At 38.9% G+C, this 72,089-nt stretch overlaps 3 protein-coding genes across 4 annotated transcripts; 1 reads left to right on the top strand and 2 right to left on the bottom strand.

The window, feature by feature from the left end:
• Positions 1-13,438: 13,438 nt before the first annotated feature.
• Positions 13,439-15,722, top strand: LOC131225525 (F-box/kelch-repeat protein At1g30090-like). The gene has a single exon (XM_058221064.1). It carries the CDS (start codon positions 14,249-14,251, stop codon positions 15,467-15,469), a length of 1,221 nt encoding a protein of 406 aa, XP_058077047.1. The 5' UTR covers positions 13,439-14,248; the 3' UTR covers positions 15,470-15,722.
• Positions 15,723-49,833: 34,111 nt separating this feature from the next.
• On the bottom strand, positions 49,834-54,001 carry LOC131225419 (cytochrome P450 724B1-like). 2 transcript variants are annotated; one of them, XM_058220951.1, is made up of 3 exons: positions 52,368-53,965; positions 51,458-51,529; positions 49,834-50,366 (listed from the first exon to the last, which is right to left on the bottom strand). In XM_058220951.1, exons 1-3 carry the CDS (start codon positions 52,536-52,538, stop codon positions 50,229-50,231), a joined length of 381 nt encoding a protein of 126 aa, XP_058076934.1. In that variant the 5' UTR covers positions 52,539-53,965; the 3' UTR covers positions 49,834-50,228. The 2 variants fall into 2 exon arrangements, 1 of the variants encoding a protein (XP_058076934.1); XR_009161348.1 differs by lacking the exons at positions 49,834-50,366; positions 51,458-51,529 and adding an exon at positions 51,657-51,996 and having other exon boundaries at positions 52,368-54,001.
• Positions 54,002-54,240: 239 nt separating this feature from the next.
• LOC131225418 (pentatricopeptide repeat-containing protein At1g74600, chloroplastic-like) lies at positions 54,241-58,294 on the bottom strand. Its single transcript, XM_058220950.1, has one exon. It carries the CDS (start codon positions 57,935-57,937, stop codon positions 55,373-55,375), a length of 2,565 nt encoding a protein of 854 aa, XP_058076933.1. The 5' UTR covers positions 57,938-58,294; the 3' UTR covers positions 54,241-55,372.
• Between the last annotated feature and the right edge of the window lie 13,795 nt (positions 58,295-72,089).

Genomic DNA, 72,089 nt, shown 5'->3' with positions numbered 1-72,089 from the left:
GTGCCTCCAAACGCACCAGCTACTTTCTCTAAGGAAATATAAATAAATTAAAAATGAGGTTTGTTAGATGCAAGTATTTCAAAAGTACACGTCCATGCCTTCTAGCCGTTGGATTGGGGTCCCTTTCAATGACACAAAACTGTTTACATGATAAGCCATGTGGGGGACGGAGAATGCTAAAAATAAATAATCTCAAGATTAAAATATTTCAAACATTGATTATTCAAAGTTCAATAAATTATTCATATTCGAAGGAAAAGAGTCAAATGATATAGGTTGAACTATTCCAATTTAAGAGTTTTTATTCTTTTATAACAATCTACCATCCAATGTGAGGCCAGTGATATATATAAACGGTTTGATCATGGAAAATAGCCAAAGATGAAAAGATCAAAGTCTTGACTGTTCCTAATGCAATATGTAGAGATGTATTAGGTCTCAAGTCTAACTGGTTGGACCATGGTTTATTAAGGAATGACTTTTGACCTATCTTATGTGTGTGAGATCCAAACCATCCAATTGGTTGAATACATCATGAGGATTATTCTTGTGCAAAAATAAGCCACATCCACTAATCAAGTAGACCATATTTGTATTTTGTTATTTTTCAATGGATATACATTGCTTCCTATGTTGTGGTCCACTTGATGAGTGAATGGTGCTGATGGGGAAACATATTCTAAGGACTGGATGACACATACTCATCAAAGGCTGGAAGTTATTTGCTGAGTGGACCATAAATTATGGTCCCACTGGTGGGACTAATACCATCTCTTGTACTAATCTCTATTAATAAAAATGATGGTTGCAAAAGATTCCTTAATCTCCTATCCTCTCCTCTCCTTTAAAATACTAGGAAAATGCATTGCACGTGTAATGCACAACATGGTTGTGGAGAGAGGAAGGAAGAGAGAGAAATGAAGTGAGAGTTACGGTCCAAGGGGAAAAGGAACAAAAGCAAATAAACAAAAGGAACGTGGCTACCCATACAAAGAAAAATGACATATATATGTTTTTCATATTTCATGGCACGCTTATATTTTAGATTTACTTCTTGTTTGGCTAACATCCTAACATGAGAAGGCACAATAGAAATATGGATGAATGTCATGCGTTCATCACAATGAACCTACGTAACTTTTGTTAGATTGGCTCGTGTTCTGACTACATGTGAATGTAAATAGTGGTGGCCGCATGCTACTCGTACGAGAGAGTAGAGGAGCGAACAAAATCCAAGATGTCTTTAGTCCGGCTAAAATCCAAGTCAATACTCATTAACATACAAATTTTCTAAATTTCAAGACTACTACATTTCTAAATTGAAATTTCATTTAGGGAACGTTTGGAATAGTAAGTTATTTAAAATAAGCTACTTTATGTCCGAAATAGCTTATCTTAATTTTGACTTATTAAGTAGATAAATGTATTCGGTAAATAACATACTTATCAACTTCTCCTCTCCTTCATCTCTAGTTTCCTCTTCAGTGACTTATGAAAAGTTGTAAAGTTAAAATAAATAAATAAATAAATAAACTAAAGTGATTATGTGATTTAAGTAAACAAATTACTTATAATTAATCATAAACCAAACTTATACAAAATAGGTTACTTATTTATCTACTATAAGTAGAAAAAATAACTTATCTGGTGGTATCCAAAAAGGCACTTAATGTCCTGTAGCTATGACTCTCTTAAGACTATTTACATGGGCAAATGTCTTTGGCGCCTCACATTATATATGGTAAAGATTTATTACATTGCTTTTAATTAATGGTTGAATCCAATCAGAACATTAGAATTAGAAGCCAACAGAATCATAGCCTTCTAGAGAATGTATTTATTTATTTTATTTTTTTCAAGACCATATATTCGCAATCCAATGCTCTAAGAGCACAATAAGTTATAGTACTCCCAGTCGCATCAAGACACTGGGAGAGTTCAATCAATCAAGCACAACTGTCCATTAGGTCAACGGGCCACCATGAAAAATCGCAGTGGTCAGGTGATAGAATCCATGCTTAAGTCGCCTTCCTTTTTATAGCCATCCATTTCCAAACCATGCATGGGATGATTAGAATTGCCTAATGATATCGATTATTTGAAACCATAAGCAATCCATGCTAGCCCAATAAATAAATCAATCAAATTGTTGATTGGATCTATTATTATATAAATGTCCTTTTCCACACCATTTTGAAGGCTACTGTTTGGATTGTTAGAATATTACCGTTGGAATGAACTTTTCACTGCAGCACATGAGATATGGTTGGTGGACCTAATGGACAGTCTGGATTGACAGATTGGACTGTCCAAAATCTCAATGCAACTAGTAGGATTATAACTTATACTACTCTGAGAGCATGGGATTACTTCCCTTTGAAGGCAAAAAATATTCAATACAATGTATAATTTTAAGCACCGAAAAAGCTAGAGTTAGGTGGACCAACACCTGTTTATATAGAAATTTGATTGAGAAATAGTCACATGGAGTAACTTACCATGGAGTCAGGTCTCTGGGGCTCATATGTTGTGTGCATGACATCTACCCCATCCATCAGGTGTACCCCCTCATGTTTGACCCTGAGCCCAAAAATCATGTTGATTTAAACCTCAAGTGGACCACACTAGGGGAAACAACGCAAAGGAGGACACCCACCACAAAAACCTTCCATATTGTGTGTAGGGCCCAACATGATGTGTATATGCCATCCAACCCGTTCATCACTTGTGCTACATACAGATGAACAGACCCAAAATTCCAATTGACCCAAAACTTAAGTGGGCCATGCCACACAAGTTGAATTTTAGGTTGTAGACATAATTTCACAGTATTTCGTACGGTGCGATCCACCTGAGTTTTGGATCAACCTGAATTCTGAGAGCCAAACAAGAGTGAGGGCACCTGATGCATGGGTTGGATGACATTCACACATCACAGAGGGCCCCATAGAACTCAGCTCCATGATAACTTATAGTGAAGTTATGCGATTACTACCAAAATGATTTTATATAAGAGAGGTCTTAAATCCAACCGATTGGACCACAGGTTATGGTCCACTCATAAGATAACTTCTAACTTGCTAAGTACACAGGATATCCAACCCGTTCAATAGATTGGCCCCACACGAGAAACGCTTCATGAAAAAATCAGCTCCATCCATAGATCAAGTGGACCTCGCTTGTATTTTTCTATCAATCAATGTCTATACACTCTTTTCTATAGTGTGACTTGCTTAACCATTGGATAGGGCTGATTTTTGTATTAGATGATCCCCATAATGGGACCCACCTATTAGGAGGATTAGATGTCACAAGCACTTTAAAAGTTGGAAGTAATTCATTGGTTGGACCGTATTCTGTGGTCCAACCGATTAAACTTGAGACCCCTTTACATAATACATGCTTGGCCCATGACAAAACATCACTCATCAATGGGAATAGAAATGCATCTTGACTAATGAATGGGGAAAGAGAAAAATCACATGGAGGCTTGTACTTATTTTCTTGCCTCCATCTGATTTTACACCTTCATTAGCAACCTTAACCGTCCTAATCAAGCTTTCTATGATCATTTCTAGGTTTAAACCGTCAGATTTCAATGAAAATGACACCCAAACTAACCCATCCAAACAAATTATTTCACTCGATCAGCGTTTTGTCCATCGATCGCTGTCGATTCCATATATATAAAATCACATAAATACAAACGAGCATTCAAAATTTAAACCATAGGTCAATTTGTTTTTACTTGTTCTTTAATTATGTTTTGTTGTGGTCCACCTGATGATTTGATTATATAGGCCTAGTATTTTAAATTACCTAGTTGGCTTGGTGCCTTCTAGGTTACTTCTTAAAACCGAGAGCTACGTGAGTTGAACTTTTATAAAATCCACCCCGTTCGTCAGGCACCCCATCTCATATTAACCATTGAAGTCAAAAATCATGATGACCCAAAACTCATCTAGGCCACAAGTAGGAAATTAGTTTTGTGTAAGGTCTACTGTCATGTTTATATGCTATCCAATCCATTCATTTTATGTACTTGTCGCCATGAAAGAATTACCCAAAAATCACAATATTTTAAAACTTAGGTGGGGGTATACCACGTGAATTTGGAGGTTTAGGTATAGTTTTTCTATTGGGGGTGGCCCACTTAGTGTTGAGTCAGCCTATTTTTGGGATCCAGGCCAAAACAGGTGGTGTTCCTAGTGGGTGGGGTGGATTTCATGCGCCTTAAGTCGTTTTCCCTATTTTAGAAAAAGTATATAATCTTAGTAAGTACCTAACACTAGGTCTACAAGCATTTTCCAATATCCTATATGTGGCTTTTTAATTTCTGGGATTAGCCTAATGAGTGGGGTTTGATCTTAAACACGTGTGCATGTTTCCACATGTGAGGAGGTGAGTGGTCTGTCAAAGTGTGACCCAGGGAGTACAATCAGCATGATTCATTTTATAACAAATGGAAATGATATTGAGAGTTTTACTAGAAAATTCTTTGGGAATTCTGATTTCCCAAACAATGCTTTTACTTGTTTAGAATACCGAAATATGGGGTATTTTTATTTTATTTTTTGGTTAAGGCCCATATGCCAACATGGAATTGAAATCCTGTAGAATCGAGTGGATTTTAGTTCATAGAAAATTTGAGTGGATTTAAAATCTATTTAAGATGGGAGTTTAAAAAGAGTTCTTCTTGAAAATTTGGGTTCTTTTTAAATGAAAATTCCTTCAATTCCTTGCTACCAAATGATTTAAAAAAAAAAAAAAAAAAACTTTAATTCCATACAGCCAAACTAGCCCTAAGTGTACTAACCAAAATATTCTCCTCCATTTTTATTTAGAAAGTGGCCAAGTCGAGCATTTTGAGGCCCACTTAATGTTGTATGACATCCAACCCATCCTATAGTGGATCCCAATGGATCCCATTATTTTAATAGTACAAACCAAAAACTAGTCCTATCCAATCATCAAAGACTAATGATTCAACTAGCTTGATTTGGTTTGTATGGTTACCATGGTTTTGTTGGACTGGTAGGATGTCATAAACACATCATATGGGTGACCTTACCACTTTCTTAGAAAAAAAAAACATAGAAGATGACATTTTTCTAGTCATTTCACTAATTAAAAAGCACATTTTGATAAGTAAGTCAATGCATTATTTGATAAAATTTACATCAGTCAAAAGTTCTGAAGAATTTCTCAATAAAAATTCCTATGATATTTATGTCGGTTTTGATAATTCAAGAAGATTTAAAGAATTCTATGAATATTTTTATATATTGATTTAGCCCCATTGAAATTTATTTATGAAGATGTACATCTGTAAATGAAAATGAATTATACTATACATAGAAATTGCTTCTACATATATGGAAAGGAACTAAAATACAATCAATATAAATAAAAGGAAAATCTAGATAATAATTCACTATCACCCCCCTTAAATTGATATGCTAGATCAACCAATAACAATTTGTGAACTAGAAAAGAATGTTGGATTGCCATCAAACTATTCATGAGAATATCTACAATTTGATCCTTCGATGCAATGTTTAGGAAAAAAAAGAATCACAGGCTAAAACTTTCCTCGAATAAAGTGACAATCCCCCTCAATGTATATTTGTCCTTTCATGAAAAGCTTGTTTATAAAAAATCTAGATAGCATTGGTATTATTGACATCAAGAGGATTTAAGATAGGAAGAGAAATTCTAAAATCTAGAAGAAGTCCAAAAAGCCAAATCATCTCACTGCGGGTTGAAGACATAGCTCAATACTCTGCTTCTATACTGGACTTGGAGACTGTTGTTTGCTTCTTGCATTTTAAGGATATAAGCGAAGTGCTAAGAAACAGATAATAACCTGTTATGGATTATCAGGTGAGAGCATAACCTGCCCAGTCAACATTGACATATGCAATAAGCACAAGTGGAGGGCGTCTATGAAAAGAACAATAAATGATCTATGGTGCCTCTCAGATATCAAGAAATTCACAAGACAACAATCATATGCAAGGTGTGAGGCTTAGCAACAAACTGACTAATCACCTGTATGGCGTAAGCAATCTCAAATCTGATCATCGTTAGGTAAACAATACTACCAACAAGGAGACAGAATAGGGTAGGCTGCTCCAATAGCTCACTATCTTGTTTGCCATAGTGAACATTCAATTCTATTGGTGTTTTGATTGTCCTTTAATAAGAAAGATTGACGAGGTTGATGAGATCCTAGATATATATTTGTTGATCGACGAGTATACCCCTATCGACACAAGATACTTCTAAACCGAGAAAGTATGTAAGATAGCTCGGATCTTTCATATGAAATAATGATTGAAGAACATGTTATAGTTCCACTATTTTAGCTATGTCAATGCTAGTGAGAAGTAAATCATCAACATAAATACGTAGGATAACAAGACCATGGGAGGAAGACCGAGTGAATAAAAAGGGAACATAACTACTTTGTTGAAACCTAGCTACATTCACAACTTTGAGAAACCACTAAAACCAAGCATGGGGTGCCTACTTAAGTCCATATAATGCTTTGTGAAGCCTACAAATCAAAATTTTGTAACTAGTGGAACTGGGAGGTTGGGCCATTTATACGATCTCATGTAAGTCCGCCTAAAGAAATGCATTTTTAATGTCCATCCGGTGAATAGACCAATCACAGGTACCAACAATGGCAAGTAGTATTTTGGCGGTCTTCTTGCCACCGGAGTAAAGGTATCCTCATAGTCAATGTCATACTCTTGTTTATGGCCTTGCGATACAAGACAAGCCTTATACTGATCAAGGGATCCATTTGATTTGAGCTTGATCAAATATATCCATTTACTTCACCTGCTGACCAGAAGGGTGGGGAACAAGATCCCAAGTGTGATTATTTGTAAGAGCTTGTAATTCTACTATCGTGTCATCCCTCCAACATTGGTGTGCAGAAACTTGAGAATATCATGTAGGAACAAAGACATACTTGAGAGCAGGAAATAGAGAAGAATAAGAGGTAGATCAAAGTACCTCTAGAAGTGATGGATCAACTATAAGTTAAGTGGTAAGAGGGGATGGAGGACTATCTCTTCTTGTCGACGAACATATAAAAGAACATGAGATAAAATTATAACATGTGAGATATTAAAAAATTGGGTTAATCCTCTAAGGTCATTGAAGAAGTAGCCGAAGTGTGCAAGATTGGAGTATGAAATGTGATATTTTCTAAAAAGATAATATTCCTTGACACATAAACTCGACAAGCAATAGGATCATAATAACGGTAGCCCTTCTGAGTCTCTTCGAATCAAAGGAACATGCAGCGAACGAATTTTATAGAAAGTTTATTACATTCATGTAAAGAAAGATGAACATAACAAACACAGTCAAAGATACATAAAAAATAGTAAAAATAAAGCAAACTAAATAGAACAAAATATGGATAAATATTACTAAGAATTTGTGTAGACATGCAATTTATGAGATAAACTGATTATAATATGGCATCGACCCAAATTGTATGTGGAATGAAGGTTTCTGCCATCAAAGTGTTGGTTGTATCGACAATGTGTCAATTATTTCATTCAATAATACTATTTTGTTGGGGTGTATCTGAACATGTTTTCTGATGAATAATTCTATGATCATGTAAATATACATCAAATTCTAAAGAGATATACTCCCCCCTGAACTTGAATGTAAAACTTTAATCTTTTTTTTTTCTCGATTTGTGTAGCCACTATGATGTAGAATTGTCTGACGATTGTGAATACTTGTGACTTGGAGTGTAAAAAATATATCCACATATATCTTGACGAGCAATCTATAAATATCACATAATATCTCATGTCAAACATAAGTAGAATCAGATATGGTCCCCAAACATTAGAATGTATGAGCTTGAAAAGAGTAGTGAATTGAGAAGTACAAAAAGAAAAAAGGTAAACATTTAAACAACATGAAGGGCAAGAGAGGTTAAGATAAGTTTTATTAACTTTCAATTTTTTCTAAAATACAAAAAATAAACAAATGTGATAATCTATCAAAATATGGAAGGTCAAGATGATAATGTTAGAATTTTCACATTTTATTTGCATTACTAATATAATTAGAAGAAGAAAAAAGAAATAAAAGAAATAAGAAGATGGGCTAACCGAGCTGTCAAGATCAAGTAAGAATAATTGTCCTTTTCTCCTACCCCTCCCAACTACGTTCCCTATTGTCGGATCTTACGCAAAATAACAATCAGGAAAAAAAGTCTATTAAGCATTAGTTTTGTATGAGCTGACTCATTGAGATGAGATTAACACACAAATTGGATGTGAAAGACATCGGTCAGAGTAAATGTATGATGTGAAAAATGAAAGAATGATAATGACCTAACAGAAGATATTGGTAACCAAGCTCCATCTGCAGTAGATATTACTTAGTTACCTTTGTACAGCTGAACATTGTGAAGATAAGAGGCAGTACATGTCATGTGATTAGATGCACCAGAATCAAAATACCAAGGAGACCGAGGGGTTATACCTGACAGTCTAGCAACAAACAAGGCTTGCACTATCTGTTAGTTCATCTCTAGAGTAAGATGACCACCAGTAGGGGAAGTAATCATAACATTAGCAAACAAGTCATCCGTTGTAGACATGTAAGTTTTTCATCTGTCCTTTTTTTTTTCTTTTATATTTATGGATGATATGTCCATGGATTCTACAAAATGTATAAAGAGGACTATCTTTACAGGTGAAAGCAAGATGACTGATTTTCTTATACTGATGGCATTGGATGTGGGACATTTCACGCTTTCCTGGTGTAGAGAAAGATACTAAAAGGACTATATCAAATGTGGGAAATTTTTACACATTCTCATTAAGGGGAGCATTTACACCCAAATGATCACAACTAGATCTAACATTCCAGGAGATGTCATGTGTCAAAGACGTGTTTATGTTAATAAGCAACTCTCTATAAAATAAGAGTCCCGCAAAAGAAACTCTCTACCAAACATTAAATGCTAGAGCAAAAAAATAAAAAATAAAATCAAGTCTTTGTAAAGTAAGGAGCTTAATAACAATGAGTCTGTGCAAAATAAAAAAAGAAGTCAAATAATGGAAACTTTTTATCAAAGCCTCCTACGGATGTTGCTTGATGGGAATAACTAGAGGCTTACAAAATCTTTTCTATACATGTGATTTGATATACTTATATAGATAATTAAAGAGATTTATAAGACCGACCAACCAATCTTTCACGATAGCGAAGACTACGCATGACCATCACCTCTTCAAATCTATAAAAGCCAAACATAACGAAGAGCTCTTGACAACCAACTGCGCCAACGCACATATATAGTCTCTCTCACAACACAACATTGTCTTAGTTTTAGCTTTAGTTCCTCTACTTTTATCAAACCCTTACCACAAGAAGTTCGGAGTTTAACATAGTTTAAATATACTACTATCCAACACCACCACTGTGGTATATCTAGGAGTAGTGTAAATATCTATGACCTCCATCATCGAATCTCTGATCAATTGAGTCCATATTTGGAAGATCATGATGGTCACATCATGGTGGCCATTCACCTTGATTGTTTGTTCACACGGACGATCGTAGGTAATTATCTTTTATTTTTCTCTACTTATTTATTTTATTGTTGCTGGTTATATTGATATTAATTCCAAATTAATAAAATCGATGATCTACCTTTATTTTTAATTCCTTTTATCTAGTATCATATTATTGAGAAATTTAGGGACCACGATCACTATTGAAAGAAAAATCATTAGCTCAGGGTAAAAAGATCACATCAAAAGACTAACCCTCTCCTTCTAAGTCGCCCAATATCTACGCATTGGTGCCTAAACAATCAGGTCAACATTTACAAGTCTGGTCTTACAACGGATTCAACTCTTAGAGTCAAAAGCATTGAATCAAACTCGAGTGGAGTACGACTCTATCATACCTAGTACTATTTTATTAGCACTTGTTTGACTAAATACGGGTTATTCATCCACACAAGACCTCACGGGTGATTAAATTGCAATAGCAATACTCACATAATTGGTTTATGCCACATAAAAATCAAATTCTGATAGATGATAAAATCCAGTCTTTGAATATGAATTGGAGCAAACTTCTTAGTATCACATGTCTCAGCTCACACATGTGCAACTAGCATTTCTCTGTACATGAATTGACGGTCCGTGAAGCCTGATGCAACCAACTTCTGAAAATTTAGCAGGAACAGTGCATATGGATTCCACCCACCACTGATGATGTGAGATGGTGTCCATGAATCCACGACTAATACTTGCAATGAAATGTACCGTTTCATGCAAGGGAAGTCATTGATATCCTGTAACAATAGTCAATCCTGTTCTCCACTGTATATGGAGCCCACACTCCATGATTGCCATGGATGCAGATTGCGTGGTGACTTCGTGGCAGCAGGATTGTGTTGGGTCAACCGTCATGCATGTGTCTTAACAACGTCTATGCCATTCATACTTTATGCCAGCTCATTTTAAGGCTAGAGGACGTGGATTGCGTCCTACCCCCGCCCGCCACTGGCCCCAAACGGGCGGTTCTATGGGCGGGCCCACCGTGATTTATCTTTTTATCCAAGCCGTCCATCACTTTTCACAGATAATTCTAAGGCATGAATGAAAAAATGAGGCAGATCCAACGCTTAAGTGGACCACACAAAATAATAAGCTTGGTTGCATTAAATGCACAAAGCATTAAATGCAAGGGTCATCTTTGGTGTTGTCCACTTAAGCGTTGGATCTTACTCATTTTTGTGTACATGGCTTAAAATGACATAAGACAAGGGATGGACGGCATGGATAAACAGATACATCACGGTGGGCCCGCCCACAGAACCGCCCCTTCGGGGCTAGAGACAGGCGGGGGTAGGATGCAATCTGCGTCTAAGGCCAGAGCCCAAAACTAAATCATATCCAAAGCTCTAGTAGACCACACCACGTGAAACAATGGGGATAATGACATCCACTGTTGAAACCTTTCTACAACCACATTAATATTTAGTTGTCATCTAACCTCTCCATAAGGTAGTTGGATGAAGGTAAAAAACAAACATCAACTTCTTTCAAGACTTTCTTGGCCTCCAAGAGATTTTCAATGGTAGGCATTTAATCCCCACTATGTCATGGTGGGTCCACTTGAGCTTTGGATCTGCTTCAATTTTAAGCTCATGACCTATAATGTGTTATAGTGTATATAAAACACTTATATCATGGTGCTACCAAAAGAGATGGTTGGGTGGCAAGAGGCTGATGGGCTGATAACCCAACAACTTCAAGAGTTGGTGGAAAAGCTATGGCCCCACTATGATGTATGTGTTCTGTACACTTGGTTCATCTATTTTACCCGCATGAGCCCAAAAATGAGACAAATCTAAAGCTCGAGTGGACCACATTATGTGAAATAGTGAGGATTGAATGGCTATCATTAAAAACTTCTCGAAGCCAATCTAACTTGATCTAAAACTTCTCTTTCTCTAAGAAGTTTTCAATGGCAGGCATTCATTCTCTTCTGTATCCTATGGTGTCTCCACTTGAGCTTAGGATTTGTCTCACACTTTTTTCTCATGACTTGAAATAAGCTGGCAAAACAGATGAATAGACATTATGGATAAAATGCGCACATTTTGGTGAGGCCCGCAAAGCTTTCTAGTGTATGGGTCACCAACCAATCGACATCAGATGCAGTTTTGCTGGTGACCCAACACCAACATGAGCTAGTTTCAATGCTCTCTCTCTCTCAACCCCACCATGACATATATGCTTTATCCATGCTGACCGTTCATTTTGCTAGTTTAATTTTGTGCATGAACCCATAAATAAGATAGATCCAAATCTCAAGTGGAAATAATAGACATAATGATGTCCACCATTGAAACCTTTCTAAAGCCGGTAATAATATTTATTTATCATTCAACCTATTTATAAGGTCACGCGTACCTACATAAATGGAAAACATAAATATTAGCTTAATCCAAAACTTTCTTAGCCCTAAGAAGTTTTCAATGGTAAGCATATAATTCTAACCATTTTTTGTGATGTGGTTTACTTAGAGCTTTGAATTTGTTTTATTTTTGAACTCATAACCTAAATGAAAGGTCAAAAATGGACGCGTCCCTAAAATACATACATCATGCATTTATTTTATTTTATTTTATTTTTATTTTTTAAAACACACTCATGTTCACACCAGTTGCTGGCTGGCTGGTGCTGGGTCACGAGCCAAAGCCTTAAAATTAGCTTTCAAAATGGATGGCAAGAATAAAATACATGCATCAAGGTGGGCCCATAGATTCCTGCCACTATGGGAGTCGGTGGTGGTAGGGTAATCACGCAACCGGCGTCCATGATCACCGCTCATCCTGTGGACCCCATAAAAGGTAGCCCATGTATGAAAACCACACCGATGTCGAGGTGTGATGGATGATATACAGTAGCTTAAATTACCAAAAGTTGCATACGTGGATTGTTGGATATTTTATTAGACGGCTAAATTGATAATAATCCAACTGTCCTCTTTCAACAAACAAATGTTTACAAATCGGAAACTATTATTTAATAATCAATCTGATTTTGGGAATGTGATATTGTGACAGTGGGTCCCACAACTTAGACGGTTTAATTTGAATTAGGGTATTCCACTAAGTACAATATCCGAGTGCCTGCTTATCAGACATTATACTCTGGCAGAGTATCAAATTATTTTGCAAAACCACAAAAAGCCAACAGTTAAGATTAAGTAAGGTGTGTTTTACTAATTTTTTCATTTCCCTCAAGTTATAGCACATTCGGCCATCCACAAAGGATCCAACCACATGAGTGGTTAGATATGAAATTATGGCCCACCAGATGAATGGTTAGATCAAATATTTTGATCCAACCAGATGAGTGGTTAGATCACAAAAGGGTGGGCCCTAAGCATCGTAGTTGGGCTGAGGAGTACAATTTAGAGTGACTCTACATACTACTGAACCGGGCCTTGGATGTGACTTCATCGGCAATTACCACCATTTTAAAAAAACGGCAGGTGATCTCGAACTTCACTGGAACAGTACGCATACTTGTAAGGCAATCCAGTCCATCCAAATCATTGATCCAACTGTCAAATGCAGATGGTACGAAACTTACACCGATAGTATTATAGAAACCATCTGATTTTGCCCTTGGAATTCGTATCCCTCACCATGTAGATAGCCATCAATCAGACGGTTAGGATTAGGTAATTTTATCTTTATCCTCCATCCACAATGGGACCCACAATTTGGATGGTCTAGATAAGCGGACAAGAGTACCACATGCGAGGAGGATGAACTCACCACCATTTCTTAAAATGATGGTGAACCATCACAAGGGTCTCGTGGATTGTGCTTATCTCTTTCATCGAACACAGTCCAGTTTCGTGAAATACCAGCAGCCCCTCTATAGTCATTGTTGTGGGGTGTGTTAACAAAAAGAAGGGGTGCAAATATCAGGATTTCAAGAAGAAAAGGAAAGAAAAAGAAGAAGCTCTGGTTCCTATCTTTCTATCTCTTTCCTTTCTTTTATCTCTTGTATTTCATTCCATCTCTCCTCTCCTTTTTTTTTTTTTTTTCCTGTTTTGATTTATAAGAAAGAAAGAATCTGATTCTGGGTGTTGTTTGGATTTGGGATTTGAGTGTTGGGGATTTTGAGATTCTGGGTTTTCTTTATTGGGTGAAAAAGAAGGCGTCTGAAGATTTGGGTTTGAGGGATTTTGGGATTTGGGTTTTCTTTATTGAATTGAAAAATTGAGGTTTTTCTTTATTGGAGCAGTTACAGAGATTGTTCGGGTTTTCGGCAGTCGCAGAAAGACAGTAGAAAGGAATGAATTGGAGGATACTTTGATAATTGGGAAGCGTTTTCCAGACTGCGATTTGTGTTTTGGATTGAGTTTTTCTTATATGGGTCTTTGGAATTACGTTCCCATGGGCCATGAGTGATTGAGAAAAGAAGATGTAGAGGAGTCGGGAAGAATGTTTTTTGGCGGTGTTTGTGTTTTGGCTTCAAGAACTTCCTGAGAAACACTAGCAAGAGTCCTATAGACAATTGGAGAGCTTTTTCTTTGGTCTGGAACTCTGATTTCTTGATTTGGGTTAGTATTTGATTCGTGGGAGAGTAGTAAAACCGGGACGGATACAACCACAGAGACGTTTTTCTAGTGTTTTGGGGGGATTTCGATAGGGAGGGAGATGCAGCGTGTTAGGATTTCATCCCACCAGGCTCCAGTTCACAAACTGGGAGATTCTCAAATAACGTTGTCGCCCAAGTTCAGATTAGCCACCACCCAATTCGCTTCTTTGTATCGGCCATCCGAATCTGAATTGTCATTTGGCGGAGCACCTCTTATTCCTGGCCTTCCCGATGACATCGCCCTCAATTGCCTCCTTCGGCTGCCCGTCCAGAGCCACCCGACGTGCAGATCCGTCTGCAGGCGGTGGCATCAGTTGCTGGCAACCAAGGAGCAGTTCTTCAGTCGGAGGAAGGAGATGGGCTTCCAGGACCCATGGCTCTTCATTTTCGCCTTCCACAAGTGCACTGGGAAGATCCAGTGGCAAGTCCTCAACCTCAACCACTTCTCTTGGCACACCATTCCAGCCATGCCATGCAAGGATCGATTCTACCCACACGGGTTTGGGTGTACAGCCATTTCTCGTGATGGCACTCTCTTAGTCTGCGGAGGCATGGTCTCAGATATGGATTGCCCCCTCGAGTTGGTGCTGAAGTATGAAATTCATAGGAACCGTTGGACAGTGATGAATCCGATGCTCATGGCTCGGTCATTCTTTGCGAGTAAGGTCATCGATGGGATGGTTTATGCAGCCGGAGGGAACAGCTCGGATCTGTTTGAACTTGACTCAGCCGAGGTTCTGGACCCCATCAAGGGGAACTGGCAACCGGTAGCGAGCATGGGTGCGAACATGGCTTCATATGATGCTGCGGTTCTTGATGGGAAGCTATATGTTACTGAAGGTTGGGTTTGGCCGTTCTTGTTCTCACCCAGAGGGCAGGTTTACGACCCGAAAACAAACATCTGGGAAAGCATGGATGTTGGGCTTCGAGAAGGCTGGACAGGATCAAGCGTGGTCATTTATGGGCACTTGTTCGTGGTCCCAGAGCACGAGAGGATGCGGCTCAAGGTCTATGACATGGAAACCGATTCTTGGGAGGCTGTATTGGGTGCGCCTGTGCCAGAGCAGATATGCAAGCCCTTCTCTGTGAGTTCCAATGATTGTAGAATCTACATTGTTGGTCGGAACCTTCATGTTGCTGTCGGGCATGTTCGAAGGCTAAGCTGCAACAGCTCCTCTGGAAAGAAGAAGTGGAGCTTCTCTGTGCAATGGCAAGCTGTCGATGCTCCTGAAGCCTTCCGCGACTTGGCTCCTTCGAGCTCCCAGGTTTTGTTTGCATAACCCGCCTCTCTTTATGTGCCACTATCATCCATTGCTTGTCAAATTACTTGTAATAACAAAACATGCTGAAAACAGAAATTTACTGTTGCAGCTCCGCAAGGTTGAGTCTGCTAGTGTTGTTATTGTATGTATTTTATGCATCAGCTGTATGGCTTGCTTCTAAGCTTTATATACTTAGATTGTACCCTTGCTTTGTGGTTCACAGTGACTAATTGCATTCAAATATCCACTTCATGTCTAAGCTTTACACTGATCTCATTCGAATTTGGTTTATATCCGGGAATGTTGATTAGAGTTGAAAGGTCCTGAAAAGAGGATGGGAGGAAGTCCTAAGAGAATCTTTGGATTGAAGATGACTAAATTTATTTAGAAACAAGAAAATGGCGGCTAGAGTAAGTGATCCTTTCGTCACTTCCCCAACAAGACAAAACTCATCATCATCGTCTAAGCCTTATCCCAACTAAAAGTAGTGATGGCCCATGTAGGTTTCAAACAAGTCAAAACTACAAACGGGAAAAGATTAGAAGAAAATGATACAAACGACCTAGGGGTGGCAATGGGATGGGCTAGGTTGGTTTTAGCCCATTCCTAGTGCCCTAACCCTAATTGGGCTAAAAGGGCTCGGTCCTTGCCCTAGCCCTACATGGTCAGCCCAGTAAGGAGAAGACTAACATGATCAAAGGTTTGAAATAGTCCAAATCTAAGAAAAATATTGCCGTATCCCCTCCATCCACAATGAATCCCATCATATTAATTGTTACGAACATAGAAACATGAGCTCAGAATAAAAAATGCTTTTAAAGTACACGTGTACGTTGAATAGGACCACTCACAGGTGTCTTCAAATCATTCATTCATTTCGTATAAGAGTGATCCACTTGATGATTGGAGCGGGCCAACAAGCTACACTAGGCCATTCATTGTTAGTGCTATATTGACCTGGCCCGGACACCGTGCCTAGATTTCATGCCCGGGCCCAGCCCTCGGTCCAGGTTTAGGAGCCAAAGCCCTGGCCCTAGAGGACCGTGTCACTAGGGCTAGGCGGGGAAGCTGTCCCATTGCCACCCCTGAAACGGCCAAATAGCCAACAAGCTAGCAAACTTGGCCCCCACCAAAATCCCCAATCCCATCCCCCGAAAATTCTACATTAGAGGAACCACATAAATCCGGCCTACCAAACGCCTAACTGATGATCATATACATGATCCTTCTTTTTACAGATTCTGCAGAAGCAACTTCATTATAAAAAAATCCATTCCTTCCATGACCCCTGCAGAACACCAAAGAAAACCAGATTCCAAATAGTATTCTCGTGTCTTTTAAAAGGCCCATGGCACCGTTCAAACAACACTCACCAGTGGATACATTCAAAGTCCAAGACATCTCGAATCTCGCCAGGAAAAAGCTCGGATTCCTGTTGTCACTCCGTAATATATGAACATTTGATCATCTGTTTCGCCTTCCATTTCTCACATACTGCAACTATTTGGGAGGATATATTACACTTCTTTGATGGAATTATCAACACGCACATCCCAAACCTTCCCATCTTCGATGGAATTATCGACACGCACATCCCATATCTTAAAGATCCTTTGAAGTCTAATCTTCCAAACCACTGCAACCCCAACCATCTTGAAACAAGTTGGAACCTTTTCATCTTTAATTACCACGAGAAAGTAAAGTGCTGAAAACAAGTCGTAGATGGAATATCATCCTTCCAGAAACGGACCTTATCACCTGTCCCAACCAGGTTGTGAATGCATTTGCCAAATTCCATTCCTGTTTACTTGCATTGTCCCTATTGTCACCATTCGCCCCGACCCATCTTGCTAAAAGCTTCGCGAACCTTAGACCCATTAGATCTAGCACCAATGCCTGTAATCACCCACCCTAAAGACAATACATGGCCCCATCTTTGCATAGCATACATTAGTTTTCAATTCTCACAAGTTGAACTGAACCCATGGCTCACTAGCCAGGCCGCTGGTCTGTTGGGTCCCACTGTGGATGTAATACCCAAAAAAACCTCCCAGACTGGAAGATCCAAGCGATCAGTGTTAGGATGACCATTGAACGTGATGCATTTTTGTATTTCTATTCTTAACCGACCATGTGTAGGCCATAGAGCAAAAGGTTAATGTAGTTCAATTGATGACTTATGAGATCTTCGAGTCATATTCTATTCACTTGGACCAACCACTAGCTTACTTACAAGGTATTTGTTAATTTACTATTGGGTGTGTTTCGATACATGGAATCTATTCAGAAATGGGAAGTATTTTCCACTGACAAGATTGTTGAGCCATCAGTAATCATTACTCTGATCTATGGTCAGAATTCTCTGGCACAAGAAACATCTGCTATCCAAACAAGCATTCATTTTTTAATCCTATTTCTATAGTGGCCATGGAAATTATCATTGGGCAATCATTATGTTGTCCGCAAAATCCAAATAAAATCCACCGATCAGAACATGCTCCATCAAGGGAGCTACCATTTTTCTCATCTTCCCATGATTACCATTGTTGTTGTTGATGCTAGTATTATCTATCCTGGTTGGTGCAATGAGGGTTTACATTCTTTACATGGGGTAGCAATACCAATTAGGTCAAAGCCTGTTGCTTGTATTGATTAGAGATCCATCATCAACAGTTATAAACAAGCAGACATTGTCGCATGTATCAATTTAAATAGAACTCTTTTAACTGTGTTACCTGAATCGCTGACCCTCCTACGGTTCCAGTTCCGAATCCGACGATCTATATCATGGGTCATTTGCCATCTGGATTGCTATTTTTATAGACCCAAAATCATAGTTGTATACTCTGTGTCGATTAAGTTGTAATGGTGAAAATTTATATTTAGAATGTAGAAATTCTCACAAAAAAAAAAAAAAAAAAAAGGAAAATAACATAAGACTAGCATGCATCTCTGCTGTATAATGTTACTAGGTCTTGGACATTTTTGCCCACACAATTAGTTTTCCTAAATGGGAACCTTGAATATTTTAAGAACATGGTAATTAAATTCAAGGGTGTTTTAGGAAGTTGAAAATGTGTCGGGTTTCTCTCTCTCTTTTTTCTCTTCCTTCCTTTCTTTTCACATGCATTGCGAGTAGGGAGGGGGAGACAATTCTTCCTTGGCTATTAGTTTTCAAGAGTCTTGAACTGTTAGGTTTTGGGGGTTTGTGTGGAAAGGGGTTTGAAACAAAGGCGAGGGTATTTTGGAAAATAGAAATAGTAGTTGCTGACTAACCTCTGGTTCAGATTTTAGCAGTTGAACCCCACCAAATGGCTTCGATTTTAGGTGCTGATTCTCTCCATGTAAGCCTAAATATTGTGGCGCCTTGTGAAGCCTGTGTTATATCAAACTCCCTTCATCGGTTGCGCCTCATGCTATAATGTAAGCTCAAAAGTCAGGTGGACTCCAAAATTCAAGGTGGGCCACACTACAAGAAACAGTAGGGATTGAACGCCCACTATTGAAACCTTCTTGTGGATTGTAGAGGTTTTGGATCACGCTAATATTTGTGTTTTCTCTTCATCCAAGAGTAGAACTTACGAACGATTTGGATGGTATACAAAAATCATGGTAGCCCCAAGAAGGTTTCAAGCATGGGCATTTTCGTCTCCGTTGTTTTTTGTGGTGTGACTTGCTTGAGTTTTGGATCTGCCTCTTTTTTTTGTATCATGTCCTAAAATAAGTGGATGAAATTGATGGACAGAGTTGATGTCACACAGACATATTACAGTGTCCCTCAAAGCCTAGGGTTATCGGCTTTGTGTAAGCCATCATCTTTAGTGTTCGTTTACCATCTCTCTACCTTCAAGTGTGAACGAGCCATATCAACACCTCGGAGCGGACGAGGTAGGCCACCAAAAAACATTGAGTGGTCTTGCTCGATAGAGATCGATCCTTGAGCTCCCTGGATCTTGGCCTGGTTGTTTTTATGAAAAAACTTTAGCGGTCCCAGGCCTAGTCTTTAGTGGGTCACGAACATCTTAATGAAGGATCAACTACGGAAGAAGATCCGAGAATCCAGTGAGTCCGAAGTCTTTTTTTTCTGAGGCAAGTACCAATTTGCTAAGTAAAAGATTACTTACCCAAAAAGCATACACAAAGGATCCAAAAGCCCAACAAGGGGCTTTCACCCTCTCGAAAAAGCTATAAAAAAAGCACCCAAAGAAGAGCTCAAGAACCCAAGCCAAACAAATCTATCTACATGTGTACTTTACATCATGCTTATTTTACTTTCTCAACTGAGTTCACTACTACCCAGCGGCTCCCGCTGCCATATGTTTATCTTAGGAGTAGATAAAAAAGCAGAAAACCTTAAGTTGTCATATTCTTATGTTCATCTAAGTTCCGATTCAGTTATTCATACTCTATTCACATCTTGTTGACCATCTGCCTTGATCGTCTTTTTTATAGGTGTATCAGGTATTTATATTATTCATTGCTTTAGTTAGATTGTAAAGCATGACAGTTGTAACAGAGCCAATACATTAATAAAGATTAATTGTATTTATACTAGTCTTTATTTTGTTACGTACAAATCTCATATTTTGATTGAGGAATACCACATTAAAGCTCTGGTGAAATTGAAAGCACTTAAACTGGTTGATTCCGTAATCACTGGTCCAATGTGAAAAAAACTCATTCGTGAGGGGCTGACTGACTCCTTCCTTGCTCAAATTGCCCGAGTACTGCATGCATTAAATAAACAAGTCGGTGATTGAGAAGACTTTTGAGTTCCAATCCGGTCTCCAATTTGTCTATCTCAACGTAGGGGTACCATTCAATTCAGCCAGTATCTTTGAGTCGAGCAAACTTTGGGCGAACTTTGGTACGCCCACACAATCATACACGCAAACGTACTTTCTATCCAGGCCTTTGGTCACACGAGTGGCCTTGACGGGCTATTGATAACAACAATTGGGCCAACCTACTTGCCATCTAGCCACACATGCACGTTAAATATGAACCATTTGTTCTTTTTTCTGCCGTCCACTTGTTTAATATATGTGTAGCCCACCGATGGGTGGTCAGGGCATCTACAAGTTCTGTCCTTTAGTGGGAAGGAGGCAACAATTGAGTACCATGGTAACCCCAAGGACAATCTAGACTCTGGAGCCGTTCCCATCCACACGCAAGCACACGTGCCAACATGGCTCGCTTGTGCGAGCGAACTTCACTACAAGTGGGCCTTGCTTTAGACCTTGTGGCGTGAAAATTAAGTTGTTTGCACACGGCTCACATGCATTTTTGGACATTGTGGCCTACCTAAGGAGTCGAAAACAATCTCATCTTTACTAGAAGGTCTAAATAGTGGGGCCCACCTTGTTTAGGCGTTTCGCCCACCTTGTCTTCTTGTCTTGGAAACATGTTCTTCAACTGCCCTTCAAGGCAGGCTGTTTGGAATGTGGGATTAGGTAGTATGAAATTACATTTGGTCCCGTGCATATTTCATCCAGCGTTTGGAAGAATTCGATTAGTCATGTATCATATCATTCCATCCTAACAAGATTTTTTTAATGGATTTTGAAATCTACTACATTCATGGGCCTTACATGGATGCATGCGTTTTATCTATATTGTCCATCCATATGTTCCCCTAATACATGACATTTGAATTATATATGACTAACATCAGTTGTAAATCTGGTCCATTGATTACAATTCTATGGTCTATCAAACATGAGTTTTTCCTAATACAGTGCTTTTCCCATAGGAATATTTGATCCCAAACGTGGGATTGGATGGTAAAAATACCGCGGTATCTCTAGACATGCAATCATTGTGCAATAATGGTGTTAATTCTATCTGATACAGTTTCATATCATTTAATCCCTCAAACCAAACAAACTCGAGTGCCACTAGAAAACCAGTTTAATCCATTTTTCTCCATCAGCTACTGTCGGATGAATGGCTATGGTTAGGATTGAAGGCACGATTGTGCCCCACCTGCTAATCCAACGTCTTGATCTTTTATGGGAGACCCTTTCTTGTGATTGTCAATTCTGTGAACGGTCCAGATGTGGTGCACGTTATGTTTGGTGGTTGGTTCCATCTCTAAATCATAAATAAATAAATAAAAAGATAAAGATTAAAGATACAACCCATTTATTAATATCACAACTAGTCATGTATGTACATGACAGGTTTAATCAAAATCTTTTTCGTGGTTACACCCAAACAAGGAATGGATTAGGTGAGACCCGGACTCACCCAAGACAGTGCGGCCCTTACCATGGGGCCCACCTTGATGTATGTATTATGTATCCACACTGTCCATACATTTTATCATATCATTTTAGACCATTATACCAAAAATGAAGCAGATCCAATTATCATGTGGACCATACCGTAGGAAACAGTGGTGATTGAACGCTCTACCATTAAGAACTTCTTAGGATGCAACTTAATGTTTCCGTAGCGTTTATTTTCCATCCAATCTGTTGATAAGGTCACATAAGCCTGTATGAAGTTAAAAAACAAATATCAGCTCGATCCAAAACTCGTGTGGCCCGTTAATGGTCAATTACCACTATTTTTTATGGTATGGTCCACGTGATAATCAGATGTGTTTATTTTTTGGATAATGCCCTAAAATAATACGAAAAAAAGGATGGATGGCATGGATACATAATACATACATCAAGGTGGGCCCGTGGTAAGGGCCGCACAGCTTGGGTGAGTCTGGGTCTCACCTAATCCGCTCCCCCAAACATGCCCTTACAAATGGTTTGGATAAATGGAATCCATCACATGGGGGCGGAAAGAAAGCCTCTTTAAAAAAAAAAAAACAAGATCTTTGAAAATACTCTTTATGATGGTTGGTGAGATGAGATTTTGATTCCATGGAATTATGAGTTTGTGTTTGATTAGAGAAGAAGAAACACACCCAAATCCAAGGTTTGGTTTTATATTCTCCTGATGGTGTACCAGATGTGGCATTTGTATATGATGATCTAAACCAAGCTTCTTGTGGACTCATATGCTCAATTGATTATTAAATAGATTTTTTTTTTCTTTTAATTACATTATTTTAACCATCTAAGAAATGGGCTTTTCTCGCTTTGTTGGAGCCATGACTGGTTTTTGTCCTTCAATGTTCATTTCATGCCACCAAGGAATATAACTATACAAATATTGAATTTTATACATGGCCCCATTATTATTGGAAGAAATGGATGGTTGGAATCTAATTCATGTGTGACTCCGGTAACATACATAACAATGTTATGTCTATTTGATCCCTCTCACAATCACCCTCCATCATGTGGGGCCAACCTTTGATGTGAGTTGTTCGTCATGCAAGGCCCACCATGGATGTTGACTACTCATCATTAGGGGTCGACTTTTAATGTGCACAATCCATTTGTAAGGCCCACCTTCGATGTTGGTTATCATCATGTGAGGCCCACCATCAATGTTATTGCCTATTATGTGAGGCTTACATTAAAGGTGGGGAATAGACAATGAACCGTCTACATTAAAGGTTGACTCTACATGATGGAGGGTGGATATGAGGGGGACCAAACAAAGTGAAGGGATAAATATTTATGATGTTGAAAACTAAACATATTATTTTTTTACTTTTTAGTTGATAAGTATATTATTTACCAAATAGATTTATCTGCCAAATAAGTAGAAACCAAAATGAATAACTTTTGGCATAAATAGCTTATCTAAAGTAACTAAAAATCCAAACGCCCCTAGTGACAAGGAGGCATTGAGAGGCACAAAAAATGAATCTACAATCTCTAGATTAAGGGTCTACTTTGGATACAAATAGATATCCTGATTTAATTTTAAAAAATGACAATGGATTCATTCTTTAGAGTAGGAAATTGCCAGTATAAATAAGGTTAATGTATGGAACATATTTCCATGAGGCATCACTTGGATGGATCTACGGACCTAGATTAAATGGTATAGAATTGCATTAGATGGAATTAACACTATTATTACAGAATGATTATATGTCTAGAAATACCATTGTGTTTTGACAACCTAATCCCACATTTGGGATTAAATTATTCTTTTGAGAATAACATTACATTAAGTGAAACCTACATTTGGTGGACCACGGAGTTGTAATCATCGAACCAAATTTCACAACTCATACAAGTCGCCTATATGCATATGCAACTCGATTGTCACATGTAAAAGGCAAATATGGACGGACGTCATGGATAAAACACATGCATGAATGAGGGGCTTACAAAAACAGTGGATTTCGAAATCCACCAAAAATCTTGCTGTATCTCCTGCTGGGACTTTTTTATCTTTTTTTAACACACCCAAACACACCACATGGGCACTCAATCCCCATATCTCAGTGTTGAACCAGAGTATGTCTACCACTAAGCCATTGAGCCACTCAGCTCAGACTGAATGATATGATACTTGGATTAATCAAATCATTCCCATCACTTCCAAACACTAAATAGAATTTACATTAAACCAAATTCAATTCTCTACTACCATATCACCTCTAATCCCACCTTCGGAACAGGCCCTTACACTGTCGATTGTAGCACCTACACTCCTTCCATTGCCATGCATTTCTTGATGGACATGAAATAAAAAATAAAAAATCAACGAGCTGATTGGTCAGATGATGACTACTGAACTTATTAGATTAGTATTAGCCATCTATTTCAGAATGGAGTGGGTTGGCATAGAATGCGAAGCGCTAGCACTATAGGCAAATGGCTGGATAATTTGATCCATAATGCGCTGAAATTCTGATGGCACATTTTTCAATCCAAAAGGCAGTTGAAATTCTGATGGCACATTTTTCAATTCAAAAGGCATCACATTCCATTTGTAGTGACCCATCGGAACTGTGAAGGCTGTCTTATAGCAATCTTTTTGGCAATGTAGACTTGCCAAAATCTTGATTTGAGGGAGAGGATTTTAGAACATGCCAAGCAGTAGCACAAACACTAGTAGAAAAGTAAGTCAGCCAAAATCCTACCATTGTTGGATTGTGGCCCATGAATGGCAATAAAAAGGTACAAGAAAGATTATAAGACCATTGATTCTATTACCTTTGGAATCCTTTCAACCAATCCTTTCGCTGAAACGGTCGAAGCTAAAAAGTAGAAGAAAAACAACTAATTTCTTCAAGATGATAGAACATGCAGAGGCTACAATGCTCGCGCGAAATGGTTGTGAGGCCCATGGTCAACTAACCCAAACAGTTGATATTAGACAGTGAATAGCTATTAGACGATGAATGACATGTACACTACGAATCTCCAGATTAGAAGAATCCTAACCCTTCAATAAGTAGCTAATAAAGGGACTTGTGCAGCTTTGAAATCACCATGGGAAAAAATAAAATGTGCATGGGTCATCCATTATGTCAATGGTTGGGATCATTGAACCACTGGCCCACTTATAAAAAAGGAAGACCCTAATCACTTCCGCCTTCGATTGGGCCTTCTCTGGTCCATATATTGTATGTTGAATAACTCATTCCGGTTTGCGAGTTACGCCTGCATTAGTGTTCTGACGGTCCTGATCACTTCCGCCTTCAATTGGGCCTTCTCTCATCCATCTTGGCCATGAAATTGTCCGCAACCTGCTCTACAACAATGAATAAGCCCAAACCTCCTATATGCGCCATCCAATGATATAAGGACCAAGTCTCAAAGTTTTGTCCATAACATATACGTCGCACCTGGTACATGTCGGTCTTAGTGCTTGATTGTCTAAACTACAGGAAAAAAACAAAACCAAAAAAAAAATAAAAAATAAAAAAAAAGTTACCAATCCATATATTATGAGCCCGTTTTTGTTGGAGATGAAGTATTTAGAAATGGTACCAAAAATAGGCATTTTAAAATGTTTATTAGCATGTTTTAATGCATTTTACAAGGTTTTAGTACTATGTTTTAGTGAATTTAGTGAAGCTTGTGCATATAGTTCAATATGTTTTAGTGAATTTATTAAAGCTTGTGCATATATTTCAATACACACTGGATTTTAGCCACGAACAATTCTATACTGAATGCCAATATGAATACACCCATTTCAATCTTTAAAGGACACTAGACCAAGCTGGGGCTTGAGTTGGGCTTTGGGCCATGCTCGGATAGCGTTGTCAATGGGTCAATCTAGCCAGTTGGGCTTTCAGGTCTAGCCTATTTCAAGTTGAGCTTGAGCTTGAATGCTAGGTCCAGGGCCAGGCTCGGGCATAAATTTAAGTCTTGTTTAATGACCAGTCCGGGCAAAGCTTTGTTTTAGAGACCATTGGCATGGCCCATTTTAGGCTTTCAAGGGCATTTTTGTCTTATATTATGTTTGATTGAATTGGCTAAGATCTTGCACAAAAGTGGGTGGTTGGGCTAGTGCTTGAGCTGTGCATAATCATCCTGGGCCAGGCTCAAGCCTGAGTTTTACCTTGCGGGTCGGGCTTTACCTAGCCTGACCTGTTGGCAACCGTATCTCTTGGGCAAACTGAGCTGGTTTACAGCTCCTACAGGAACTGCTCTTGGATAGTCGCTCTAGGTAGAGCTGTACATGAGTCGAGTTAGCTCGGTCAACTTGACTCGACTCGACTTGGAAAAGCTCGACTCGCCTTGGCTTGAAACTTAATTCAGATCGAGTCGAGCTGGTTTTTGGAGCTCGAAAAATTTTGAGCCGAGCTCGACTCAACTTTGCTCAAACCTCCACTCGAATCGGCTCGATGACTTAGTCATTTTAATCTTGATGTTGCTCGCCAAGTGTTCGATGAAATGCATCAAAGAAGTGTTGTTTCTTGAATTACCCTCATATGATTATATTCTTGAAATGGATATTTAATGGAGGATTGAATAAACAAATCCACGTGAGGAAAAAAAAAAAAAAAAATTTCATTGAACGACTACTCTCATATCTTGATTTTGATGTTGATTGCTGAGTATTTAATGAAATGCCTAGAAAATATTCTTACTGATTTGCATTTCAAATGTAGAGATTGAAAATGAAATATATATGTTTGAAAAAATGCCGCATAGGCTTGAACTCTACTTAAGTTGGCCTGATCTGACCAGTCAAGCTCAAAGACCGAACAGAGCTAAGTTCAAACTGAGGTTGCCTGCTGTTGTCCCGAGCTGAGCTGTGCCAAGTTTGACTCATGCACAGCTCAAGCCCTGTGTACCATCCAGGCTTACTTTCACATCAAGAGTCACGTGGCTACACCTTTTATGAGATCCACACTGTCCACCAGGTATGCTACCTCATTTTACCCATTGAATCCAAAATTCATGATAAATTAAAGCTCAAGTTGGCCACACCGCACCGCGGGAAATAGTTGATATGAATGCACACTGTTAGTTTTGTGCAGGGCCCACCATAGTTTCTAAATGCCATCTAATCAATTCATACCATGTTATCTCATTGGTATAAAAGAATTACCCCAAAATCACAGTATTCTAAAATCAGGTGGGCCATACCACATGAATTTAGGTTTTAGGTATAAGTTTCTGAAACTGACCCACCTTAAGTGTTGAATCAGGAAAAACGAGCAAGATCTAGATCTCATGTATACCACACCACAGGAAAAAAGTGGTGATTGAATACCAATCGTGATTCAATCATGTGGTGTACATGATTGAATCACCACTTTTTTCCTACGGTGTGGTATGCATGAGATCTAGATCTTGCTCGTTTTTCCTGATTCAACACTCAAGGTGGGTCAGTTTCAGAAACTAATACCTAAAACCTAAATTCATGTGGTATGGCCCACCTGATTTTAGAATATTGTGATTTTGGGGTAATTCTTTTATACCAATGAGACCCATGGTATGAATTGATTGGATGGCATTTAGAAACTATGGTGGGCCCTGCACAAAACTAACGGTGTGCATTCATATCAACCGTTTCCCGCGGTGCGGTGTGGCCAACTTGAGCTTTAGTTTATCATGAATTTTGGATTCAATGGGTAAAATGAGGTAGCATACCTGGTGGACAGTGTGGATCTCATAAAAGGTGTAGCCACGTGACTCTTGATTTGAAAGTAAGCCCGGAGGGTACACAGGGCTTGAGCTGTGCATGAGTCAAACTTGGCATAGCTCAGCTCGGGACAACAACAAGCAACCTCAGTTCGAACTTAGCTCTGTTTGGTCTTTGAGCTTGACTGGTTAGATCAGGCCAACTAAAGTAGAGTTCAAGCCTATGCGGCATTTTTTCAAACATATATATATATATATATATATATATATATATTTCATTTTTAATCTCTACATTTGAAATACAAATCAGTAAGAATATTTTCTAGGCATTTCATTAAATACTTAGCGATCAATATCAAAATCAAGATATGAGAGTAGTCGTTCAATGAAAAGTTTTTTTTTTTTTTTCTCACGTGGATTTGTTTATTCAATCTTCCATTGAATATCCATTTCAAGAATATAATCATGTGAGGGTAATTCAAGAAACAACACTTCTTTGATGCATTTCATCGAACATTTGGTGGGCAACATCAAGATTAAAATGACTAAGTCATTGAGCCGATTCGAGGGGGGGTTTGAGCCAAGTTGAGTAAAGCTCGGCTCAAAATTTTTTCGAGCTCCAAAAACCAGCTCGACTCAATCTGAATTAAGTTTCGAGCGAAGGTGAGTCGAGCTTTTCCGAGTCGAGTCGATCGAGCTAACTCGACTCATGTACAGCTCTACCTAGAGCGACTATCCAAGAGCAGTTCCTGTAGGAGCTGTAAACCAGCTCAGTTTGCCCAAGAGATACGGCTGCCAACAGGCCAGGCTAGGTAAAGCCCGGCCCGCAAGGTAAAACTCAGGCTTGAGCCTAGCCCAGGATGATTATGCACAGCTCAAGCACTAGCCCAACCACCCACTTCTGTGCAAGATCTTAGCCAATTCAATCAAACATAATATTAGACAAAAATGCCCTTGAAAGCCTAAAATGGGCCATGCTAATGGTCTCTAAAACAAAGCTTCGCCCGGACTGGTCATTAAATAAGACTTAAATTTATGCCCGAGCCTGGCCCTGGACCTAGCATTCAAGCTCAAGCTCAGCTTGAAATAGGCTAGACCTGAAAGCCCAACTGGCTAGATTGACCCATTGACAATGCTATCCGAGCATGGCCCAAAGCCCAACTCAAGCCCCAGCTTGGTCTAGTGTCCTTTAAAGATTGAAATGGGTGTATTCATATTGGCATTGAGTATGGAATTGTTCGTGGCTGAAATCCAGTGTGTATCGAAATATATGCACAAGCTTTAATAAGTTCACTAAAACATATTGAACTATATGCACAAGCTTCACTAAATTCACTAAAACATAGTACTAAAACCTTGTAAAATGCATTAAAACATGCTAATAAACATTTTAAAATGCCTATTTTTGGTACCATTTCTAAATACTTCATCTCCAACAAAAACGGGCTCATAATATATGGATTGGCAAGTTTTTTTATTTTGTTTTTTTTTTCTGTGGTTTAGACAATCGGGCACTAAGACCGACATGTACCAGGTGCGACATATATGTTATGGACAATACTTTGAGACTTGGTCCTTATATCGTTGGATGGCGCATATAGGAGGTTTGGGCTTATTCATTGATGTAGAGCAGGCTGCGGACAATTTCATGGATGAGAGAAGGCTCGATTGAAGGCGGAAGTGATCAGGACCGTCAGAACACTAATGCAGGCGTAACTCGCAAACTGGAATGAGTTATTCAACATACAATATATGGACCAGAGAAGGCCCGATCGAAGGCGAAAGTGATCAGGGTCTTCCTTTTTTATAAGTGGGCCAGTGGTTCAATGATCTTAACCATTGATATAATGGACGACCCATGCACCATTTTTTTTTCCCATGGTGATTTCAAAGCTGCACAAGTCCCTTTATTAGCTACTTATTGAAGGGTTAGGATTCTTCTAATATGGAGATTCGTAGTGTACATGTCATTCATCATCTAATAGCTGTTCACTTGGATTAATATCAACTGTTTGGGTTAGTTGACCATGGGCCTCACAACCATTCCGCGCGAGCATTGTAGCCTCTGCACGTTCTATCATCCTGAAGAAATTAGTTGTTTTTCTTCTACTTTTTAGCTTTGACTGTTTCAGCGAAAGGATTCGTTGAAAGGATTCCAAAGGTAATAGAATCAATGGTCTTATAATCTTTTTGTACCTTTTTATTGCCATTCATGGGCCACAATCCAACAATGGTAGGATTTTGGCCGACATACTTTTCTAATAGTGTTTGTGCTACTGCTTGGCATGTTCTGAAATTCTCTCCCTCAAATAAGGATTTCGGCAAGTCTGCATTGCCAAAAGGATTGCTATAAGACAGCCTTCACAGTTCCGATGGGTCACTACAAATGGAATGTGATGCCTTTTGAATTGAAAAATGTGTCATCAGAATTTCAGCTACCTTTTGGATTGAAAAATGTGCCATTAAAATTTCAGCACATTATGGATCAAATTATCCGGCCATTTGCCTATAGTGCTAGCGCTTCGCGTTCTTTCTATGCCATCCCATTCCATTCTGAAATAGGTAGCTAATACTAATCTAATAAGTTCAATAGTCATTTTCTAACCCATCAACTCGTTGATTTTTTTATTTTTTATTCATGTCCATCAAGAAATGCATGGCAATGGAAGGAGTGTAGGTGCTACAATCGACATTGTAAGGGCCTATTCCGAAGGTGGGATTAGATGGGATATGGTAGTAGAGAATTGAATTTGGTTTAATGTAAATTCTATTTAGTGTTTGGAAGTGATGGGAATGATTTGATTAATCCAAGTATCATATCATTCAGTCTAAGCGGAGTGGCTCAATGGCTTAGTGGTAGACACTCTAGTTCAACACTGAGATATGGGGATTGAGTGCCCATGTGGTGTGTTTGGGTGTGTTAAAAAAGATTAAAAAAAGTCCCGGTAGGAGATATAGCAAGATTTTTGGTGGATTTCGAAATCCACTATTTTTGTAAGCCCTCATTCATGCATGTGTTTTATCCATGACATCCGTCCATATTTGCCTTTTACATATGACAATCGAGTTGTGAAATTTGGTTCGATGATTACAACTCCGTGGTCCACCAAATGTAAGTTTCACTTAATGTAATGTTATTCTCAAAAGAATAATTTAATCCCAAATGTGGGATTAGGTTGTCAAAACGCAATGGTATTTCAAGAAGTATAATCATTCTGTAATAATAGTGTTAATTCCATCTACTGCAATTCTATACCATTTAATCTAGGTCCGTAGCTCCATGCAAGTGATGCCTCATGGAAATATGTTCCATACATTAACCTTATTTATACTGGCAATTTCCTACTCTAAAAAATGAATCCATTGTCATTTTTTAAAATTAAATCAGGATATCTATTTGTATCCAAAGTAGACCCTTAATCTAGAGATTGTAGATTCATTTTTTGTGCCTCTCAATGCCTCCTTGTCACTAGGGGCGTTTGGATTTTAAGTTACTTTAGATAAGCTATTTATGCCAAAAGTAATTCATTTTGGTTTCTACTTATTTGGCAGATAAATCTATTTGATAAATAATATACTTATCAACTAAAAAGTAAAAAATAATATGTTTAGTTTTCAACATCATAAATATTTATCCCTTCACTCTGTTTGGTCCCCCTCACATCCACCCTCCATCATGTAGGGCCAACCTTTGACGTAGACAGTTCATTGTCTATTCCCCACCTTTAATGTAAGCCTCACATACTAGGCAATAACATTGATGGTGGGCCTCACGTGATGATAACCGACATCAAAGGTGGGCCCTACAAATGGATTGTGCACATTAAAAGTCGACCCCTAATGATGAATAGTCAACATCCTTGGTGGGCCTTGCATGACGAACAACTCACATCAAAGGTTGGCCCCACATGATGGAGGGTGATTGTGAGAGGGATCAAATAGACATAACATTGTTATGTACGTTACCAGAGTCACACATGAATTAGATTCCAACCATCCATTTCGTAGTTCCAATAATAATGGGGCCATGTATAAAATTCAATATTTGTGTAGTTATATTCCTTGGTGGCATGAAATGAACATTGATGGACAAAAATCAGTCATGGCTCCAACAAAGCGAGAAAAGCCCATTTCTTAGATGGTTAAAATAATGTAATTAAAAGAAAAAAATCTATTTAATAATCAATTGAGCATATGAGTCCACAAGAAGCCTGGTTTAGATCATCATATACAAATGCCACATCTACACCATCAGGAGTATTAAACCAAACCTTGGATTTGGGTGTGTTTCTTCCTCTCTAATCAAACACAAACTCATAATTCCATGGAATCAAAATCTCATCTCACCAACCATCATAAAGAGAATATTTTCAAAGATCTTGATTTTTATTTTTTTTTTTGAATTTTTTTTTTTTTTTTATAAAGAGGCTTTCTTTCTGCCCCCATGTGATGGATTCCACTTATCCAAACCATTTGTAAGGGCATGTTTGGGGGAGGAAATTTGGTGAGACCCAAACTCACCCAAGTTGTGCGGCCCTTACCACGGGCCCACCTTGATGTATGTATTATGTATCCATTCCGTCTATCCTTTTTTTCGTATTATTTTAGGGCATTATCCAAAAAATAAACACATCCGATTATCAGGTGGACCATACCATAAAAAACAGTGGTGATTGACCATTAATGGGCCACACAAGTTTTGGATCGAGCCGATATTTGTTTTTTACTTCATACAGGCTTATGTGACCTTATCAACAGATTGGATGGAAAATAAACGCTACGAAAACATTAAGCTGCATCCTAAGAAGTTCTTAATGGTAGAGCGTTCAATCACCACTGTTTCCTACGGTATGGTCCACATGATAATTGGATCTGCTTCATTTTTGGTATAATGGTCTAAAATGATATGATAAAATGTATGGACAGTGTGGATACATAATACATACATCAAGGTGGGCCCCATGGTAAGGGCTGCACTGTCTTGGGTGAGTCCGGGTCTCACCTAATCCGTTCCTTGTGTGGGTGTAACAATAAAAAAGATTTTGATTAAACTTGTCATGTACGTACATGAGTGGTTGTGATATTAATACATGGGTTGTATCTTTAATCTTTATCTTTTTATTTATTTATTTATGATTTAGAGATGGAACCAACCACCAAACATCACGTGCGCCACATCTGGACCGTTCACGGAACTGACAATCACAAGAAAGGGTCTCCCATAAAAGATCAAGATGTTGGATTAGTAGGTGGGGGCACAATTGTGCCTTCAATCCTAACCATAGCCATTCATCCGACAGTAGCTGATGGAGAAAAATGGATTAAACTGGTTTTCTAGTGGCACTCGGGTTTGTTTGGTTTGAGGGATTAAATGATATGGAACTGTATCAGATGGAATTAACACCATTATTGCACAATGATTGCATGTCCAGAGATACCGCGGTATTTTTACCATCCAATCCCACGTTTGGGATCAAATATTCCTATGGGAAAAGCACTGTATTAGGAAAAACTCACGTTTGACAGACCATACAATTGTAATCAATGGACCAGATTTACAACTGATGTTAGTCATATATAATTCAAATGTCATGTATTAAGGGAACATATGGACGGACCATATAGATAAAACACATGCATCAATGTAAGGCCCACGAATGTAGTAGATTTCAAAATCCATTAAAAAATCTTGTTGGGATGGAATGATATGATACCTGACTAATCGAATTCTTCCAAACGCTGGATGAAATTTGTGTGGGACCAAATGTAATTTCATACTACCTAATCCCACATTCCAAACAGCCTGCCTTGAAGGGTAGTTGAAGAACATGTTTCCAAGACAAGGTGGGCGAAACGCCTGAACAAGGTGGGCCCCACTATTTAGACCTTCTAGCCTAGAGATGAGATTGTTTTCGACTCCTTAGGTAGGCCACAATGTCCAAAAACGCATGTGAGCCATGTGCAAACAACTTAATTTTCACGCCACAAGGTCTAAAGCATGGACCACTTGTAGTGAAGTTCGCTCGCACAAGCGAGCCATGTTGGCACGTGTGTGCTTGTGTGGATGGGAAGGGCTCCAGAGTCTAGACTGTCCTTGGGGTTACCATGGTACTCAATTGTTGCCTCCTTCCCACTAAAGGACGGAACTTGTAGATGCTCTGACCACCCATCGGTGGGCCACACATATATTAAACAAGTGGACGGCAGAAAAAAGAACAAATGGTTCATATTTAACGTGCATGTGTGGCTAGATGGCATGTAGGTTGGCCCAGTTGTTGTTATCAATAGCCCGTCAAGGCCACTCGTGTGACCAAAGGCCTGGATAGAAAGTACGTGTGCGTGTATGATTCTGTGGGCATACCAAAGTTCTCCCAAAGTTTGCTCGACTCAAAGATACTGGCTGAATTGAATGGTACCCCTACGTTGAGATAGACAAATTGGATATTGGATTGGAACTCAAGAGTCTTCTCGATCACCGACTTGTTTATTTAATGCACGCAATACTTTGGCAATTTGATCAAGGAAGGAGTCAGCCCCTCACAAATGAATTTTTTTTACCTTGGACCAGTGATTACGAAATCAACCAGTTTAAGGGCTTTCAATTTCACTAGTGCTTTAATGTGGTATTCCTCAATCAAAATATGAGATTTGTACGTAACAAAATAAAGACTAGTATAAATACAATTAATCTTTATTAATGTATTGGCTCTGTTACAACTGTCATGCTTTACAATCTAATTGAAGCAATGAATAATATAAATACCTGATACGCCTATAAAAAAAGTCGATCAAGGCAGATGGTCAACAAGATGTGAATAGAGTATGAATAACTGAATCGGAACTTAGATGAACATGAGAATATGACAACTTAAGGTTTTTTGGTTGTTAATATACTCCTTAGATAAACATATGGAAGCGGGAGCCGCTGGGTAGTAGTGAACTCGGTTGAGAAAGTAAAATAGGCATGAATGTAAAGTACAGATGTAGATAGATGTGTTTGGCATGGGTTCTTGAGCTCTTCTTTGGGTGCTTTTTTTTTTTATAGCTTTTTCGAGAGGGTGAAAGCCCCTTGTTGGGCTTTTGGATCCTTTGTGTAGGCTTTTTGGGTACGTAATCTTTTACTTAGCAAATTGGGACTTGCCTCAGAAAAAAAGGACTTCGAACTCACTGGATTCTCGGGTCTTCTTCCGTAGTTGATCCTTCACGAAGATGTTCATGACCCACTAAAGACTAGGCCTAGGACCGCTAAAGTTTTTTCATAAAAACAACCAGGCCAAGATCCAGGGAGCTCGAGGATCGATCTCAATCGAGCAAGACCACTTAATACTTTTTGGTGGCCTACCTCGTCCGCTCTGAGGTGTTGATATGGCTCGTTCACACTTGAAGGTAGAGAGATGGTAAACGAACACTAAAGATGATGGCTTACACAAAGCCGATAACCCTAGGCTTTGTGGGGCACTGTAATATGTCTGTGTGACATCAACTCTGTCCATCAGTTTCATCCACTTATTTTAGGACATGATACAAAAAAATGAGGCAGATCCAAAACTCAAGCAAGTCACACCATAGAAAATAGCGGAGACGGAAATGCCCATGGTTGAAACCTTCTTGGGGCCACCATGATTTTTATTTACCATCCAAACCGTTCGTAAGTTCTACTCCTTGATGAAGAGAACACAAATATTAGCATGATCCAAAACCTCTACAACCCACCAGAAGGTTTCAATAGTGGGCGTTCAATCCCTGCTGTTTCTTGTAGTGTGGCCCACCTTGAATTTTGGAGTCCACCTGACTTTTGAGCTCACATTATAGCATGAGGCGCAACCGATGAAGGGAGTTTGATATAACAGTCTTCACATATTTAGGCTTACATGGAGAGAATCAACACCTAAGATCGAAGCCATTTGGTGGGGTTCAACTGCTAAAATCTAAACCAGAGGTTAGTCAGCAGCTACTATTTCTATTTTCCAAAATACCCTCACCTTTGTTTCAAACCCCTTTCCACACAAACCCCCAAAACCTAATAGTTCAAGACTCTTGAAAACTAATAGCCAAGGAAGAATTGTCCCCCCCTTCCTACTTGCAATGCATGTGAAGAGAGGAAGGAAGAGAACAAAAAAAAGAGAGAGCTAGCCGACACATTTTCAACTTCCTAAAACACCCTTGAATTTAATTACCATGTTCTTAAAATATTCAAGGTTCCCATTTAGGAAAACTAAACGTGTGGGCAAAAATGTCCAAGACTTAGTAACATTATACAACAGAGATGCATGCTAGTCTCATGTTAATTTCTACATTCTAAATATAAATTTTCACCATTATGACTTAATCGACACAGAGTATACAACTATGATTTTGGGTCTGTAAAAATAGCAATCCAGATGGCAAATGACCCACGATATAGATCGTCGGATTTGGAACTGGAACCATAGGAGGGTCGGTGATTCAAGTAACACTGTTAAAAGAGTTCTGTTTGAATTGATACATGCGACAGTGTCTGCTTGTTTATAACTGTTGATGATTGATCTCTAATCAATACAAGCAACAGGCTTTGACCTAATTGGCATTGCTGCCCCATGTAATGAATGTAAACCCTCGTTGCACCAACCAGGATAGATAATACTAGCATCAACAACAGCAATGGTAATCATGGGAAGATGAGAAAAATGGTAGCTCCCTTGATGGAGCAGGTTCGGATCAGTTGATTTTATTTGGATTTTGTGGACAACATAATGATTGCCCAATGATAATTTCCATGGCCACTATAGAAATATGATTAAAAAATGAATGCTTGTTTGGATAGCAGATGTTTCTTGTGCCAGAGAATTCTAACCATAGATCAGAGTAATGATTACTGATGGCTCAACAATCTTGTCAGTGGAAAGTACTTCCCATTTCTGAATAGATTCCATGTATCGAAACACACCTAATAGTAATTAACAACTACCTTGTAAGTAAGCTAGTGGTTGGTCCAAGTGAATAGAATATGACCCGAAAATCTCATAAGTCATCAATTGAACTACATTAACCTTTTGCTCTATGGCCTACGCATGATCAGTTAAGAATAGAAATACAAAAATGCGCCACATTCAATGGTCGCCCTAACACTGATCGCTTGGATCTTCCAGTCTGGGAGGTTTCTTTGGGTATTCCATCCACAGTGGGACCCAACAGACCAGCGGCCTGGCTAGTGAGCCATGGGTTCAGTTCAACTTGTGAGAATTGAAAACTAATGTATGCTATGCAAAGATGGGGCCATGTATTGTCTTTAGGGTAGGTGATTACAGGCATTGGTGCTAGATCTAATGGGTCACGAAGCTTTGAGCAAGGTGGGTCAGCAGGGCGAATGGTGACAATAGGGACAATGCAATTAAAACAGGAATGAAATTTGGCAAATGCATTCATAACCTGGTTGGGACGGATGATAAGGTCCGTTCAATGGGATGATATTCCATCTACGACTTGTTTTCAGCACTTTACTTTCTCGTGGTGATTAAAGATGAAAAGGTTCCAACTTGTTTAAAGGGTTACAGTGGTTTGGAAGATTAGACTTCAAAGGATCTTTATGATGAGGAAGCAAATCTGTTTGCAACTTACTCAGTAGGATATGGGATGTGCGTGTCGATAATTCCATCGAAGATGGGAAGGTTTGGGGTGTGCGTGTTGATAATTCCATCAAAGAAGTGTAATATATCCTCCCAAATAGTTGCAGTATGTGAGAAATGGAAGATGAAACAGATGATCAGATGTTCATATATTACAGAGTGACAACAGGAATCCAAGCTTCTTCCTCCTGGCCAGATTCGGGATGTCTTGGACTTTGAATGTATCCACTGGTGAGTGTTGTTTGAATGGTGCCATGGGCCTTTTAAAAGACGCGTGAATACTATTTGGAATCTGGTGTTCTTTGGGGTTCTGCAGGGGCCATGGAAGGAATGGAATTTTTATAATGAAGTTGCTTCTGTAGATCATATGTAAAAAGAAGGATCATGTATATGATCATCAGTTAGGCGTTTGGTAGGCCGGATTTATGTGGCGCATTTTTGTATTTCTATTCTTAACCGACCATTTGTAGGCCATAGAGCAAAAGGTTAATGTAGTTCAATTGATGACTTATGAGATCTTCGAGTCATATTCTATTCACTTGGACCAACCACTAGCTTACTTACAAGGCATTTGTTAATTTACTATTGGGTGTATTTCGATAAATGGAATCTATTCAGAAATGGGAAGTATTTTCCATTGACAAGATTGTTGAGCCATCAGTAATCATTACTCTGATCTATGGTCAGAATTCTCTGGCACAAGAAACATCTGCTATCCAAACAAACATTCATTTTTTAATCCTATTTCTATAGTGGCCATGGAAATTATCATTGGGCAATCATTATGTTGTCCGCAAAATCCAAATAAAATCCCCCGATCCAAACATGCTCCATCAAGGGAGCTACCATTTTTCTCATCTTCCCATGATTACCATTGTTGTTGTTGATGCTAGTATTATCTATCCTGGTTGGTGCAACGAGGGTTTACATTCATTACATAGGGCAGCAATGCCAATTAGGTCAAAGCTTGTTGCTTTTATTGATTAGAGATCCATCATCAACAGTTATAAACAAGCAGACATTGTCGCATGTATCAATTCAAACAGAACTCTTTTAACTGTGTTACCTGAATCGCCGACCCTCCTACGGTTCCAATTCCAAATCCGACGATCTATATCATGGGTCATTTGCCATTTGGATTGTTATTTTTACAGACCCAAAATCATAGTTGTATACTCTCTGTCGATTAAGTTATAATGGTGAAAATTTATATTTAGAATGTAGAAATTCAACCCCCCCCCCCGGGAGACAAAAAGAAGAAGGGGGAAATAACATAAGACTAGCATGCATCTCTGTTGTATAATGTTACTAGGTCTTGGACATTTTTGCCCAAACAATTAGTTTTCCTAAATGGGAACCTTGAATATTTTAAGAACATGGTAATTAAATTCAAGGGTGTTTTAGGAAGTTGAAAATGTGTCGGGGTTCTCTCTCTCCTTTTTTTTGTTTTCTTCCTTCCTTTCTCTTCACATGCATTGCGAGTAGGGTGGGGGGGACAATTCTTCCTTGGCTATTAGTTTTCAAGAGTCTTGAACTGTTACATTTTGGGGGTTTGTGTGGAATGGGGTTTGAAACAAAGGTGAGGGTATTTTGGAAAATAAAAATAGTTGCTGCTGACTAACCTCTGGTCCCCGACACATTGAACCCCACCAATGGCTTTGATTTTAGGTGCTGATTCTCTCCATGTAAGCCTAAATATTGTGGTGCCTTGTGAAGCCTGTGTTATATCAAACTCCCTTCATCGGTTGTGCCTCATGCTATAATGTGAGCTCAAAAGTCAAGTGGACTCCAAAATTCAAGGTGGGCCACACTACAAGAAACAGAAGGGATTGAACACCCACTATTGAAACCTTCTTGTGGGTTGTAGAGGTTTTGGATCATGCTAATATTTGTGTTTTCTCTTCATCCAGGCGTAGAACTTATGAACGATTTGGATGGTATACAAAAATCATGGTGGCCTCAAGAAGGTTTCAACCATGGGCATTTTCGTCTCCTCTGTTTTCTGTGGTGTGACTTGCTTGAGTTTTGGATCTGCTTCATTTTTTTGTATCATGTCCTAAAATAAGTGGATGAAACTGATGGATAGAGTTGATGTCACACAGACATATTACAGTGCCCCACAAAGCCTAGGGTTATCGGCTTTGTGTAAGCCATCATCTTTAGTGTTCGTTTACCATCTCTCTACCTTCGAGTGTGAACGAGCCATATCAACACCTCAGAGCGGACGAGGTAGGCCACCCAAAAGCATTGAGTGGTCTTGCTCGATTGAGATCAATCCTTGAGCTCCCTGGATCTTGGCTTGGTTGTTTTTATGAAAAAACTTTAGCAGTCCCAAGCCTAGTCTTTAGTGGGTCACGAACATCTTCGTGAAGGATCACTGCGGAAGAAGATCCGAGAATCCAGTGAGTCCGAAGTCCTTTTTTTCTGAGGCAAGTCCCAATTTGCCAAGTAAAAGATTACGTACAAAAGCCTACACAAAGGATCCAAAAGCCCAACAAGGGGCTTTCACCCTATCGAAAAAGCTATAAAAAAAAAGCACCCAAAGAAGAGCTCAAAAACCCATGCCAAACACATCTATCTACATGTGTACTTTACATTCATGCCTATTTTACTTTTCTCAACCGAGTTCACTACTACCCAGCGGCTCCCGCTGCCATATGTTTATCTTAGTAGTAGATTAAAAAGCAGAAAACCTTAAGTTGTCATATTCTCATGTTCATCTAAGTTCCAATTCAGTTATTCATACTCTATTCTCATTTTGTTGACCATCTGCCTTGATCGTCTGTTTTATAGGCGTATCAGGTATTTATATTATTCAGTGCTTCAATTAGATTGTAAAGCATGACAGTTGTAACAGAGCACAGAGCCAATACATTAATAAAGATTAATTGTATTTATACTAGTCTTTATTTTGTTACGTACAAATCTCATATTTTGATTGAGGAATACCACATTAAAGCACTGGTGAAATTGAAAGCCCTTAAACTGGTTGATTCCGTAATCACTAGTCCAAGGTGAAAAAAACTCATTTGTGAGGGGCTGACTCCGTCCTTGCTCAAATTGCCTGAGTACTGCATGCATTAAATAAACAAGTCGGTGATTGAGAAGACTATTGAGTTCCAATCCAGTTTCCCATTTGTCTATCTCAATGTGGGGGTACCATTCAATTCAGCTAGTATCTTTGAGTCGAGCAAACTTTGGGCGAACTTTGGTACACCCGCACAATCATACACGCACACGTACTTTCTATCCAGGCCTTTGGTCACACGAGTGGCCTTGACGGGCCATTGATAACAACAATTGGGCCAACCTACTTGCCATCTAGCCACACATGCACGTTAAATATGAACCATTTGTTCTTTTTTTTCTGCCGTCAACTTGTTTAATATATGTGTGGCCCACCGATGGGTGGTCAGGGCATCTACAAGTTCCGTCCTTTAGTGGGAAGGAGGCAATAGTTGAGTATCATGGTAACCCCAAGGACAGTCTGGACTCTGGAGCCCTTCCCATCCACACGCAAGCACACGTGCCAACATGGCTCGCTTGTGCGAGCGAACTTTGGAATGTGGGATTAGGTAGTATGAAATTACATTTGGTCCCGCGCAAATTTCATCAAGCGTTTGGAAGAATTCGATTAGTCAGGTATCATTTCATTCCATCCCAACAAGATTTTTTAATGGATTTTGAAATCTACTACATTCGTGGGCCTCACATTGATGCATGTGTTTTATCTATATGGTACATCCATATGTTCCCTTAATACATGACATTTGAATTATATATGACTAACATCAGTTGTAAATCTGGTCCATTGATTACAATTGTATGGTCTATCATACGTGAGTTTTTCCTAATACAGTGCTTTTCCCATAGGAATATTTGATCCCAAACGTGGGATTGGATGGTAAAAATACCGTGGTATCTTTGGACATGCAATCATTGTGCAATAATGGTGTTAATTCCATCTGATACAGTCCCATATCATTTAATCCCTCAAACCAAACAAACCCGAGTGCCACTAGAAAACCAGTTTAATCCATTTTTCTCCATCAACTATTGTCGGATGAATGGCTATGGTTAGGATTGAAGGCACGATTGTGCCCCACCTGCTAATCCAACGTCTTGATCTTTTATGGGAGACCCTTTCTTGTGATTGTCAGTTCCGTGAATGGTCCAGATGTGGCACACGTGATGTTTGGTGGTTGGTTCCATCTCTAAATCATAAATAAATAAATAAAAAGATAAAGATTAAAGATACAACCCATGTATTAATATCACAACCACTCATGTACGTACATGACAGGTTTAATCAAAATCTTTTTTATGGTTACACCCAAACAGGGAATGGATTAGGTGAGACCCGGACTCACCCAAGACAGTGTGGCCCTTACCATGGGGGCCCACCTTGATGTATGTATTATGTATCCACACTGTCCATACATTTTATCATATCATTTTAGACCATTATACCAAAAATGAAGCAGATCCAATTATCATGTGGACCATACCGTAGGAAACAGTGGTGATTGAACGCTCTACCATTAAGAACATCTTAGGATGCTGCTTAATGTTTCCGTAATATTTATTTTCCATCCAATCTGTTGATAAGGTCACATAAGCCTGTATGAAGTTAAAAAAACAAATATTGGCTCGATCCAAAACTTGTGTGGCCCATTAATGGTCAATTACCACTGTTTTTTATGGTATGGTCCACCTGATAATCGGATGTGTTTTTGGATAATGCCCTAAAATAATACGAAAAAAAGGATGGACGGCATGGATACATAATACATACATCAAGGTGGGCCTGTGGTAAGGGCCGCACAGCTTGGGTGAGTCTGGGTCTCATGAACTGAGGAAATGCTTGGCAATTTAATAGAATCTAGTTCTGTTTGGGATGAATGTGCCAGCTCCTGATTTGGTCAATTCAACATTTTATTCCCACCCTTCTCATGAAAATAAATTCTTCAGAAAACCTGAACCCTGACCTAGTTTAGTTCATTATACCATGTTTCAAGTCAACTTTTCATTTTTCTACCCTCTTGCTTGTTCTTCTGGTTTTTATACTTTGTATGTGATTACCATTCTCTGTTATTGCTTGTGGCTGGCTGGAATGAATTTGACATCTCTAGTTGATGGTCATTCAGGAAAGCTCCTCGGAGGTGAAATGGAAACCTGTAAAACGCAGCGTTAAATCTGAAAAGGATTTACTGGGGTTTACTTTGAAGTATCAAAAAGTGATTGCAGAAAGAGATGCGGGCAAGTATTAACAACTCTGCTACCATAACAAGATTTTCATGGTCAATTTTCTGCAGATGATTAAATGTGACAGGAAAGAAATATATGGTGGTTGAGTTTGAATAGGCATGGGAAAGCTTCCATGTTTTTCATGGTTCTATTTCGCGAACATGCTATACTCTTGTCTTGATAATTATCATACTTATTAATTTGTTGTGGCTTCTTGTGGTAGTTCTGTGTGAGGATAAACTTAGTCATTTGCAAGGACAATTGTTGTCCAGAATAAGTTTTTAAGTCCCTGTTACAATTACTAGTCAAAGGCACTATGTTCACTTGAGTCACAAGGGCCCCTAGATTGCCTGAGGCAGGTGCACACCCATGGGAGGATGGGACTGATTGTTGTAGTTGGGAAAGAATCAAGTGCGACAATGGGACAGGCCGAGTGACTGAAATTTCTCTCAATAATACTAGGGAATACGAGTTGGGAGAATGGTATCTGAATGCCAACTTACTTCTATCATTTGAAGAACTGCAGAGCCTCGATTTGTCATTTAATTACCTGCGTGGTTTGGTTGATCATGAAGGTACCTTTTTCTCCTACAATCTTAACATTCTTCCTTGATGATTTAAAACAGGACTTCCTTCAGATCTGATTACCACAAGAGCTGATGAGGCAGCAAATCCGGCGGCGATGAGGCAGGACTTCCTTCAAATCTGTATCTCGCAGGCGTGCATGTAGAAGATTCTGTGCCAATAGTCTTGGCACATCTGATTACCACAAGAGCTGATGGGGCAGCAAATCCGGTGACGAGATGGTCAATTGCACAGAGAATGATAACCAACGGTCCACGTATAATGGACATGTGTGGCCCACCCTATGAGTTGACAGGCCCAATTTTTGTCTGAATCATTTTCATCGAGACTCCCGTTTGATGAGCGCATCGGATTTCACACAAGCCTACCAGTTATGCACGTGTGTGGCACTTGTGTTTGGGCCATCAGCTGCAGAGAGCAACTCTCTTGCTGTTTCGTCCAACTGGTTGTGGGCACGTGGTCACCTAACGAACAAAAAAAGAGTCGGGATCCTCTGTTTTTTGTTTTTTATTTTTTTAAATAACAGATGACGTGGACCAATAGGAAAGCTATGAGCAGAGAATCCCTGTTAGGCTATAACAGAGGATCCAGACTCTTATGGAAAAAACCAAAGGAATAATTTTTTATTTTTTTTTTAAAAAAAAAAACCCAAAAACGGGAAGAAAAACCCAAGGAAATGAAAGAAAATCCTTAGAGAGAGAAATGAAATGGCGTCTGCTTCCTTCTCCCATTTCTCTACTTTCAGAAGTCCCGAAAAAATCCCCAAATCCAAAACTCTAATTTTCAGCTCCAGATCTCATTCATATCCGTTGCTAGTCTCATCTCCCTTCACTCATAAAAATGTTTATGGAAAATGTGACAAACACAGCCATGGAGATCCACTTCTTTTGGGCCTGAAAAGGGACCTGCTGCATTCCATTTCAAGCAACTTTCAGCCGCTAGTGTCAGCCATACATGTATCTCTAGGTTCTCAACCATCATATTTTTATGTTTTCCTTGCATTTAGTTTTCATCATTCTTTAATTGACCGATTCTTTGTTTTTATGTTGCAGAGTCCTCTAGTGTTGGTCCACCCTCGGATAATTACAGAAGACGCACAGGAGAAGTTATCGATATAGCTGTCGGATGTGTAGGTGGACTACTGATACTCGCATCCATTTTCTATCTATGGTGGATGAAGGATGCACCTGGCCATATGCGAGTGCGCACAGACTCACCAAGAAAAGGATGATGACCTTTTCTTTATATTTTGAGCATTATTATAATTGTAATTGTAATTGAAATTGATTCATTATTGAATGAATGAATGAACAATTATAAATTTTTTTAATGTAGGAAATAGCTACGGATATTGACCGTAGCTGGTAATCTAACAATAGTGTTGTTTCAAATTTCACTACTTTTAGCTACAGATTCTGTCCGTAGCTAACTATGTGGTGCATTCACAGCTCCCTATTTTGATGCTTCCCTACATTTCTCAAAGATACATCATGGATTAGCATGTTGTCCCTACTAGGAACTCCAAATAAAATTTAGAAATGAAGCTTAACAGAATATTAACAAAGTTGGCTTTAAAAGATGTCATAAGAAAGAACTTTGATGGAAAAGGTTGGACAAATTGAAGGGAATGATTGGAAGTACCACATCCAGAGAAATTAAGCAATTGAGAATTGTTGTCAACATTGAGCATTTAATAAACCTATAAATAGATTAGTATGTATGAAAGGAATCACGATTATCAACAAGAAAATTATGCAGTAGTTAAATATTTAAGCAAATGGAATATGCACATATGTTTAGTTGAATTCTGTACCATTTAAGAGCTAAAGCATATGCTAAGAAGAAAGAACATAAGCAAGCAACCCAGTGCGAGATTCATCAATAGATTAATGGGTTATTTAATGGTAATGGGCTAATGTAGTTTCACACCCTCGTATATCCACCTGGCCAGCATAAGTATGCAATGAATTCAGCTAAAAATTGGTACATGGAAATGGGTTCTATATTTACCCTAGTTCAACCGATGGATGTATTGAGGGAAAGAAGTGCACTCTCTTTCTCACTCAGCAACATGTACTCTTTGACAAAAAATTGACTGGGGAATGGCAACAAAAATTAATGAACCACTACAAACTAGAGTTTTGTACAGTGTGCGTGTGCAATTGCCTGATACTTACATAAATTTAAGACTTGGCCTAATGACTTTCTTGAGTGCATGACAGATCGCTTTTTTCAGGGATTTACCGACTCTTTTTTTAAATTTATGTGTTTTTTAAGGATTTGTTGACGCTTTTTCAAGATTTACCGGGGACCAATAGAAGCACTAGAAAAGGTTGTTGGCTGCCGGCAAATGATTTAGCGATGCCCCATTTTTCGGCGTTTGTCTAACCACCACAATAACTTTCACCGGTGGTTTTTTTTTTTTAATAACTTTTACCGGCATTTTTGATCACCAGTGAAGGTCATTTTCCTGTAGTGCTATGTGATGAGATTATACTTGAGCATGTGATATGGTAGTGTACAGTGTGATGAGGTTACACTTGAGAATGTGAAACAGTTGATGGACTATGTGATGAGATTAAATTTGAAAATATGATATGAGTGTGATGATGTGATGATGTTATACTTGAGAATGTGATACAGTTGATGGACCATATGATAAAGTTACACTTGAGGATATGATTGGTTGTATGATAGTGTGAGGTAGTTCCACTTGAGAATGTGATATGGTTGATGGACTTGACTATTTAGCTTACCATTTTGTTGAGAACATATTAACATCTTGATAAACATCACCCTCAGCTCGCATCAACTGCAATTCAACACCTAAGCATTGAGATGTGTTTGTAAATCATCAAAAGTAAGCACCAACTAATTTTGAGAGCCTCAAGAGCCTCCAACAATCTCCAAACTTGTCACTTGCATAACTTCAACTTTTTTTGTCATTATCACATTTCAAAAGTAAAATTCCAATATATGGATGACATTCAAATGCATCCATAAGTGGAATTTCAATATTTAATTTCATCAATTTTCAAAATTATTGTACATGAATTCTTACAAACCCACAAAAGAAATAAGTCTCACCTATCGTATAATGCACCTAAACAACACAAAATGTCTAGGAATTCAAGCGGGCCCAACAAAAAAATAAATGGGGTTCACCTTTCTCGCATATCGTATTATGCACCTAAAAAGCACATAATGTACATGAACTAAGAGGTGCGATTACGGATTCATATATGTGTTATTTATGGGATTGAATTAACATTAAGTAGAAGCGGTGCGATTCCATTTGGAAATTTAGATTCATATATGTGTTATTTATGGGAATTGTTGTATTATTTTTGGTAAAAAGTTTCACTTTGGTGGCCTCTCAACACGTTCTATTCATGTTGCTGGTTAGCTACCCTTTGTATGTCTCCTTTTTTCTTATAAGAGTAACCATGATTTTATTAAAGCAGTGCCAAGATGACACAAAGGCTACAGACAAAGAGAAAATTTACAATCTTCTAATGATTTGATCCAATAAGCCCATTCCACAACATGAAGATGAGCTTTTAAGAAAACCTCTTCTACCTTTAGGGACTCATTGTAGAAGTACCTCACTTTTCTTTCCCCTCAAATAGCCCATAAAAAATCTACCAAAGCTTTTACATTTCTCCCTAGTCCCACCCATGCCAAAGCAAAAATAACTCCCCGATTGATTCTGGCATCACCCAGCATATGTTAAAGATCCTAAAAAAGCTACACATTTGCCTAGCAAACGAGCATTGGATAAAGAGGTGATATGGAGTCTCAGCATCTGCCATACACATTGGCAACACCATTGATTGGCTTTGGGGGTAGTCTATCCGAAGGCCGCAACTTTCGGGGGAGTCCCATAGTGCAAACGAAAATAAAAAGGGCTTTCGGCCATCAATCTGATGGAATCTCACAAATCTGCTAGGTTGGTTGGGTCAATCAGCTTCTCCTACCCCAAAATCATATATGATATGTCGAAAAACTCATTTCGGTTTGCAACATACAACTATTTTAAGGTTGGATAGATAGGCAGTAAGTCGAGGTCGACCCCGACTATCTGCCTGACAGATGGGGTCGACCCCGATTTTGCTACCTGTCTGTCCAACCTTAAAACAGTCGTATATTGCAAACTGGAATGAGTTTTTTGACATATCATATATGATTTTGGGATAGGAGAAGCTGATTTAGCCAACCAACCTATCATATTTGTAAGATTCCATCAGATCGATGGCCGAAAGCCCATTTTATTTTCTTTTTTACTATAAATATTAAGTTTTAGTTCAATTAGGCTGCCCCGGCATTCTTCTCAATTCAAACTTGAAAACTTTAAACCTATGTAGTTAATCACTATAGAAGATGTTAATATTGTGAATTTCATGTTAAGCTCAATGAATTTCACGTTAGGCTAGTTGAATTTCATGTTATAGGCTCGTTGAATTTCACGTTAGGCTCGCTTAATTTCACGTTAGGCTCACTGAATTTCACGTTAGGCTCGTTGAATTTGACCACGAAGTGACTAAAATTGACCGTGAAGTAATTGAAATTGACCGCGAAGTAAGTGAAATTAATCGCGAAGTGAGTGAACTTGATCGAGAAGTGAGTGAAATTCATCGCAAAGTAAGTGAACTTGACCGATGAGTGAAATTCACCGCGAAGTGAGTGAACTTGACCGCAAAGTGACTGAAATTCACTGCAAAGTAATTGAACTTCACCATGAAGTGAGTGAAGTTCACTGCGAAGTGAGTAAACTTAACCACGAAGTGATTGAAATTGACTATGAAGTGAGTGAAATTGACAGCGAAGTGAGTAAAATTGACCAAGAAATGAGTGAACTTGACCGCGAAGTGAGTGAACTTGATAGCGAAGTCAGTGAAATTCACTGCGATGTGAGTGAAATTGACCGCAAATTGAGTGAATTTGAACGAGAAGTAAGTGAACTTGACCGCAAAGTGAATGAAATTCACCGCGAAGTAAGTGAACTTGACAAGTGAAATGATGTCCGCTGTTGCCGAGTTTTTTTGGTCATTTTCGATGTGGGATAAGAGATATAGTATAAAATGAGGGGCTATGTCATTAGCCCGAACCTATGCCATTGAACACGTGTGCACGCGCTGAGCCGTGTTGGGTCGTGTCCTTGGATGTGCATGCGCACACGCGCTAGGCCGGATCAGGTCCGGGTCTTGGTTTGGGTTTATGTGAGGACTGATAATACACTCGCACTAACAGTTTTGTTCCGTACTCCACGAGTATACTCGCACCTATCGATTTTGCACAAATTTCAAACACGGGACGTGTTTGTTCGGGTGGTTGCACCAATTAGGTTCAAACCCAACGGATGTAACCCATTTGAAATGGTGATTTAAGCACCTATTTGTGGTCTATATATAGACCTACTCTTCCGAATTCATTCATTAAAAACAAATGATTTCTCTTTGTTTCTTCAAAATTCGTTTATGGTTTAGTGTTGTTTCACCAATTGAATTCACTGTCGAGTCAACTTACTTCGGTTAAGTTTTGCACGTGGTTCGAGCCCGTATACAACGAGTGCATCGTTGGGACTAGGTACTAGTTGTTGTATCCTAGAGGTCAACTATCCAAAATTCCATCTCACTTGGGATGCAATCCAAGGAAGACAGATTTGGTTTCAAGTTGAGTTACCCAGTCACGCCTCGACTCAAATAAATAAGCTACATTTTCTTACTTTATTTTATTATTTAACTTTCTATTTTTCTGAACATTATTTACTGTTTTCAATATATTATTTCTAACAAAAAGCACTACAAGAAAAATATCCTTTACCGGCGGCCAAAGCCGCCTCTAAAAGTTCCAAAAACCGCCGGTATAAGAATTACCGGTGTGACACGTGCCGCTAAAGGGAGCGCCGCTGTATCTTTTACCGTGGTCGACCTTTTAGCGGCGCTTATTATTCTTTTGGCGCTTCTGTTGACTGCCGGTAAACTGGACGAAACGCCGCTAAAACAAGAAACGCCGGTAGAAGCTAGAAAATTGGTAAGCAATGCCGCTAAAGCTGTAACAGCGCCAATAAGAGATTTAGAAAACGCCGCGAAAAGCGCCGCTGATAGAAATTCCTACTGATTCTTTACCTAAGCTTTCACACAAGTTCCTATTAATTCTGACTAATCCTTTCCTGTAACTGCTGTCCTACAATCAAATCTCCATCAGTCTAACTATCAAATCTCTATCTACATAACTATCAAAACCGTATGACTGAATGACAAGAATTTGGATTACCCAATAATCCGATTTCATAAAAACTAAAATGAAAAGACAGTGAACCAGACGAGTAACCCGGCCCAAAATTCAACACTCCTATTTGGATCATTAAAGCAAGTCTTCAAACTACAAGGTAGATAGCTTCAAAGGCTTTCAATTGAAAATATTTATCGATATACAATACTTGTGTGACAAGCCCCTGTTTGGTAACAAGACTATCAGATATCAAGTAATGCAGATATCGAACACCTATTACTCAAGGCAAGGAAATACTATTGGCACATACCAAAAAAATTCTACCATACATGTGTGGCCCACCTAATGATTTGATGCACAACATCATGTAATTTTTAAATAGGGAGAGAAACCATCAAACATGGGAGTATTGCATGCAAATTGATAGTATCACATGTTGGTTACTTGAAAATATCGGCACATTTGAAGCACTTGAAGATGCATGGTGAAATATGCAGTGTATGTACACACAGGCACATTGGCATATATAATAAATGTTGGGCTTTCATGTGAGGTTCTTAAGGATGGATAGCCTCACTTGTGGCGCATGTGCTATGCATGCTTACAAAATAAGTACTCTATGCACTTAATTGGATGATTGACTTAAAACAACTTGTCCATGTAGTTTATGAAAGTTAAAAACCTTACTGTCCATGTAGTTCTATCATCAATTTTGTTCGAATGACACTTTAATAGTCCTCCAATCCCGATATGTATATTCACATCAAACATTGATAAAAACCTAATGGTCCCTTAAAGAAAGGCCAAGGTGATCCAAGCAATGATACTCAGATGCATGCACATGTACCAATCATAGACTTGTGCAAGAACATGCCCAATCATCAGCTGGGGCCTGTCATAATCATGCCTTTATCTAAATGAGGTGGTTGTGATTACCAAGTGGCATGTACTTATGTGAGAAATTAAAACAGTTAGAATGAAAGTTAATGTAGATATTCAATATAGGCATGTTGCCGAAGTTTTTTGTGGATAATCCTAATTTCTAGACTAAAGAAGGTTCACAACAAGCCCTACCTAATGTTTGGAAGGTCCTCTTCAAACTCTAATTTCATATTGAAACTTAGGGTAACATGAGAATCATGTAGCTAACCTGTATTTAGTCACAAAGTAATGAAGGAATGTACAAATCTCTACTATAGCCAATTCCTTGCCAAGGCATAGCCTGCAACCTCCTCCAAATATCAGGAAATGCTGATGAGACTCCAAGCTATCGTCCTGCATTCAATGATCATTTGTATCTCATCCACCAAAAAAAGAAAACATAAATAAATAAATAAAATAAAATAAAGAAAGAAAGGGCACCAAATAATGTTAGCCTCTGTCGTGGCAAGTTGGGTTTTTGGGCAAAAGGAAATGGCATATCATTCTTCTTGCTATCTTTTGGGCTATATGGGCGGAGCGCAATAATCGCTGCTTTAGGAATTCATCAGTCTCAGCTGCAGGAGTTTTCAGGATTGGGCTCCGTAATGTTGTTTTTGCCTGGTTTGGCTACCATGGGGCAGTTTTTTGTAGTTTTTGTTTTTCTTTGTTTCCTATAGCTTGCTGTTTTTTCTCTCTTGCCCTGTAGGCTTTGTTTCTGTTTGTTTTTTTCAATAAAATTTTCATCTTTCAAAACAAAGTGTAGAACAATTTCTTGCCATTACTTTTTTTTTGTTGACATTACTATTGAAAACCTAATCTCTAAAAATTGGATTCTGGTTTGATCTAACTTGGAAAATTTCTCAGCATTTCATGGTTTGCTTTTTTGTTTCCTTCATTGCCAGGGCTGTCAATGGACAGCATGGCCTAATGGCTTCTATCCTATCTTGCTATGGGCTGGGCACAACTCTCATTTTGAACCTGTGGAACAGAGCATGGCGAGGTTACCAGGCCCAAAAAATGGGCCAGTCTTGTGCCTGGATTTTACAAAGTTTTTCTTTCTTTCAACTGACACTGTCCTGAGCTTGCATGCTTGCTTCCTTATATCTGTCATAGGCCAGCCCCAATACTGAGTTTTTGGAACTCTGGGATGTGCATCTGATAGTTGGCTTGGGGGTCAATATTGGGTGGAATCGTGCTTGGAGTGGTGTCAATGTTAGCCTCTGGCATGGCAAGTTCAGTAAAAGAGAGGGTTGATGTCCAGTGGACAGCCAACTGTAGAACTTTTGCCAATATATCATTTGAAACCCAACCACGAATTGGAGAAAATTGAGATGATGATGATGACAGGAGACAAATTGCAGATACAGATGTGCACAGTCCCAGCACAGACCCTACAGATATGGATTTTAGGGTACATTGCTTTGTTAAGTTACATGTTTACATACTTGAAATTCGAAAGCTCGGCCGACAAGGTTAAGACCAAAGCTTACAAGGTGCTGAAGAGGTATAACAGTGTGCTGCAACAAATGAGAATGCTGCATTACAAATCAATGCTTCCAAGAAAAGAAACGAAAAAAAAAAAAGAAGCTGGAGATCAAACTGTTCACCCTGCAATTTCAACCACCAGCTTGAACTGTGATATGTAATTATGGTAAAACCTAACAGTTGATACGTGTTCAACTGCAGTTTGTACAACTTTTTAGCGGTTCAACAGACAGCTCACAATGGTTCAGACAGTTTTTGAGTTTCTAAGTGGTTTGGATCGAACTTGTGAAGCAGGCCATACACATCCACCACCTGACAAAGGGCCACAATAACTTTTCTCTAAACCCACTTCATTTATACATCATACAGCCTAGCCTGTGATGAGCTCAACTACAAGCCGCATCCAACAGAAAACTTGTAACCGCAGCAGCTACTGGCCCCATTCATCAATATTTATATTTTACATAACTAACCAAGATTGGTCACTTCTCAATGGAACCTGCAAGGGAGACATTATTAAGTGATTGCAACCATACCAAAGCTCAATCCCATAATTAATGAACCTGGATAAAAGGACATCAACTCAACTCTCTCAAGACATTGACTCATTTGATTTTCTCAAAACAAAAACAACCAGATCTCTGGAAGAGCAAATGCAACCAATATATTCAAGTACGTTGGCAGAGTAAGGGTAAAACCAAGATTGGTCACTTCTCAAGTCCGCACATGTAAAATCATGTTAAACTACTTCTAATGAGATCATGTGCTAAATTTACTGCCCAATTGGCATAACTAACAAACATCTCTATATCTCTACTATATATAGCACGAGTAGCTTTGGACAATTTTACTATAAGCATGAAAAGTTACCGTAAGGATGCAGAAAAAGCGATCTGTGATATCGTCACCTTTAAGTAGCCCACTTTGCTGCAATTGTGAAATATAATGGGCATAAGATGCATCATTCATACCAGGAAGTTCACAAATCCGACACCATTCAGCGAACAGATGAGAAACCTGCAGCATTTTAATGGACATCATTGAGAAAAGCAACAAATATAACTATCTACCAGCTGCTTAGTGATTGTGCCCATAACAGATCATTTTGCAAATAAATGGACTGATTATATCTTTTCCCTATATCAAGCACCAAAATTTTCATGTGTGGCATGATGAACTTCTTTAACAGTTTAGGATGTGTTGTTGTCTTCTATTCTACTTGAAAATCTCTGTTTTCTCGTGGAAAATTGTTAATGCAGCAGTCCCTTTGGCCGCTATTTAAATATATGGGACTGTTTAGCACCACAGCCATACATTTGACCATTGAGTTAGAAATCCACACATCAGGCAAGTCACCGCATATGAGAACAACAGGCAATTCAATATGGCCATTGAGTTATGTCCCATTTGCATATATCATCACCAGCATTATATCTTCTATTGTAGGCAGAAGGATTATTTCTGATTCAGATAAGCCTCTCCTGTAAAAGAAGAGGTTCAACAAATGAAACTAAGGAAATACTCTCAAATACAAAGATGATGGGAATACAGCCAAACTGCATTGGATCTGCAGAATATTACCAAATGGCCATTTTCATTGTGTTGGAAACATCCACATTGGTTGTAAATATCAAAATTATGCTACTTGACAGAGAACATCCACAATCACACCTACACATAAACTCTTTTACAATCCAAACAGTGTAAACAAAAAAACAGCAGTAGTTTTCTGCAAAAAGAATTCTTTTCCACAGATTCCTCGTATCCAAACAGGGCCTAGGTTTGCTTCGATGGATAAATAACTCTAGCATTTTTAATTCCTATTGAATTTAATATAAAAGATGAGATTAGTTTCTCTTCTTCAGCTAACTCAATCTTGCAACGTCTCCTTTTTCCATTTTGCAAGTTAGATCCATTTACAATCAGTAAGTTGTGGATCTCAACTAGCAGAATATCATGTAGCATAAAGAACAAATGTTAGAGTTGCATGCAAACTTTACAAAATGTGCTGCCCATTGGCTCAAACCAAGAGCTGAGAAGAAAGGGAAAGGTGGTCATCTTTGAAATTCAAGGGCATTGGTGTCTTATGGTACTCAAGAGCATAGGCAAAATCACAGAACTATGGATATAATAGCAGTTGAGTATTGACTACCTACTAGACCAGAACAAAACTGTAACAGTTTGTGCTCTATGAAATCAGCCTAATTTTTCACCTTGAAGTTTGGTTAGCTGCAAAATCAAGGGTAATTGGATTGTTTGTGAAACTCAGGAACAACATGTTTTGGACCTTTGGTACAACCCAAACCAGGCTTTTGCAGGTAGAAATATTGCCAATGCAATGTATATCCAGATTGTTTGGATGGACCACAGTTTCACATGTAGAGAGAGGATTTATTCATTTCCACTTCATTTCCAAGAAGAAATGAGTCAAAAATGATTTTATTCATGACCATGACAACTTACATCCCTACATTTCATACGCATATAGACCTACATATATAATAGGTAAGCTGCACTCAAATCACATTAATCACCCCCGGTGAGGAGTCTCGAACACGAGACCTCCCACTCTGATACCACTTTAATGCAGGACAATTAACCACTTGCTCTAAAAGCTCGAACCGATAGAGCATGGCGAATCAATCCATTTATCTCATAGCCCAGGCCCCACATCTCATGGGTTAGGACCTCGGCCGAAACCACTTCACATGGGTTCCGCTTCACACGGATGGGGCTCGCCTCACACGGGCCGCCCACCCCGAGTGTGCCCCTGCATCCCACAGGCCACCCCACTCGAGTCCGGTGCGAAAATGCTCATGCATTAGCCCCACAAGGCGAATTACCCTGGTCTTGCACTTGTGTGCCATATTAGCATGTCCACTACAATGAAAAGCTGCCATCCTCTTCACGTGACTTGGCATTTTTCATACATTTCAACCAAAGTGCAATTTAAAAAAGAGGAAGCATAAGGATGCATGTGATCTCTCTTTTGTATGTCTTCTTATTCTGTGGTTAGTGAAAAGCAAGGTTTTTGGAAGAAACCCTGAAACCTTTTACAGTTGAGATTAATACATCGAAACAACTGAAAGAAGAAAAATAAAATAAAATAATCAAGGCTAATTTACAGTTTGCCAACAAGATGGTACCTGTACCAGAAGGAAGGGCACTCAAATTTGACTTGATTTATCTGAACAAGAAATGGTAGCAACAAAATAGGTCTCCTGCCATTTTCTTCCCTTTTACCGTGTGATTCTTCATCTTGAAGTACCATGGCAACGTAATCAAAGACATCTTGCCTAAAATTCCTCCATCATAAGCATGTTTTCAAATCCTTAGCGCATGTGGTTCTTTCCCTCCTTGTGGCAGTTAAATTGCTTGACGAGCCATGAGATTATGGAACATAACTGCTAATTTTCTGATTCTTAACCTTCATTTGCCCCAATTCAATCTCTTGTGGTATTTTTCCTCAGACAATATCTGATATATCATTTGTAATGACATAGTGACAATGGTAATTGACAAGAGGAATTTTCATGCCTAAATCCTGACTTTCCAGAATTTTTCTTTGGAGCTTACGCAAGAATCTTTCGTCAGACGGAATAGCAGATCAGGTAGGGAATATATATATATATATATATAAAAGATGTTGGAACCATAGCTAGTGATTCAGTGTATCACCGAGCTGAGGTTGGTTGGGCTTCCCAAGCATGCTTAATTCTCAGGTGTTTGGCGCAGCACTGAATATGAAACTCAGTCGTTGCAGGTTAGCATTTTCCGCTCTTTTTTTCTCCATACTGAATTACCATTGAGATAGGAAAGGGAAATTCATGTTCCTATCTTAAACACAATTAGGAAGACGAGCTTCCTATTGGCCTTCATACAAAACTCCACCCCGGTTCCTTCTTTACACCAACACCCTTCATCAAGTTTCTGATCTTCAAAACTTCTTCCCAGTCTCCTGCATCTGCACAGATGTTGGACAGTGAGACATAAGCTCCAGAATCACAAGGCTCCAGCTCAAGAACCTTTTTGGCTGCTGACCTTCCGAGCTCAACATCACCATATATTCTACATGCACCAAGCAGGGTCCCCCACATCAGAGCATCAGGTTTTATGGGCATTGTCTCAATGAACCTTTCAGCCTCTCTTAGTCTCCCAGCTCGGCTAAGTAGATCCACCATACATGCATAATGGCGTGCTTCTGGTTTGATCCCATAATCTGTCGCCATAGAATTAAGATGGAAATATCCTTCTTCTACCAAACCATTATGGCTACAAGCTGATAAAACACCAACAAAAGTCACTGAATCAGGTTCCATGCCTTCTTCTCTCATCATCTCATATATTTTTAGAGCCTCTACACCTTGACCATGTTGAGCGTAGCCATCGATCATTGCTGTCCATGTAACGAGGTCCGGCTTGTCTATCTGATCAAATACTTTACGAGAATCATCAATGCTCCCACATTTTGAGTACAATGTGATCAACGAACTGCTCACTGAAAGGTCCAAATCTATGCCTATTTTCACAGTATGAGCATGTAACTGCTTGCCCAAGCCTGGCCTTGTTAAAGTCGCAGACACACCAAGAATAGATGAAATTGTGAAGCAGTCGATTTTCATACCAGCAATCAGCATCTGATGGAACTGCAAGAGTGCCTCTTCACTATGCCTGTTTTGGGCGTAGCTGGAAACCAAGGAAGACCATGAGATCTGATCCTTTTGAGGCATAGCATCAAAGATTCTTCTTGCAGAGACTAGAGCTTTGCATTTTGAATACATATTTACCAGAGCACTACCAACAAGAGTCTCTGTTCCAAAACCAACACGAAGAGCATAACCATGAATCTCCTTCCCTTTCCGTAAGGATTGACAAACCGAACATGCTGTGAGAACGGCGGATAGAGTCATCTGATCAGGTCTTACTTCCTCGACTAACATTTCTCTGAATAAGCAAAATGCCTGGTCCACAAGGCCATGTTCAGCAAAACCGGCTATCATTGACGTCCATGAAACTCCATCCTTTTCAGGCATCTGTTTAAACACATCATAACCATCTTCTAAACTACCACATTTAGAGTACATGGTGAAAAGAGCACTGCCTACAGAAACATCAAGATCCAAACCAGCTTTAACAATATATGAATGGATCTGCTTCCCCAAATTTACACAGCTTACAATACTCAAAACGCTAGAACAACAAAACCTATTGGGTCTCAGACCCTCACGGAACATCCTCTGGAACAATTCAACTGACCTTCTCGAACTAACATTCTTCGCAAAAGCAGATATCATAGCTGCCCAAGTACCCACATTCTCCATAGAGCCCATCTCTTCAAACACCCTCTCGGAGAGGCCAATATCCCCAATGTTTGCATACATAATTATTAAAGCATCTTTCACTGAGGAATCCATAGAAAACCCAGATTTTAAAATCAAGCCATGGATTTGCATGGCCTCTTTTGCCAACTCTGGTTTACCACAAGCAGTGAGTACACTTGTAACAGTGAAATTGTTGATCTCTACCCCAGTTGCTTTCATTTCTTTGAAAAAATTTAGGGCGCTAAAAGTATTCGCAACTTGTACAAAACCAGAAATGATGGCAGTCCAAGAAACATGATTGCGACTTGGCATCCATGAAAACTCCTTCACTGCTTCGTTGACATCACCACATTTCACATACATATCAATGATAGCAGTTCCTACAAATATGTCGTCTTCTGCGCCGCATTTAATCACCCACCCATGTATTCCTCTACCCATATCTAATTCTCCAACCGATGCACAAGCTGTTAAAATGCTTGAAAAGGTAAAACCATTCGGAGTCAAAGACCCACATACCATCCGATGGAAAAGATCTAAAGAAATCCAGTTCTCCTTATTTCTAACACCTCCAGCAATGATGGCATTCCAACAGACCACATTCTCAGAAGAAACCTCTGAAAATACCTTCAGAGCATCTTCGAAACAGCAAGTCTTTGCAAACAAATCAATCATCCCGGTGCAAACATGCCCATCTGAAAAGAACCCATTTTTAGTTATGAGAGAGTAAACCTGCTCCCCAAATCGCAGAGCTTGAGAGGCAGCACAAGCTGAAAGAATGCTCCCGTATGTGATCTGGTTGGGCTCGAAACCAGAAGAATACATTCTACAGAACATCCTCATCGACTCATCAAATTGCATTCTCTGATTATAGCCAGATATCATAAGATTCCAGGAGACAAGATTTGGTTCAGGAATTTCGTTGAACACGTTGAGAGCATAAACCATCGCAGCAGATTTACAGTAGCAATCAGCGAGTGAGTTGGCGACGAAGAGATCAGACTGAAGGAGGGGTGTTTTGATTAACTGGGCATGGATTATTTTAGTTCCTGTCATTGTGGGCTTCTTCATGTGATTGAAGAGATGAAAAGGGTTGTAAGGAAGCGATATTCTCTTCATATCGGGTGTGAAATTGAAGGGGCCGTTTGGATGCCTGTAACTTGTGTAAAATGTAAGAAAGTTACAGGTGACTTTCTTACAGTTTGTGTTTGGGGGAGAAATGATACAGGTAACAAAGTCTCAACCTGTAACTTTCTATCAGGTAAGATTGCAAGAAATGTAACAGAGGAATTAGGTGTTTTTCAAGTCACAGGTTACTTTGTTACAGGCAACGGCTATCCATTTCGAATTTGAAAGAGGGTCGTGGAAACGCAGCTGCATTGAAAGTGCACCTACCTGCTCTGACCCAACGTCTCCTTCTGCCTCTCTCGGCGTCTCCTTCCCCTCTCTCTCTTCTGCTCTGGCAAGGGAAGGCCTAACCCTTTTAGGGCCTGTTTGGGCGGTGCTCTGGCAAGGGAAGGCCTAACCCTTTTAGGGCCTGTTTGGGCGGTGGGATTAGAAGGGATAAAGTAGGATAGGATTCATCTGTTCCGTGCCAATTCCAGTCGAAGAACGGAAAAGCTTGGAATTACATTAAATGGAATTGCATTCGGTCTCGTGCCAATTTCACCCAATGCTAGCAAGTTGTGTAGGTCCCACCATGATGTGTGGGCTATATCCAGACCGTCCACTTATTTATTGAGATTATTTTAGGGCATAGGCCAAACAATTAAGTAAATCTAAAGCTCAAGTGGAGCCCACCATAGAAAGCAACAGGGATTAAATATTTACCGTTGAAAACTTCTTTGAGGCCACATAAGTCTTGGATCTATCTCATTTTTAGGCCCATGCCAGAAAATGAGATTACAAAACAAATAAACGATTTAGATATAATACATGCGTGTTATTCTAAGTAATTCAAATGATGGTGGGTATATTCATTCAATGTACCACCGTATGCATTAATCTTATCCACACCCCACCTCACAACAACAGGCCCTTAGGGCCCGTTTGGCCGGTCGGATTGGAAGGGATTGGATGGTATTGGAAGGGATTGGAAGTCAAATCCTGGGATTGGCCTGGCGTGCCAAACAGAGTTGGTGATCAGATCCCAATCCCAGGTATCTCAAGACAATCCGCTGACATCGCCATCATTACATTTAAATCCCATCAAATCCACCAAAATCCTTTAAATTTGCCTGGGACGTGTGTGGTTTGAGGGATTAGAAGGGATGAGAAAGTTTAAAACCGGGATTGGCCGGGCGCGCCAAACAGTCTGGATATAGCAATCCAGGGATATATCAATCCCATGGATCTCCAGACAATCCACCGACAACACCATTATTACCTAGAAATCCATGCCATCCACCCTAATACCATTCAAACCCTTCCAATCCACCCGGCCAAACGGGCCCTTAGGGTCCGTTTGGGCGGTGGGATTAGAAGGGATTAAGTGGGATAGGATTCATCTAATCCTGTGCCAATTCCACTCCATGTTTGGAAAAAAGGGTAAAGCTTGGAATTACGTTAAATAGAATTGCATTGGTCCCATGCCAATTTCACACCATGTTAGCAAGTTGTTGTAGGTCTCACCATGATGTGTGGGCTATATCCACACCGTCCCCCCATTTATCGAGATTATTTTAGAGCATGGGCCAAAAAATCAGGTAAATCTAATGCTCAAGTGGACCCCACCATAGAAAGCAAAGGGGATTGAATACTTACCATTGAAAACTTCTTTAGAGCCATATAAGTTTTGGATCTATCTCATTTTTAGGTTCATGCCATAAAATAAGGTTACAAAACAAATGAACAGTTTAGATATAACACATGTATGTTATTTTCAATAATTTCAAATGATAGTGAGTATATCCATTCAATGTACCACTGTATTATCAACAAAGGAGAGCATTAATGTTATCCCATGGCCACAGGGGACAATCCCTGCCACGGGTAATAATTATTGTTTTTCTTTTGTATTTTTTCCTCTCCATTTTTTTTTTCTTTTGCGTACGTGCGGACCGGGCCGGTTTGGCGGGGCGGTTTCGGATGCGTAATTGTGGGCCACGGTGACGTACTTTCCTTACATCCACACCGTCCATCCGTATTGAAAGCTCATTTTAAGATATAATCCAAAAAAATGAAGCTGATCCAAATCTCAAGTGGGCCACACCACAAGAAAAAATCTTAACTAAATTCCTACAATTAAAAACATCGTGGATCCACCGAAATATTTGTTTTCCATCCAACGGAAGCGATTTGCCCAGTGAGTAACTCACTATGCTAGTAAACTCTATGAAGGTCACCATAATTATGTATTTCATCTACTCTGTCCATCCATTTTCCCATATAATTTTAGGGCTTGAGCCCAAAAGATGAAGCATATATGACTTTCAAATCGACCACACTACAGGAAACAGTTGATTTGAACTTCTACCATTGAAAATTTATTAGGGCCACAGAAGTTTTGGATCAAGCTTATATTTTTGTTTTCCTTTCATCCGTGTCTGTATAATCTTATAAACAAGTTGGATGACAAATAAACATTACCGTGGGGCCTAGAAAGGTTTCACAGGTGGAAATCATTATCCTAATTGTCCTGTGGTATGATCCACTTCATCTTTGTGTATGCTTTAATTTTGGGCTTAACCCCTTAAATTAGATGGAAAAATGGATGGACGGCGTGGATAGACCACATACGTTCAAGGTGGGCCTGACTGAGTAACTCAGTATGCAATCCGATTTACCATCTAACCTATTAACAGTGATCGTACTGAGTAATTTTAGTTGGGCCCATGATGAATGTATATGATTTATCCATGCCGTTCATCTATTTTTCCAACTTATTTATGGGGTTGAGACCAAAATTGAAGCAAATCCAAAGCTCAAGTGGATCATACCACATGTAACAGTGGGAATAATGATTTCCACCATTGAAACCTTGCTAGGCCCCACAATGATGTTTATTTGTCATCCAACATGTTTATAAGATAATACAACCATGGATGAAGGGAAAAATCAAATATAAGCTTGATCCAAAACTTCTATGGCCCTAAGAATTTTTCAATGGTAGAAGTTCAATTCATATTGTTTCCTGTTGTGTGGTTCATTTGATATTTTGATATTTTTCATTTTTGGGATCAAGATTGAAAATTATATGGTAAAATGGATGGATGGATGGATTGGATACAATATATAAATCATGGTGAGCCTTAAAGAGTTACTTAGCACGCAATCCGCTTCCGTTGATAAGGGTCATGACTGCTATAAGATGAACTAACATACATGGTTATATATATGAATGTATATATGTATATGTATACATGTATATATTATATGTATGTGTATATATATGTATCTGTATATGTATGCATATATATGCGCGCGCGCACACACAAGTGTGTGTGTGTTTGCTTATATCTGTATATGTATCTATATATATGTATGTGTATGTATATGTGTATGCATAAGTATATGTGTGTACATGTATAAGTGCATATGTATACATACATATATACACACATATACACACATATACATGTATACATAGAATATATACATGTATATGTTTGTGTATATACATATACACATACATATATATGTGTGTGTGTGTGTGTATACAAACATATACATACAAATACACACACATATACATATACACACATATATAAATATGCATACACATACATATACATATATATGTATACATATATACATATATATATATATATGTATATATATATATGTATACATACATATATATACAGATACACAAATACATATACATACATATATATACACACACACACACACACACACACACACACACACACACACATATATATATATATATATATACATACACAAACGTACACACCCACACACGCACGCAAACACCACAGTGGCCTCAACACAAACACACACAGTATACATATATATATATATATATATATATATATACATGTACACATATACATATAATGCATATACACACATACACATATACATATACATATACATACATATATATATACATATACATACACATATATACATATACGTGTATATACATACACATATACATATATGTAATATACATATAAACATATATACACACATATACATATACATATACATACAAATACATAAACATACATACATATATATACATATACATATACAAATATACCTATCCACATATACATATACATATATACCTATATATATACATATACATACATATACACATATTTATCTATATATATACATATACATATTTATACACACATATACGTATACACACACACACACACACACACATACCCGCTTGCGGGGAAACTAAAATCCTCCAGGTATAGTATAAAATACCTAAGTATATAAGACCCAGCATGTATGAAAATTTTTATTCAAACTTATATTATATAATAAAAATAATGTTTCTCATATAATGATTAGTTTAGCTTTAGAATCAGTCCAACTAGTCATCTAAATAAGCTCAATAAAATTACATACTTTTATCCAAATTTTTCTACGTGACAATTTGATTTTTTAACAATTTCATACTCTAAACTCCGGTTTGTGTGAATATAAAACATCTTACCTATAACTAACTTACATGTTATCCAAACACAGAAACTAAGTTACCTGTAAGTTAGTTACAACTTACATCCAAACAGGATTACCTGTAACTTTCTTTCACATTTAAGTAAGTTACCTGTAACTTACTTACAACTTAAAAAACTTACATGCATCCAAACGCAGCTTGTACAAAACCAGAATTGCATGGCCTCCTTTCCCAACTCTGGTTTACCACAAGCAGTGAGTACACTTGTAACAGTGTAATTGTTGATCTCTACCCTAGTTGCTTTCATTTCTTTAAAAAAATTTAGGGCAATAAAAGTATTCACAACTTGTACAAAACCAGAAATGATGGCAGTCCAAGAAACATGATTGCGACTTGGCATCCATGAAAACTCCTTCACTGCTTCGTTGACATCATCACATTTCACATACATATCAACGATAGCAATTCCTACAAATATGTCGTCTTCTGTGCCGTATCTAATCACCCACCCATGTATTCCTCTACCCATATCTAATTCTCCAACCGATGCACAAGCTGTTAGAATGCTTGAAAAGGTAAAACCATTCGGAGTCAAAGACCCACATACCATCCGATGGAAAAGATCTAAAGAAATCCAGTTCTCCTTATTTCTAACACCTCCAGCAATGATGGCATTCCAACAGACCACATTCTCAGAAGAAACCTCTGAAAATATCTTCAGAGCATCTTCAAAACAGCAAGTCTTTGCAAACAAATCAATCTTCCCGGTGCAAACATGCTCATCTGAAAAGAACCCATTTTTAGTTACGAGAGAGTAAACCTGCTCCCCGAAACGCAGAGCTTGAGAGGCAGCACAAGCTGAAAGAATGCTCCCGTATGTGATTTGGTTGGGCTCGAAACCAGAAGAATACGTTCTACAAAACATCCTCATCGACTCATCAAATTGCATTATCTAATTATAGCCAGATATCATAAGATTCCAGGAGATTAGATTTGGTTCAGGAATTTCGTTGAACACGTCGAGAGCATAAACCATCACAGTGGATTTACAATAGCAATCAACGAGTGAGTTGGCGACGAAGAGATCAGACTGAAGGAGGGGTGTTTTGATTAACTAGGCATGGATTATTTTAGTTCCTATCATTGTGGACTTCTTCATGTGATTGAAGAGATGAAAAGGGTTGTAAGGAAGTGATATTCTCTTCATATCGGGTGTGAAATTGAAGGGTTTCTAAATGCAGACAAGGGTTGAGATGGAAATGAGAAAGGAAATTGAAATGGATTATTCGAACGTTTGATGGGGGTAGAGTATGGATTGGAACGTTCGGTAATTCAAAACATTGGTATGTCATGTGTACAGTAAAAGCTTACATCGCACGGTGGATGGAACATGATGCGAATCAACCACTGTATTTTCATGACCGTTTATCTCGAACATAGTCTACCTAAAATGTATAGATCAAAAGGCTAGGATGTCCTGTCAAGAAGATCTTCGGGAGATGGTACATCGACTGCTGCAAGGAACAGATCAACAATTTAGATTATCAAATAACGATCCTCATATATCATAAATGAAAACCTAAGATTACTCGGCAAAACTCCCATAATCCAAAGCTTATTTTTATAAGATGGGTAGACTCTATTTTTTAATGGGCTTACGGTGGTATGCATTTGAAACTCTTTCTTGCATCCCAAGAAACCTAAACTATATTAGTTAATCAGTTTAAGGGGAACCACTCATGTGAATGGATGGAACACGTGTCATAATCTGGTAGATGAGGTAGTTGGTGCGTGGTGAGTAACGAGAGAAAGGTCACCGTCTTTTTCATTTAGATAATATCTGAATTTAGCAGCAGCTTTGAATATGAAAATTAGCAAAGGTTTTTAAATAATATTATTATTGGGAACGATGAATGAATTGTATTTACTACCTACTTATACAAACATATCTCTATTTTATACTTTATGGATTTTTTTAAAAAAATTATATATAAAGGGACCTGACTTATGCCTCAATGGCAGACACGTAAGAGTTTCAACACAAAGTTATATGTTTGAGTACTGGTTATGTATAAAGACAAAGTATTGTTTGGCTTGAATGAATCTCAGATGATGTGTTCTCTACATTATGGGTGGGTGCATTGGTACATAAGGCTGCTAGTAGATTTAAATTGCTTTTATCACTTGTTTTATCACATATGGTATGTAAAAGTTTTTCTTCTTCTTTTTTTATTTTTTAGTTCACACGAAAAGTAGACTCTTGTATATGCAAAATCATAATCGTACAAGCAAATCTAATAAAAAAAACACTTTAAATTTATGTGAAAAAACTCTTACAGGAAAAATAACGGCATAAAGTGATAATGGACTATGAACAACAAAGTTATAAGAGATGAAATCTTATTAATTCAAAGCCTTAATAGAAGAATTCTAATATTTTCATTTCAAAAATCATTTTAAACCCTTAAGCACATCTAGTCCATGTCCTAATTTCATTACACTGATAAATATAAGAAAAATAAAAAATAGAAAATAGAAACAAATCGCGCAAACTATGTAATTCATCGACCTGTCAATTTGATTGGTCAAGATACGTCGATCAGTCAGGTCGACTTGTCGGCCCAAGTTTTTGACCTGTTAAAAATTCTAAAATCTGTTCAAAAAGTTTTGCAAAAAACAAAAAAATAAAAAATTCAATATTTTCAACATCCTTTAACCTGTCAATCAAACTATCAACCAGTCGATGGCTCTTATTTCATCATAGATTTGAAGCATTCAATATTTAACCAAAACTATCATTTAAATAGTATGAAAGATGAGCTAGATTAAATGCTCAAATGGGCCATGCCAATACAAGCAATAAAATTACTCTTACAATCAATATGTTCACATAGTGTGATCCACTAAAGTTTAAAAAATTAAAAATTAAAAAAGAAAAAATATTAGACTGATTTTTATATCTTCTTTTAATCCTAGAGACTTATACATGGCTAAGAAGTTTAATAGAAAATACACCATATGGTGGTCCACACACTAACCTATGGTTGGCATGCCATTCTGTGCTACGTGTTATGGTATATTAGAGTCGTAAATCAAGTTGATTTTTTACCTCAATATCCAACATCAAGGTGTTTTTGGCGTTGCGTGAAACAAGTGTTGCTAGAGATTGTGGTTCTTTACCTTTTTCATCTTTTTTCTCCCCATCTAAGGTTCTCCTATTAGAGTTAGAAGATTTTTTAAGGAATTCTGTTTTCTTGTATCTTGATCAGTCTCTATCATCATTGACATTCTCAACACTACTACATTAAATGCAGTGTAGGATGATTTGGCCCTATGCATATTGCAATAAGCAGAGTTTTCTTGCATGTGGCAAGCAAAGGATCCGAATTCTTTTTAAAGATCACTATAACAATTCAGACTTTTTGCAACAAGTCAACTCGTCGCTAAAAAATTTTTGTGATGAGTGTTGCCCGTCGCCAATTTTGTTGCAAATACAGCGTTACAAATTCTATTTAGCAACGAAAACGGCAAATCGTCACCAATGACTCAATTATTTGCGACGACCTAATAACGTATTGCAAAATATAGCTAATTAGCGATGAGTTGACACGTCGTCATTGCATGTCGTAAAATGTCGCTAAATATGAAATTTGTTGCGAAAAAAGACGTTTTACGATGAGTCCTTATCGTCGCTAATGACCCCAAACTTGTCAAGCCCATGATCCATTAATACTTTTTGGGTTGGACTCCCATGCTAGCTAAGCACCGTTTTGAAATTAGTGGTGTAGAAAATCACTGAGATCATCCACATTGCAGGTCCCATTGTGGATGTAACGTGTCCCTATTATAACACTGAACAACAATCTTAACCATTCAATCAATCCCTACAGTTATTGATTACGTGGCTCATCTAGTCGAATAAGCATTTGTGGACAGCGGTAACTATTGGTTTTATCTTGTTATTTTAATTTTGGTCATGCTCTATCTACAATGGAGTCAGTGATTTGGTGTAACACCCCGAGTTCTCAGGACCCGAGTATATGACCCGTTTCCAAAAAACCTGAGTGTTAACCTAAAGAGAGCCAAATTACATATAAAATCTTTTTCTTTTATCAGAGTTAACAAATAAGCGTAGAATGGACAAGTCAGCATAAAGGAAAATTTGCAATTTTATTTAGAATGTACGAGCGGCTGCCCCTAATTACTTATACAAACAAATGTCTCTAAAATTAACAAGTGCAAGAATTTCATAGTTTACAAGAGAAATAATAAAATGCATATAAATTTGAGCCGCAAGGTCGCGTATTTCCTCCACGTAAATATAGCCATGCATCACTGGCGATTGTAACCTGCTCCTCATCAAGTTTGAACATGAATGTCATCTGGACCAACTGTACTACCTGTACGGTTTTATTTTTGATGAATGAGTGGCCAACTCAGTGTGAATTCTCCTCAAGATTACACACCGTCGCATTAGGTAAGTATTATGCCCCAAACTCAGAAAACGGGCTCACAAAATTCCTGATCGCCGAATCCTGCGCCGATAGCCTTTGTAGTACCCCATTCTCGGATCCCGGCACTCATATGCCAGATTCCAATCCTGGGATCCTTCAAGGAGGATTTTCAGTAGGAATTTTTTTTTGTAATGGAGCATAACTACAAGCATAACCAAGTCACAAAAAAACATCACCACATATCCACTATATCAAAAATTTAAGTACAATGCAGAAAGGGAAATACAGGGTGATCAAAAGGCTCCAAAATGAACTGATGCACACTCCTTCCTCAGCACTGCTGCGATCCAACGATACCTGCACGCAACGGTCATGCATAAGCTTACAAAAGTTTAGAGGGTGTGTAAGTGTGTGCGCAAGACAAGTGCCAAATATACAACATCAGAGTAATGCGGAAGTATGCAGGTAAGTCCATGAATACTATCAGCTATACCAAAGTTATGTGATGTAAGGCATGAATGCTATCGGCCATACCAAGGTCATGCGATGTGAGGCCTATGTAGCAAAATGTCATATGCGAGATGCAAAGCAAGCATGTCAGTTCTCATCAAGTACACATATCAGTACAGTTTCTCTCTGGAATATCACCAAGGTCTAATACACTTCACATTGGCTGTCGCCTCCTTAACCGCACAGCCCAGTAAGTGAAATAGACTACACTATCTGCCTGACCAGTAGTCTACCAATACCTACCTGGCTCATCGATAGCAGACTCATTTGCGAGCTGGTTAAACTCAGCCTAGCTTACAACCCCCTCACTCGGGAGGATAAGGACACACCCCCTTTCAACCGACCACGACACAGTGGGAGACACGGCTTACTGGTATTCGACACTCCTGCGCTCGTGTATCTACTCGGTTTAGACGTTGGAGCATCTCCTGGTACCAAAAAGGTTTTGAGACTTTCACCCAAGGACATCCTAAGTGCCCACAATGATAGAACCAAGTATTTTCGGTATCTGATACGGCCATTCATGATGTGTCTGTAGAGCCACGATCCTGATGTTGCTAGGGCGTACAATGATCATGGCACACAAATGCGAGATGCATGAATCATACTGTCCAATCATACAACAATCCTGCGCATACCACGCGCTCATGTGGGTAACTCCTATTAGTGAGTCCCATAAATAATCTGCCCAATGGCATATGTTATGATCGGTCACTACTCATATCAAGCATACATATGATGCGTATGACATGAGTCATAAAATTATACTATGCATGTTATAAAGTGATGAACTATCCTTATAACAAAGATGGGCCTAGATGGCTTACACACAACAAGTATGAGCCTATCAATGGGCCCTTAGGTGAGTTACAATGTGGACATTTAACCAACATTGTACTTACAATGTGGGCTTCAAACCATCATTGCTCTCAAGGCATACCCCGCCATAAACATCATTATATAAACCATGGTAGAATCACACATTGCAATGGACTTGTGTACATCCCATTGGGCCTCAACTCATGGGCATTAGATACATCAAATGGGCCGCATCATATGGGCCTCATGTATGTCAAGGTGGGCCTCAACGGATGGGCCATAAATACATCAATATGGGCCTCATCACATGGGCCTTATATATATATATATAGGTGGGCCTCAACGGACGAGCTACAAATACATCAAGATGGGCCTCATCACATCCCAAAAAGAATCATATTGAAGGATCATTTGGACCATACCACAAATAGCAATGAAGATAATAATTTTCACAGTTAAATAATTCACAGGGCCCACTATAAAGTTTATTTTCCAACCAATCTAATCATAAGGTCATAAAGACCTGGATTAAGAGGAAAAACAATTCCCCATTGATCCAGAACTTCCGTGACCTAAATGGGTTTCAATGATAGACATTCAAATCTCACTATTTTCTGCAGTGTGGTCCACCTGATCAATGGCTAGACACATCGCAGAGTGGCCCGCCATGATGTGTTTGAGATCCAACCAATTCATAAGTTAACATAGAGATAGATGAAGTGAAAACAAAAATGCAAACTTAATTGGAAATTACTGTGGCCTTTAGAAGTTTGAACGGTGGACATCACTGTCCACTACTTTTCAGTGGTGGGGTCCACGCCCAGTGCATGGACGGTTAGGATATAAAACATGCCTCATGGTCAAGGCCCACCATAAAGTTTATTTTCCATCCAATCTATTCGTAAGGTCTTAAAGACCTGAACTAAGAGAAAAACAAATTTCATATTAATCCAAAACTTCTGTGACAACAAAGGGCTTCAATGGTAGACGCTCAATCCCCACTGCCTTTTTGTTGTGTGGTCCACTATCAGGCAAATCTGCCTCATTTTATCTCAAGCCTTAAGGCAACTTGCCAACTAGATGGACGGTTTGGATGTAACACAGGCATCAAGGGTGGGATCCACTGGCCGTCCAGCGATGGACGGTCAGCCAATGGCTAGACGGCATAGATAAAACGCATACATCATGGCTGGGACCCTACCCGTTCGTCCACTGTGCAGGAGCGTAGCAGGCGCCGCTGCAGCGTCCTCTAGCGCCAGCAGCAGCAGCGCCTGCTGCATGTTATATATATATATATATATATATATATATATATATGTTTTCCTTAAGTTTTTCCTAGGTGGGGCCAGCATCAGGTCGATCCACTCCACCCATTGGATTTCATGGCTCAAGACAGACCCATCAAGCCCAATATTTGATGTATTTTGGTGTATAGAAATATCAGGGTGGATTTCAATGGTTAAAACACTATTTTCTATGCTATGGCCTGCCAGATAGTCGGATTGGCCTCATTTTTCAGCTCAACGCCTAAAATGAGTAGGGGAATGGGATGGACAGTGTGGATTGAATTCATACATCAAGGTGGGGCCTGCTTGAGTAGCCCAACCCAAAGCTTTGAATCAAACTGATATATATATATATATATATATATATATGTATTTGTGGTTTGCATGTTAGTACACCACATCGTCAGTTCACACTTCACCGTGGCCACGTCCAGCGTCCCTGGACGCTGGACGGTTTGCCTACAACACACATTTAAGGTGGGCCCCACCTACAGATGGCTTGGATAAAATACATGCTTCATGGTGGGGTCCATCTGGGTGGGCCACACGGCCACATCATCACAAGAAAAGGTGAAAGAGAGAGGGAGAAAGAGAGAGAGACACGTGCGATGGAGGGACCCCGACACTATGGGCCCTCCCTTCCATGCATTCAATCATACGTCAAGTGGGTCCCAATACATGTAGGCCCACCAAATCAAAATCAACGGTGGAGATTCCTTCTCCACCAAAATGGAAGGTCTAGATGACCTCTTTCAAACTAGAAAGTAAACATCATGATGGGGTTCATGGAGAATGGCCCCATCATGGAATGAGCATGTGAATCATAATGGGCCATCGGCCACATTCAGGGTCCAAAGTGAGATCCATACCATCAATCGGTAGGCCCCACTTGGCCCATCATCAAAAGAATAAAATCTAGGCCTATAGAAACACCCACCGGTCGATCTTCTTAGTCCAATGGAACGCCGAGCTCCTTGTGTCTCACTTTGATGGAGGGTGATGAGAAACGAAGGGCTAGGATGATGGATCTTGAGGTGGGAAGTGGGCCACACACATCTCACTTTCTCTCCTTAGAAATGCTTGGACGTCCACCACTCTTTTTACTTGAAATTTTTGTTGAGAAAGAGAGAGAGATATGGTGGTTGTAAGAGAGGTGATGGGTGTGAGTGATGGATGTGAGTTGCTAGATGTACTTGACTTGAGAGTTGACTTAGGGTAGTTGCTTGACTTGGGGAGAAAGAAAGCATGGGTGTGTACTTTGATTGATTGATTGATTGGATGAGTTGTAGAGATTCTCTTGGGTTTGTAAATGCATGGCATTTCTTCGAAATAAACTCGGGCCCACATCTCTCGGCTAGGGTATCGAATCAGTGCATAAGACGCGGCGTCAGAACCGCGGTGACGGTGCGGTCGCAATGGTACAAGTTTCGGATTAAGCCGACTCAAATCTACGGGATACGACTTAGGGTCATGCGCAAACGTCGATTATATGTCGTGGGTTGCTGAAATTCGACGGGAAGGATCACGGGAGTCGACGAAACAGTATGAACTAGGATACGAGCCTTACAGTAAGCATAGTTATAAAAATAACATAGCAAGGCATACAAAATAATACATGATGCAGTCTTATTAAATGCATGAATGCGTGAATGCATCATTGACCTGGGGATGCATATCCTGCTGTCGAAATAAAGGGTCGCCCAAGGAGAACTACTCACCTGGAAAAATACACAAAGGTACGCCCAAGGGGAACTAGTTACCTGGAAAAGACCATAATATATAAATCGCCTAAGGAGAATTTAATCTCCCGGAAAAGACCATAAAGTATAGATCGCCAAGGAGAATCAGTCACCTAGAAAAGTACTCAAAAGCACGCCCAACGAGAACTAACCACCCGGAAAAGACCATAATATATATAGATCGCCTAAGGAGAATTTAATCACCCAGAAAAGATCATATGCTATGAAAATACATGATTAGTCCAACTATCATTTTTTCCAATTTCAAACAATCATTTTAAGGAAGCTCAAAGGTCACTATGGGGGGTTTGTCACTCGGTATAGGCCGATAGCTTAGGCATAGTATCTCATTCCATCATCCCTGGCTCATGAGGCTATCACCTTGGGATGTTTAATAGAATCCCATCGACTAATGGCTAATCATAATCCAATATATGGGGCTTACCATCACATGGTTGCACCAAATCATACATTGAACCCATATAGGGCAAATACCCAACAAAGCCACATAAGGCAGATATCAATGGGCCACATAGGGTAAATATAAGATCATCCTCAAAAACTACTTAGACATAACAACCCCTGGATGGTAGGCCCACATCAATATTCCATTTTAAACATCATTCAAGTAACCACTAGTCGAAGGTCTATTACAATCACAATCAATCACATTACATCCCAAGTATGGGTGTACATTTATAAGTGGGGGTTTCTCACTGATGTACCAGTTTAAGTTTCATAAATAATCCACAAGCATAAGAAAATATGCAGGATAATTATTGAGCATGTTATCTAGCATTTCAATTCTAACAATTAACACATGTAATTATAAGGTAAAGATCTCAATTAACAATCGAAATT

This window comes from Magnolia sinica, chromosome 14 (genome assembly GCF_029962835.1).
Source record: "Magnolia sinica isolate HGM2019 chromosome 14, MsV1, whole genome shotgun sequence".
Classification (NCBI taxonomy): domain Eukaryota; kingdom Viridiplantae; phylum Streptophyta; class Magnoliopsida; order Magnoliales; family Magnoliaceae; genus Magnolia; species Magnolia sinica.
Note: the sequence above shows the minus strand (reverse complement) of the source record. Positions and strands in the feature narration are given on the sequence as shown.

Coding starts and splice junctions, on each gene's coding strand:
- LOC131225525 (XM_058221064.1), top strand. CDS start 14,249: ATGCAGCGTGTTAGGATTTCATCCCACCAGGCTCCAGTTCACAAACTG.
- LOC131225419 (XM_058220951.1), bottom strand. CDS start 52,538: ATGATGTCCATTAAAATGCTGCAGGTTTCTCATCTGTTCGCTGAATGG. Junction 51,530..52,367: donor GCTTTTTCTGCATCCTTACG/GTAACTTTTCAT, acceptor CATTTGTTGCAG/CACACTGTTATACCTCTTCA. Junction 50,367..51,457: donor GCCGAGCTTTCGAATTTCAA/GTATGTAAACAT, acceptor CATTGAATGCAG/GACGATAGCTTGGAGTCTCA.
- LOC131225418 (XM_058220950.1), bottom strand. CDS start 57,937: ATGAAGAGAATATCGCTTCCTTACAACCCTTTTCATCTCTTCAATCAC.